The sequence below is a fragment of the Sciurus carolinensis genome, chromosome 1, assembly GCF_902686445.1.
Source record: "Sciurus carolinensis chromosome 1, mSciCar1.2, whole genome shotgun sequence".
Classification (NCBI taxonomy): Eukaryota; Metazoa; Chordata; class Mammalia; order Rodentia; family Sciuridae; genus Sciurus; species Sciurus carolinensis.
This window is the reverse complement of record NC_062213.1, coordinates 79,808,217-79,865,001: the sequence shown is the minus strand read 5'-3', so window position 1 is coordinate 79,865,001 and position 56,785 is coordinate 79,808,217. Positions and strand designations below refer to the sequence as shown.

The following is a 56,785-nucleotide window of genomic DNA, read 5'->3' as shown; positions in this document are numbered from 1 at the left end:
TTTCAAGAACACAACTGAGAGACAGCCATGATTCTTTGAAATCATCTGCTTTGCTTCCTCTGATATCTGGAAACCATACTAGGAATGTGCTCCACCATCTTCAAGAGCATCACTATGCCTAAGGAGGGGGCAATTAAGCAAAGCTAATTTAAAATGGTACAGAGTTTTCCTATTGGGTTTCAATCAACTTAATTAGCATTTACTTGGTTGCTATCACCTTTTGGCTATTTTCCAGAGTTGCATATGATGGACTTTGTCATCTTCTTGGTATTTCTGTGAGGTAACAGGCTCTTGGAATTCTTTACACATCCTCGTTCACTGATGTCACAATCATTTTTATTTGCATATTTTGGGACAAAATTGAGTACGTGCATATTTAGGATTAGCATAACCTTCTGGAGAATTATCCGTCTTATAATGTAGTGACTGTTTTTATCACTAATAACACACCTTTGTATTAGTCTATTTATTTAAAACAACGTTATAATTCACGTTTCACATGACTCACCAGTTAAAGTGTACAATTAAATGGTTTTCAATGTATTCAGAGTTTTACAACCATCAACACAATCTAATTTTAGAACATTTTTGTTCCCCACAAAAGGAATCCCAGACCTATTATCAGTCACACCCCATCACTGCCAGCACCACCCTCTCATCCCTACAAAATCATTAATCTACTTTCTGTCTCCACAAATTGGCCTATTCTGGTCTTTCATGTAAATGGAGTCATACAATAAAGTCTTTTGTAATTGGCTTCATTAACCCTTCATAACATTTTCAAGACTCATTCATGTTTTCCAGACTTTATATTGTAGCTTTCCTTCGTATTGCTGAAAATTATGTGTCTGTGCCACATTTTATTATTCATTCATCAATTATAAACATTAGGAATTTTTGCACATTTTGGCTCTCATGAATAATGCTGTTATGAACATTCACCCACACGTTTTTGTGTGAACATAATATGTCCATTGCCTTAAGGTTTATTTTACCTTATACTAAAACAGCTAATCCAACTTACTTTTGATAGTATTTGCTTGCTATAATTTTTTTTTTTTTTAGTAGTAGGGATTGAACCCAGAGGTGCATAATCACTGAGCCATGTCCCCAGTCCTTTTTTATATTTTATTTAGAGACTGGGTCTCACTAAGTTGCTTGGAGCCTCGCTAAATTGCTCAGGCTAGCTTTGAACTTACCATCTTCCTGCCTCAGCCTCCCAAGCAGCTTGGATTACAGGCATGTGCCTCCCTGCTTTCTATAATTTCTATCCCTTTACTTTCAATCTTTCTGTACCCTTGTGTGTTAGAGGTCTCTTGTAATTAAAATATAGCTTATCGTTCTTTTGTCTAATCTGATAACTTGTCATTTTACTGGCAAATTTAGTGTATTCACAATTGTAATTACTATAATTTTTGGATTTATCATATTATTAAATTCATTATTCTATGTAGAATATGCTTTTTCCCTCCTTTCCTATCTTCATTTGAATTGAGCCTTTTAAATTTAATCCCCACTCCCACTACTTTGGAAGTTACCAAGATTTGTTATTCTTTTGTCTTTTTCTTTAAGTTAGACATACATTGAACATCATGAACATTTAGTCTGAAGGGAACAAATATTTCTTCTGAAAAATGAAAGAACCATAGACTATTTCTTTTCTAGTGTACATTAAATTTTTTTTTCTTGAAATAGTCATAGATTCACAGGGAATTATAAAGACAGTACAGGAAGATCCTGTGCACCATTCATTCAGTTTTTCACAAGGGCTACAACTTATGTAACTATAGTATAATATTAAAACTAAGAGGGCTGGGGATGTGGCTCAGTGGTAAAGTGCTTGCCTGGCATGCATGAGGCCCTGGGTTCAAATCCCCAGCACAAAAAAAACAAACAAACAAAAAAAAAAAACAAAAAAAAAAAACCCAAGAAAGTTGACATTTTTATGTGTATATAGTCAGTCCTCTGTCATTTATCACAAGTGTAGATTCATGTAACCAACACCACAATCAAGCTATAAAACCATTCTATCACCACTAAGATCTCCTTCATGCTGTCCGTTTATTGTCACAACCACTACCCTGGCCCTACACTCTTAAAACCCTGGTAACCACTAATTTGCTTTCCACTTCTATAATGTCATTTTGAAAAAAAGTTATATAAAGTATGTATCCTCTGCATATTAGCTTTTTTTCAATCAGCATAATACCCTTGTGATCCTTCTAAATCATTGTCCACATCAGTAGTTCATTTCTTTTTTATTGCTGAGTGCTATTCCACAGTTTAAGTTAGTTATACATTGAACATCATGAACATTTAGTCTGAAGGGAACAAATAGTGTGGATGTACCAATTTGTTCAACCATTCTTCTACTGTAGGACATCTTGTTACTAGAGTTTAAATACTATGAATAAAATTGCTATGAATAATTCTGTGTACGTTTTTGCATGAATATAAATCTTCCTTTCTCTAGGAAAATGCCCCAGAGGGCAATTGCTAGGTTATATAAGACATGTTTAGATCTTTAGGAAATAGTCAAACATTTTTGAAGTGGCTGTATGATTTTACATTCCCATGAGCCACGAATGAGACATCAAATTTCTCTGCATCTTTACCTGCATTTGGAATTGTTATTTCTACATACCATAGGCATGCAGTATTTCTACTTATTTTATGACTTAGTGATGTCAATCATCTTTCCATGTCCCTACATCCTTATAGCGCCCGCCATGAACTATCTCTTCATTCTTCTGCCTGTTTTCTAATTGGACTGTTTATGCTTTTTTTTAAAAAAACTGTTTTGATAGTCCTTTACATAATCTAAACACTAATTTTGTCAAGATATGCAGTTTGTAAATATTTTCTCCCAGTCTTAGCTTGTTTTTTCATCTTCTCAACAGAGTCTTTGAAAGAGCAAAATTTTTAATTTCAATGAAGTCTGATTCATCAATTTATTTTTCATATGGGGTATGCTTTTGTTCATATAAAAAATGTTTCAAGTCCTAGGTCCCAAAGATTTTCTGAGTTTTCTTATTTACGTTTCATGACTTTTACATTTGACACTTAAATCTATGATCCATTTTGCATACATTTGTATACGATGTATAAAGTTTAGATGGAAAAAAACTGCTTTTTTGCCTGTGGATTCTAATTGATCCAGAACCATTGTTGAAAAACTATCCTTTTTCTATTAAAATATTTTGTACCCTTGTCAGTATCAGTAGTCTACATTTATGTAAGGCTATTTCACCATTATTTTGTTCATTTCATCTATGTTTATCTCTCTGCTAATACCACAGTTTTGAGTACTGTCATTGTTTAATAAATCTTGAAATCTGGTAGAGTTATTTCTCCTGTTGTTTTCCATATCCTTAAGTTATTCTAATTTCTTTTACCTTCCCATAAAATTTTTAGAATCATTTTATGTATAACAATCTCATTGGGATTTGGACAGCAATTGCATTAAACTTGTCTATCAATGTGAGAAATAACATGTTTTCTAGGTTGACTCTTCCAATCTCTATTAGTTCATTTTTCATTACTATAATTAAATACTTGTGGTGGGATATCATTTTAAAGAAAGTTTTATTTGGGCTTATGATTCTGGAGGTCCAAGATTTAGTAGCTATATCCAGTGAGGGTTTTCTTGCTGGCAGAGTCCAAGGAAGTGCAGGGTGTAACATGGCAAGAGACAGGGAAGATGCATGTGTGTGTCCTCTCATCTGTCCTTACAAAAAACCAACAGGATTCAATTATGGGAGGATCCACACCCATAACTGTATCTAATCCTAATCAACTCCCAAAGGCTCCACCTCCCAACACCACTGTAGTCAGATTAAGTTTCCACCCTCTTAACACCTCACAATAGGGGTTAAATTTCAAAACACAAATCTTGGGGAATGCACTTAAATTGTATCCAGACATAGCACAATCCATTAACATAGTGTATGTCTCCATTTATTTAGTTCTTTTTAAAAGTTTCACCAGCACTTTTTTATTTTTTGCCTTGATATCCTGTCGATGATTTTTAAATATTTGTTCTTTTTTTTTTTTGGTACTGGTTTGAACCCAGGCTTTCAGGCACTAGGCAAGTGCTCTATCAATGAATCACATCCTCAGCTGAAGTATTCATTTTGGAGTGGGTACCAGTGGGTACTCAACCACTGAGCCACATCCCCAACTCTATTTTGTATTTTATTTAGAGACAGGGTCTCACTGAGTTGCTTAACGCCTCGCTTTTTCTGAAGCTGGCTTTGAATTTGTGATCCTCCTGCCTCAGCCTCCTGAGCCACTGGGATTACAGGCGTGCACCACTGCAACCCGCTGAGTTATTCATTTTTAAAAGCAATTGTGAATAACTTAAAATTTAATTTCAAATTTTCATTTGCACATGCTAATTGCTAGTATATAAAATACAATTTTTACATGTACTTTATTTTTATCCAGCATTTTAGCCCCTACATTAGTATTTTCAGTTTCATGCAGTCATCGATGCTTTAGTTACTCAAATGTTTACTACTGTCTTTGTTCCCCATTCTCTGAATCTTTTTCCTCATGTTCACTTTTCTTCTTCTGAAGGAACATCTTCTAAAAGTTCTATCAGGGGTTGGGGTTGTAGCTCAGTGGTGGTGTGCTTGCCTAACATATGTGAGGCACTGGTTCCATACTTAGCACCACATAAAAACAAATAAAATAAAGATATTGTGTCCATCTACAACTAAAAAAAAAAGAGTTCTGTCAGAAGTCTTTTTTTCTTATAAACTTTATTTACATGGTTTATTTTGCCTTTTCTCTTGATTTAGTACCTATATAGAAAATTTCAAATTGCCATTTTCTCTCCAGCTTTAATATTACTCCATTATCTTCTGACCTCTAGTGGTGATTTTCTTACATCTATGTGACAGTTCAAGTAGGTTTACTCTATTTGCTATTCAGACCTTTTTATATGGTGCTCAGTTTTGCTTTTCTCCATGATGTCTCAAGAGAGATTTTGCATATCCTATTAGTAACTGAATCTGAGGTTTCCTACTCTTCCTTAAATCTGTAAAATTTTTCAGTCATTTTATCACCAAATACCACTTCTCTTCCATTCTGTTCTCCTCTTCTGCAATTTCCATTAAACTTTATATTGAACCTCTTTAATCTTTTGCCCTCCCATCTGCTTGTTAGGCTTCCTACTGAATAAATTCCTCAGAGTTATCTTTCAGTTTTCTTAGATCTAATATATAGTTGAACTCACCCATTTGAATTTTTTAATAGGCCATGAATTAGTATGACTTAAGTTTTGGAATACAATAAAGTTCTAGAGATGGGTGATGGTGATGTTGCACAACAAGATGAATGTATTTAATGTCACTGAACTGCACACTTAGAAATGGTTAGAATGGCCGGGCGTGGTGTGCACACCTATAATCCCAGCAGCTCCGGAGGCTGAGGTAGGATTGTGAGTTCAAGGTCACCCTCAGCAATTTAGTGAGGCTATAAGCAACTTAGCAAGACCCTGTCTCAAAATAAAATATAAAAAAGGCTGGGGATGTGGCTCAGTGGTTAAGTGACCCTGGGTTCAATCCCTGGTACCAAAAACAAACAAACACCTCCACAAAACTGAAATGGTTAGAATATCAACTTTATGTTCCAACTCAGTAAAAATAATAATAATAAAAAATAAAAAATCTGAGTCAGGCATGGTGGCATATACCTGTAATCCCAGCTACTTGGGCAGCTGAGACAGGAGGATCACAAATTCAAGGACTTTGTCTTAAAATTAATAATAAAAAATGTTTTAAAAATCTGAAGAATGAACAAAGTATACCAAGGGTAGGTTTGCTCATTTGTACTCCTATCCTTACTAACCTCATTTCTACCTAATTCATGTTCCACAGATAATCATTAATTAGGCATTTCAGGATCCTTTTAATATATTTTTTTCAAATATAAATTCTAGCCAAGTCAAATATATGGTCTTTTTCCTCCACCCTTTTCCATTTTTTACAATATTTTTCTTTTCTGACAATGTCTCTCAAATCCTTCCCAACTAATACAGTGCATCTTCATTCTTGTTTTTAATGGCTTTATTGAGATACAATTTACATACCATAAAATTCAACCTTTTTCAAATCATACATTTGAATAGTTTTTGTGTGTGTATTTACACAGTTGTTTCTATCATCACAGTCTAATTTTAGAACATTTTCATACCCCTCTCCCCCCACCAAAAAAAAAAAAAACAAAAAAAAAACCAAAAAACATCTCAAGTTCATTAGCTATCAGTGACCATTCCACACCCTGTTCCCTGGCAACCACTGATTCTGTCTCTAGATTATGCATGTTTTAGCACATATCAGGACTTCATCCTTTTTTGTGCCTCAATAAACAATCAATTGTATGGACTAATACGCCAATTCCACATTTTGATTCATTCATCAGTTGACATATTTTGATTCTTTCCACTTTTTTTTTTTTGTTCTAATTCGTTATACATGACAGCAGAATGCATTTTTTTTTTTTTTTTTTTTTTTTTTTTTGGTGCTGGGGATCGAACCCAGGGCCTTGTGCTTACAAGGCAAGCACTCTACCAACTGAATTATCTCCCCAGCCCCCAGAATGCATTTTTTAATATATATTTTTTAGTTGTAGGTGGACACCTTTATTTTTTTATGGGAACCCAGGGTCTTACATGTGCTAGGCGAGCCTGCTACCACTGAGCCACAACCCCAGCCCAATAGCAGAATGCATTTTGACACATTATACACAAATGGAGCACAGTTTCTCATTCCTCTGGCTGTATAGCATGGTGAGTTACACCGGTCATGCAATCATACATGTACATAGGGTAATAATGTCTCATTCCACCATCCTTCCCACTCTCTTTCCCCCTCCCTTCTCCTCTGCCCAATTCAAAGTTCCTCCATTCTTCCCTAGCCCCACTTTTTTTTTTCACTTTTTCTCATACTCTTATGGATCTGCACGTCAGAGAAAACATTCGGCCTTTGCTTTTTGGGATTGGTTTATTTTGCTTAGCATGATATTCTCCAGATCCATTTACCTGCGAATGCCATACTTTCATTCTTTGATCCGTTCATCTGTTGAAGGGCATCTAGGTTGGTTCCATAGTTTAGCTATTGCAAATTGAGCTGCTATAAACATTGATGTGGCTGAGTCACTGTACTGTGCTGATTTTAAGTCCTTTGGGTATGAACTGAGGAGTGGGATAGCTGGGTCAAATGGTGGTTCCATTCCAAGTTTTCTGAGGAATCTCCATACTGCTTTCCATAGTGATTGCACCAATTTGCAATTCTACCAGCATGTATGAATATACCTTTTTCCCCACATCCTTGCCAACTCATTCTTTTTTCTATAGCTGTACAGAATTCCATTGTGTAGATATTTATTTAGCTAGTCTATTTTTGACATTTGAGTGTTTCAGATGTTGCAGCTTTTCCAGATGTTTTAGAAGTGGCTATCTTTCATATTTAGAATTTTTCTTTTGAAATCTGCAATTTGATGCTATTATTTTTTCACTTATGTTTTTCATACTCTATCTAAAAATTCTATTTCTCCAATTTACTGGGATTTAAAACATCCTTTGATCTTTTGTCACTTGAAGATGATTTGTAATTTTGTGGGTTTAATTTTTTTTAGGATATGTTGCTCAGGTTGGTCTCAAAGTTATGATCCTCCTGTCTCCTGAGCAGCTGGGACTATAGGCATGTAGCACCATACCCAGTTGGAGTTTTTTTGTTTTTTTTGTTTTTTTTTATCTTAGGGATTGATTGAACCCAGAAGTGCTTAACCTAAGTTGCTGAGGCTGGCTTTGAACTCATGATCCTCCTGCCCCAACCTCTGGAGCTGCTGGGATTATAGGCGTTCACCATAGTGCCCATTTGGAGCTCACTTTTGACAGGGCTAAATGTATGCAGTCTCAAAATTTAGGTTTTGAGGCTTTCACTCTTTGAAGTATTTTCGTTTGCCTCTTCTAGGAGAAGAGCTAGTTTAGGCACATTTCTTTTCTTTTCTTTTTTTTTTTTTATTAGCATTGAGATTGAACCCAGGACTTCATGCATGCTAGGCAAGCATTCTACCAATCATGTTACACTCCCAATTCTGGCCTAAGGAGATTCTTGATGTTAATTTATAAATTTGTGTTGCCAGCCCACATAACTTACAGAAATTCACAGCTCAAATACATGTGAAGACAAGTTTCTGGTTATAAAATTTCAGGGGAAGATTCCTCTCCTCTCCCAATCCAGAATGCAGGTCAAAACACACAAACTTCCTTTTATTTTACTGTGCTGGGGACCAGACTTTTTCTAGTTCACCTTCTTTGCAATCACTGAAAGTTTCCTTGCTTTATAATGGTGAATTATTTCCACATCTTAACTCAGATTAAGAGAGTCCAAAGTTAAGTTTGCCCCAAGATTGTTCTTTTAGTTCTCTCTGGTCACTGGAGACTACAATTTCTGTATAGTGAGATGATTTGCATCATAGTTTTACTAAGCTTTATTTTTTGTTTGTTTGGTGTTGGGGATTGAACCCAGGGATGCTTAATCACTGAGCCACATCCCCAGCCTCTTTTTTTTTTTTTTTTTCAGAACTCTTAATGGCTGATTTTATTAAACAACCCTTAATGAAGTCCCATACTTTCAAATATGTCCTTTTTTTCAGTTTTTTTTTTTATTGTAAACAAATGGGATACATGTTGTTTCTCTATTTGTACATGGAGTCAAGGCATACCATTTGTGTAATCATAAATTTACATAGGGCAATGTTGTTTGATTGTTTTTTTTTCCCTTCCCCCACCCCTCTTTTCTCTCTATACAGTCCTTCCTTCCTCCATTCTTGCCCCCCTCCTTATTCCTAACCCTAAACCTAACCCTAACCCTAACGCTAACCCCTCCTACCCCCCATTATATGTCTTCATCCGCTTATCAGTGAGATCATTTGTCCTTTATTTTTTTGAGATTGGCTTATCTCACTTAGCATGATATTCTCCAATTTCATCCATTTGCCTGCAAATGCCATAATTTTATCATCCTTCATGGTGGAGTAATATTCCATTGTATATATATGCCACAGTTTCTTTATCCATTCATCAACTGAAGGGCATCTAGGTTGGTTCCACAATCTGGCTATGGTGAATTGAGCAGCAATGAACATTGATGTGGCTGTTATCTCTGTAGTATGCTGATTTTTCACAGAAGAAGATGTACAAGCAATCAACAGATATATGAAAAAATGTTCAACATCTCTAGTAATAAAAGAAATGCAAATCAAAACTACCCTAAGATTTCATCTCACCCCAATTAGAATGGCGATTATCAAGAACACAAGCAACAATAGGTGTTGGTGAGGATATGGGGAAAAAGGTACACTCATACATTGCTGGTGGGGTTGCAAATTAGTGCAGCCACTCTGGAAAGCAATGTGGAGATTCCTCAGAAAGCTTGGAATGGAATCACCATTTGACCCAGCTATCCCACTCCTTGGCCTATACCCAGCCTCTTTTTAAAAATATTTTATTAGAGACAGAGTCTCGCTGAGTTGCTCAATGCCTCACTAAATGCTGAGGTTGGCTTTAAACTCACAATCCTCCTGCCTCAGCCTCCCAAGCTGCTAGGATTATAGGCATGCACCACTGGCACTAGGCTTCTACTCAGCACTTCTAGGTGTTTTGTATCATACGAAAAACATTATTGAAGCAATGTGGAGATTCCTTAGAAAACTTGGAATGGAACCACCATTTGACCCAGCTATTCCACCCCTTGGCCTATACCTGAAGGACTTAAAATCAGCATACTACAGTGATGCAGCCACATCAATGTTCACAGCTGCTCACTTCACAATAGCCAGATTGTGGAATCAACCTAGATGCCCCTCAATTGATGAATGCATATATGTTATATATACACAATGGAATATTACTCAGCCATAAAGAATAATAAAATTATGGCATTTGCAGGCAAATAGATGAAATTGGAGAATATCAAGCTAAGTGAGATAAGCCAATCTCAAAAAACCAAAGGACAAATGATCTTACTGATAAGTGGATGATGATACATAATGGAGGATGGGAGGGAAGCAAGAATGGAGGAAGGAGGAACTGTATAGAGGGAAAAGACGGGTGGGGGGGGGGGAGGAAAAAATTAACAGGATGAATCAAACACCATTACCCTATGTACATGTATGATTACACAAATGGTATGCTTCTACTTCACGTACAATCAGAGAAACAAGTTATACCCCATTTGTTTACAATAAAATTTAAAAAAATAAAATAAAAAAGACACTATTTAAAAACATTTAAATTACCCTGGGACACAAAGCAAGGTGGTAAAGACCATGGAATAAGGCACATCAATTTGAATCCTAACTCTAATTATAAGCACAGTTTACCTCCATTCTGTTTCCTCTTTAGTAAAATGGAGATAAGGTTGATGTGAAGATCATATGAATAAAGGATATAAAATACTTGGTATAAACTTGGAGTGGTGGCCCACACCTGTAATACTAGCAACTGGGGAGGATAAGACAGGAAGATTACAAATTCAAGGCCAGCCTGAACAATTTAGCAAGATCTGTGTCAAAATAATAAGCTCAGTATGCTTTTTAGTAGTTTCTACAAAATAAAATGGTATTCATAGTACTTATTAGGAGGGTGGTTAATGTGTCATAAATCTACTTTTAAAAATTATCAAGACACTGTGGTAACAGGCAAATTTCCCAAATTTATATATACATAAAAAATTATTGTTAACTATTGGCAGATACAGTATGAAGCTCTGATCACAACTAACTGTGAACATGCTTTTTTTAAAATAAGGATGATGAAATAATCATTATCACATGAGGGATAGGGGTATAGCTCAGTGGTATAGTAGTTGCCCATTGTGTGTGAGGCTCTGGGTTCTATCCCTACCAACATGCACCCCCCCCAACAAGGTTATCACATCAACTAAGGTGCTGCAGAGGATTAATTCATAAGAACTGAAGTCAGACAATATTTCTGTTATAGAACTCTCTTATAATTAGGACTATGTAAAAGTATAACAGACTAAACAAAAGGTGAGCTGGTTCACTTTAAGTATTCAAAAGCAGAAACTGAAAGACTATTTAGAACAGAAAGGATTCCAGTACTGGGAAAGTTAGATGTCAAGGGTAAACTACAAAGAGAAAAACTGGGGGAACAGGGGCAGAGAAGTGCTGGTGATTAAACCTAGAGGTGCTACCACTGAGCTATATCCCTAGCTCTTTTTTTGAGACAGGGTCTTGCTAAGTTGCTGAGGCTGACTGACCACGAACTTCTGATCCTCCTGCCTTAGCTTCTCAAGTGGTGCCACTGCACCCAGCTGACACGATCTATTTGGATTATAGGAATAGCTGGATAGCTAATTTGAGATCCTAATTTAAAAGTTCAAGTGGACACTGCACTATAGAAAAAGACAAAAGGAAAATACCAAATAAAACTTCTTAAGTAGGTTAGGAACTCTGAAAGTTAAATGTGGGCATTTTTTAAAAATTAAATTAAATAACATCAGATTATTTCTCATGCCTGGTTCCATTCAAAGCCAGTAACACCAACATCAAAGTTTGTCTCCCAATGCATTTTCTCGTAATTACATTGTTATCTTTCTCCCTTGTATTACAGACACTTATTTCAAGATAAACCCAAATGTAAAAAAAAAGTCACAGAAAGGTCAGAATTAAATTTTATTTCACATTTATAGAAACTGTGAAAAACACCAACATTTTCCCACATTACAGCACAACATTTCAACGGAATATTTCTTGCCATAAATAAGATCTTACTGATTTATATAACTGAAATTAACAGTTTATGTTCTTCAAGTTAAAATAAGAATGACTTAGTAAATGATTGTTTAAAATTTTCAAATCCAGACATAAACATATGGCTTCATTAACATCCTATATTGACCATTACTAAATTATTTCCATTATCAATTAGCACCCATTTGTAAAGATGCATTCTTAACATTGTTTTGGTCAGTTGGAATACAGAAGAAAAATGAACAGTTCAGAAATATTAAGCATACATTTTTGTGATGTACTAAACTGTGTGGGTACTATACCATACATATAGGGGTCTGATTCATCCTTATTTCCTATAAATTTGTTTTCAAATAATTTTTACCAATAATCTGGAAATTCTGATGCTATATAACCAAAGGATTGCTCTTTTTTGGGGGGGGGTAGTAGGAATTGAACCCAGGAGTGCTTTAGCACTGAGATACCTCCCCAGCCCCTCTTATTTTTTATTTTGAGACAGGGTCTTGCTAAACTGCTTGGGGCCTTGAGAAGTTGCTGAGGCTGGCCTTGTCAATTGTGATCTTCCTGCTTCAGCCTCCTGAGTTGCTGGATTTACAGGTATGTGCCACTGCACTGGCTCTGCAATTTTTATGTTTGCACAGAAACACTAATTTTAAAAATCATCTGACTAAAGTAAAAATTTCAAATAAGTGCACTGGCTGATAAAAATAAAGCAACTTCTTATAATGGATAGCTCGTTTTCTGTAGTAGGTGGTTTCAAACACATGTATAGAAAAAGTAAATTTAAACTGTATGCTACAAGACCCAATCATTTTAGAAACCAGTTTTTAAGAGTAGTCTTAAATATTTCAGAACATACCAAAATATGACCTAATTATTCTCAGTTGTTTACAGAAAAAATAAAACTACAGAATTATTCTTATTACCTGGATTTGAATATCCTAATAACTAATAGGTCTAAATTTGGATTAAGGTATAGTTTTTTGAAATATGTAGTGCAGGAAGTTTAAGTAATGTTTGATTTCTTTTAAAGCATACATAGATTTTAAATATCATATGTCAGTGATTCAGAATGTCAAATTACAGTATGTATCAACAGTAGGTGTAGATATTGTAGTAGCAATATCTGGTCTACTACTGAAGTACAATCAAGAAAGAAAGAACTTTTTTTTCTTGAGAGAAGAAAAGAATATTAAATAGAAATGATATCAGGGAAAAGAACAGCCTGGTCCCCTAAATAAAAGGGCCATTAACTGAAAAGAGCAACACTATTCTCTGTTGACACTTAAAAAGCATTATCCCTATTATCAGGAATAATGTAACACCATCTAATCTTATGTAATACCATCATTATGTATATATGAATACGTATATTAAAAAATACAGATACTGCATGGTGACTAAGCAATTTTGGAATAAATCCATAGACCAAGTCACAGCATGCATAAATTGTTTATATCTTAACTGCTTGTTTATACTGAAACAAATTTTTGTCAAGCATACTAGTAATTTTAAAATGATATGATAAAAAATTTGGTTGTAGTATTTTATTTTGCTGAATTACATTTAAGAAAAAGCAGCTAGCTGCTTCACTTATTTTAATACTAGTATATTCTGGATCATCTTATACAAATACATGTGTAGAAACTTAAAAGGTCATAAATTTCCCATGTGGAGACATTATTTAGTCTGTATCATTGGTGTGTATCTGCAAAACATTTGAACACTGCAAACTTTAGAAGTTTTAAGATTGAGCATGGGAAAGGTTTGTACTCTACTACAACGATGCTGGTGTACTTCTACACAAGGCCTCTTAGTGATGTCAATCAACCGGAGGTAGGAGTTTATCAATGAATTGCTTAACATCCATCATTTCCTGTTTGAGACAAAGTTAAAATTAATAAGCAGCAACATAAGTCAGAAGTTAAATCCTCACTAAAATGTCATTAATAGGGGCTGGGGAGATAGCTTAGTCAGTAGAGTGCTTGCCTTGTAAGCACAAGGCCCTGGGTTCGATTCCCAGCACCCCCCCCAAAAAAATGTCATTAATAAAATCCAAGTAGAAACAGAGGTAAGCTGAAGTCATATTTTTATTACTATAATAAAGAGACATGAAAGAGAAATGAGGCTCGAACAGAAATTTCAGAACATACCCTAGATGATTATCATGTACTGAAATCACAGCTTCCAATTATTATCTAGTTCCATGAAAATGGTCTACATTTTCTGATATTTAAATAAAATAAAACACTGGGGAATGTAGACATTTAGAAGTGACAGTACCTATACCAAGAAGACTCAGTAAGTGCACAATAACTGACAACCAAGTATCAGTCTCACTTTTACCATTCACTCATTAGAATGAAATGTTAAATCCATAGCATAAGCTATTTTGTGCCTTTAAATAGGAATTACATGCAATTAAACATTTGAAAGAAACCATGTACCTAAGATAGGCCTGGAAAGATATGAACATGAATATAAGAATGATTTATTATAGAACAAACTTTCTCCTGGAAGTCTCCTGTGTCTGGCTCACAGTTTTCCCAACTCCCTCAAACCCACTTCCTGCCTTTTACACTTTAAGGCCTTGGCCTCACCATTCCACAAATCAGCCATGCAGACAATGTTCAACTTTATAATTTAGTCACTCAGAAAAGAAGCACACAAAGGGCTTAGCATGCAGGTGGTCCTGAGTTCAACCCCAGTACCACAAAAAAAAAAAAAAAAAAAGAAAGGAAGAAAAAAGTCAAAGCATGAAATTGATTTTACAACATAGTGAAGTGCTAACGGTTTTCTATGATACTATATCCCCCTGTCTCACCTTACTTTCCATTCCTGCCTCAAATGCAACAGCACAAGGAATCATCTAAATTTAGGGTACTTGTGATGCTCTGAACCCTCAGTCCCACGTGGGTACTTAGGCTGCCAACATCTCCCCCTCCCACTTTAGTGCACGCAATACTTCTTAGGATCTCAAGCCCCCTTTGTCTTCTAGGTAAGTCATATTACTACCTACCTTTTCTATCTTTAAAGCAAGTGAATTAACCAGTCTGAGTGGATATAAACAGTGTTTGCATGGACAACCTCACTACTTAGCCACCAATCTTTTTTCTAGGCCTTTTCAAGCCCCCAAACCTATCTAGACCCCACTTCATTCTTATCAAATGACCACATCTCCTACTTTACTGAAAAAGCATCTAATGTAAGCTTCCAAATACCCTTTCTTTTCTACCTTGACATCTGTTTATATTCACCTGTTCTCTTTTATTTTGATTCAAAGTATTTTCTCCTAAAATATAGTCTTAATTCTATTATATGATTCCTCTAGACTTCTTCCTCTCAATTATATTTTTTCCATTGCCTCCTCTTCCTCCTTGGACCAACTCACAGATCTTTCTCTCAACTAATTAAAAAGGGGCCTCTTACTCTTCACCAAAACTTTTTTTAAAAAGATCTGTACACCACCTCTACTTCCTTGTTTCCTCATCTATTATCACATGGTCCATGTAGTTTGGCTCTTCCTTCCCAAACAGCCAAGGTCAGAGATGGTTTAATAATGGATGCTTAATAATGGATAGTTCCTTCCTGGCCTATCTTACTTTAATCCTCTGACATACATGATACTGCTTCCTCCTATGGAAATTCCCTCCTCCCATACTCTCAACATATAACTCCTCTTTTCTTTAGCCTAAATTCAAATGTATTCCCCAAAATTCTCTCAGTTTTTTCAGGGCCTTGTGCTTGCAAGGCAAGCACTCTACCGACTGAGCTATCTCCCCAGCCCCAATGATGATGTTCTTTGAGCATACTAATTCTTTACTGATCAACAATACTGACCAATTATTCCAAGTCTCCATTTATAGGCTTAATCCCCAGTACCAAAAAAAAAAAAAAAAAAAAAAAAAAAAAAAAAAAAAAATAGGGTGTTGGAAATAGTTGTGTTGGAGCCAGACATGGTGGCACACTCCTGTAATCTGCCCCCCACACCCCACAAAACAATAGGGTTGTTGGAAATACTTGTCTTTTTTTTTTTGGTACTGGGGATTGAACCCAGGGGTGCTTAACCACTGAGTCATATCCTTAGCCCTTTCTATATTTTATTTTGAGACAGGGTCTCACTAAGTTGCTTAGCGCCTTGCTAAATTGGTTGAGGCTGGATTTGAACCTGTGATTTTCCTGCCTCAGTCTCCTGAGCTGCTGGGATTACAGGAGTGTGCCACCATGTCTGGCTCCAACACCCTATATTTTGATACATTAGAGGTACATCTTGAAATGTTTACCAAATTCAGTATCATCTCCTTCCTGTTACTCTGAAACTGCTCCTTGTACTTACTTTATGATGACATCCTAGTCATGTGAACTAAAATTTTGGGACCTCTTTGACACTCCCTTGTTTCCTACTCACAGAATTAACCTCTAAGTTCTACAGGAGTCTGCCTCACTTGCTCAGGGATTACATCACATCTCACTTTGATCAACACTGATGGCTTCCTGTTGTTTAGAGAATGAGCCCCTCCCTCTTTCTTCTATCCTACAGCATCTAGCTTTTCCAAAGACTTTGACCAAAATGGACAGTTTGCTTTTACTGTCCATTTTACATAGACCTTGCCTGCTATTTGCTATCTGGATTCTGTTCATTCCTCAAAATCCAGTTCTTTTTTTAATGAACCCAGCACTTTCTAAGATAAAATTAATCTCGCCTGTCTCATTTTTTCAGGGCACTATTTCTTTTAGTGATTCTAGGGATTAAACCCTAGAATACATCCCCAGTCCTTTTTATTTTGAGATAATCTCCTAAATTTCGCAGATCGTCCTTGAACTTGCATTGTTCTTCCCTTAGGCTCTAGTAGCTGGGATTACAGGTATGCACTTTTTAAATTTTTTAATTTATTTAAATATTTTGTGGTACTGAGGATTGAACCAAGGGGTGCTCTGCCACTGAGCCACACCGCCAGCCATTTTTGTTGTTTATTTCGAGACAGGGTCTTGATAAATTGTTGAGGCTGGCCTAAAACTTGCAGTCCTCCTGCTGTGGCCTCCAGAGTAGCTGGGCATGTGCCACCACCACACTTGGATGGCTGCAGGATACTTTTCAAAAACTGCTACTATAGTACATTATCATGTACTATACATCTTCTCCTATTAAATATCTCCAAGTGTCAAATGTTATTCGTCTTAAATATGTCAATAAGTTGCAACTATGACTCTGATCACTGTTTCCAGATACCTACCTGTTGACATGAACAGTGCATCATGCCTTCATAGATCTTGAAGGTTACATTTGCTGGATTTACCAAAGTCTTTAGTTTTTCAACAGTAAGAGAACCAAACATTAGGGGAACTAAAGGATCACAATCTCCATGGCACTGAAGAACAGAAATATCTCTATTAGGACCACTGATAGGATGCTGCAAAACAGAAGAAAAGTATTAGTTATTGACATGTATAAGGCATTATGCCAGACATTTAAAACTATAGACAGAGGTGCACAGACAACATGTTATTACTTACTATTTCAGGTGATATTTGGCCAAAGAAAGTTTCCTACCATACTCTCCATATCCCTTTATGTAAAATTCTATAGAATATGATTGCCTTGCTTTATATTTATAACATGTCTTCCCAACGAATCATTTCTTGAAATCTATTACATCTTAATTCATTTTTATATTTTCAGTGTCTTGATATGAGAAGTAATCAATAACTATTAGGACACATTAGGTCAATCAGGTTCTTCTCAGCTTTTATTTAACTGATTTAAATAAGACAGTTATTAAATAATACCTATTAAGTACAAGACACCACAGAGTTAGTAAATAGTAATAAGATAAAACATTAGATTTATAAATAAATTTGGGGCTGGAGACATAACTCAGTGGTCATGTGTTTGCCATGCATGAGGCCCTGTGTTTGACCTCTAGCACCACCCCCTCCAAAAAAATGAATTTGAAACTAATGTCTACATCTTCCATTATATTATGTATTATATTATTATGTATTATATATTGCTTCATTGTTGAATATTTAGAAATTACATTCTATAGTAAAATTGTTATTAAACACTGAATATATTAAACATTAAAAATAGTTCTCGGGCTGGGGAGATAGCTCAGCTGGTAGAGTGCTTGCCTTGTAAGCACAAGGCCCTGAGTTCAATCCCCAGTACTGAAAAAAAAAAAAAAAAAGTTCTCTGTGTTAAAAATAGCCCTAATTTCCATATACCCCTTAAAATATAAATCTTCAAATAAAAGATTTATGACATAAGGCTTATTTCTTATTCCATTCTATGCAATCCACAATAAAGACAATATAGTGTATGAAAAAAACCCTAGTAACACTTCACATATATCCAAAGAAATTCTTTTTAAAAAAGGATGACTGAGCCAGGCAGGTGGCACATCTATAATCCCAGTTACTTGGGAGGCTGAGGCAGGAGGATCATAAATTCAAGACCAGCCTCAGCAACTTAGTAAGGCCCTAGGCAACTTTGAGATCCTGTCTTAAAATAAAAAATTTAAAAAGGGCCACAGACATGGCTCAGTGGTTAAGCACCCCTAGGTTCAATCCCTGGTAACATAATAAAATAAAATTTAAAAAGGATGACTGAGATAAACTATGTAGTAATGATGTCTTAGATCTACTGATTTTAAGGACGGTCCCACTGTGATGTGGGATTTCAACAATGGAAAGTTTACTTTCTGCTCAATTTTGCTATAAACCCAAAACTGCTAAAATAAATAAACTTTATTAATTAAAATAAAAGGGATGACCTCAACATTATCTGCTACCTCTTAGCTCAGAAATCTAAACCAGGCTACCTGTGGGAATGAAGCCCGGAGTGGAAGCCAACAACTGAGTGCAGTGACACCGGCCAGTTTCTGCTGCATGGTGAGAGCAGTATACAAAGACAAGGCTCCTCCCTGGAAAACAAGCAGGAAAGTCAATGGAATCCACACTCTGCCAACAGGAATGTAGGAGATTTCTTGTTATTAATGATGACCATAAAGTCATCAACTGAGTGGCCAATGTCAAATCAAATCAGACAAACAGTGGAAATGCACATATTGGAAATACTCATAATACACATAGCTCTCTACCAAAGGGAACATACCAACTACCCAGTCAAGACACAGACAATAGTACAGTAAACTGTTTACAGCATGTTTTAGGAATATTCTGAATTTATAGTTACCATTTTCTCTCTTGAAAAGAGAAAAATCCAATCTAGTCTTAAATTAGTATTATTTTCTAAAAAAAGGAATTTAAGATAATAAGGACAGTGTAGCAGACATCTTCGGAGTGTCTGCTCACCCAGGTCAAAACATTCCATGTCTCAGGTACTACAATCCCGTTAGCCATCTAGATACTTGTGTCCATAAGTTACTACTACATGGGGATATCCCAGACAGTGATGGTTCTTTTCCCCAGGACTGTGGAACTGGGATTCAGTGACTGCTAGGCAGTCTCTTTGTGTGGCTAGAACTGTAACATGCGAACTCAAGAGCTGAAAAACTACAGGCTGCAAGAGCTAAGATGGCCAATAGCTGATGGAGAAGCAAATGAGGCAAATGAGCAGAAAAAGAGAGATGAAGATGAAGAGAAAAGTGCTGATGGCTTTCCAAGTTACAGTTACTTCCTGAGGCTATACTTTATTTTCATCTATGGCATCCCTGATATGATATTACAGACTTATCAATTAACCCTTCTTGCTTAAACCCATTATGTTCCATCATTCTACACATAGGTATTAGGAATTGTTTTCTAGAGACAAGACTCAAATAGACAAGACTCCTAGGTGCCCTTCATATTTTGAATCAAGCATTAATTTTTGTCTCTATGTTTCTGTCAAAATGTTATTACATACATTATTTCAACAAATACCTTATCAATAACACCTTTTCTGAATTACCATCTAAATTATTCCAGAATTCTGACATTAACCTAAGTAAGAGAACACTCAGTGGCTGATTTACAAGATTTATAGATTGGAAGCTAGAGCATTCTAGGAACAGATTATATGGAAACAGGTGAAAAGCCAAAGTAAAGATATTAGGCCAATGCAAGGGAACCATGGCTGTTAAAAAAGTATAAAGGTTGGAGAAAAAAATAGAGACAGGAAGAAATATGCCAAAATGACATCAAACATTTATATTTAAAGCCTATCTTTATATAACAAAAAAGGGAAAGAGGGTTGGGGGTGAGCTCAGAGGTAGAGCACTTGCCTAGCATGTGTGAGGCACTGGGTTCAATCCTCAGCACCACATAAAAATAAATAAATAAAGGTATTGTATCCATCTATGACTAAAACATATTTTTTAAAAAAAGGGAAAGAAATTCTTTTTCTCTTATCATCTACCTTATTGTTTCTATTAGAAGTCTCATTCTAGAACAGGGGACTTATGCCTGTGTTATTAGAGTTCTACTTAATTAAAAGGGTACATAGTGTTAACTTAGAAACCTAACCACAGTGTATTATGGTTATTTTAAGAAAATATATTTCAGGTTTCAATCAGTTTACTTAATAAATTGATTTTGAAGGCAATCTAAAGGTAAAGAGTACTGCTAAGGACATAGAAAACTAGAAATTAGAAATTAAAGAAAAGTAGAAAGTAGAAATTAGCTAATTTTAGTCCAAACTTAGTTCGGCCTTAATACCCATTAAGATTCTATAATTGTTTCCTAGAAAATGACTGAAATCACAGATTTCTAGATAAATATACTGATGTTACTGACATGCCACCCAAACCTCATCTTACCTGAGAAAATCCTCCCAAAATAATTCTGTTAGAAGGAATGCCATTCTTCACCTCTTGATCTATCAAAGCCTTTACTAAAAACAAGAAAGTTAATCACAAATACTTTTAAAGTTAAACCCACTGATGCAATATAAAATAGGAAAAAAAAAAGGCAGAAAAGCACTAAGTATATAGATAAGGTGAAAATGAGTGAAAAACTCAAAGCACTCAATTAAAACAGAAGTAGAATGTATTTTCATTATGAAACTTTTTAGATTTTGCAGGTGCTGCGTAACTTAAAATTTCAAAAATTTCTTGACACCGTGTAACACTCTTTCTTTCACTGAGAGATGGATATTCTTGCCCAGTATAGTGGTGCATTCCTATAATCCCAGTCACTCAGGAGGGTGAGACAGAAGGACTGCAGGTTGAAGGCCAACCTGGACAACTTAGTGAGACCAGGCCTCAAAATAAAATAAGGGCTGGGTATAGTTCAGTGGCAACTTGACTAGCATGCATGAGGCCCAGGATTCAAGAGGGGTGTGTGTGCGTGTGTGTGTGTGGGCATGTTTTTAAATTTATGGTTAATTCTCCTCATGTACATTTTATATTTTTCTTAAATAAACTATACGACCTTTATACCAAAAAGTCATCATTTTAAAATAGCATATAGTTGGTCCCTTGTCCTCCCCACCGAGTGCCAGAGATTGAACCCATGGCCTCACACATGCTAGGCAAGCATTCTACCACTCAGCTACATCCTCAGTCCTTTTTTCAAAAAATTATTATTATTGTATTTTGAGACAGAGTCTCACCAAATTGCCTAGGGTGGCCTGAAACTTGGGATCTTCCTGACTTGGCCTCCTGAATTGCTAGGATTGCAGGTGCGTGCCACCATACCTGAGTAAAACAGTATATAGAATTACATGGTTTGTGATTTACAGTATTTAAAACTGTTCATTCTAATTCTTAAAATTGCCAATAAAATTTTCCATCATGTCAGTAAATACATGATGAGGGAAGAATTTCAAATGAGTACTTTTGTTTCTACAAAATACTTAGACATACAAATATAATACCTAACTTGATAACTCCTAGAATTTTCTTTTTCCTTATTATCAGTCTTGAGTTTTAAGGATAACTTCACCTTTTGCAAATTTGTCTAATGTTTTACATATATGCATTCTTTAATTTTTTTAAAAATTAGGGTTTTTAATTTTATATTTCTTTTACCTAAAATAAAAAACTGTTATTAAAATACCAAAAAAATGTCCAGGTTAAAAGTTATTTTTGCTTTACATAATTTGTAAAGCAAATTATGTTAGAATTATTATGAAAAAGCAAGGGTACTCCAACTATTTTGAAAAGCATGGTACAATGTGTTAAAACACCAGGAAAGGAAGTTTAAGAAATAAAGGAACTGTTGAGAAGTATGAGGGATTTATTTTGGGGAAACTGCACAGTTGCAACTGGAGATAAGAAGATGCAGAAGGGGCAGAAACAGCCCAGCTATGAGGAGAGTAGGGGCAGAGGGCAGCTGAGTACTGCCAGTCAGTCAGGAAGTACTTGGGACTTTTCCCTCAGTTTCACAATGCTTGACTCCCTATAGTTACACCAAGTGGCTGAGCTAAAGGCATCTGAATAAAGCACAATGAGCAGCCAGCTGTGGAGCAGCAGGTTTCAATTTCAATGTCCTTCACCTAAGGGCAGGAGTAGTACAACTTCCAAGAACCTCACTAGAGCACTCTTTTTTTTTCAGTAGCACATTCTCTCTGCCCTTTTCCCCCTAACTCTGAGTCTGATTATTACTCTCTCTAATAATTCATCACTTGGGAAGGAAAGAAATGACAAGTATTTCATAGGCCAACTCTATTGTCAAGATAGGATTTTTCATTCTAGAACGCATGAGCCCCACCTATCTTTTCCACAGAGCCCACCAGGCCCCTCCCTATTTTCCACAGGGTCTAATACTTGCTCCCAAATCTAAGTACGTATTTTTATTATCTGTTATTTTTAGACAAAAATCTTAACTCTAGGATAGCTTTGATCTACTTCTGATGACCCAATAAGTCAGTATGCATTTGATATTCCCAAACATCCAATGTCTATATTTTCTCTTTCTCAAAGATTTTAACAGTTCTTCTAAAAAGATTAAAGGATATTACTAGGTTTGGGTTTTTAATCTATTTTGGAAAATTTCAACAACTACAGAAGTACAAAGAGTAGTGAAATAACTCCCTTGGGTTCTTTCCTTTGATCATTCTCTATCACCTTGATTCTGTATAGTCACAACTGTTTTGCTGATGCCAATACCCAGGAGCCAGTATCCAGATTACTCTGAAGTCAATCCTAATCATCATACTGTTCTATCTGTAAATATTTCAGTACATATATGTGAAAGGAAAGGATGCTTCTGTGCATTTTTACAAACTATCAAACTTGCAGTAAGTTAATGTTCTTTGCTTTCACCCACCAAATAAGCTGAGTTATGTTCATTAAGGAGAATGAGACACTATTCATAAAAATGACTTTGTAGATTCTGTAAAGTTTAGTTAATACTTGCACAAAGGTGTTAAGTGAAGACAATTTACAGGGGAAATACCTAGCTTGTAAATAGCTCAGTAATTAGTGATATCTACTATGACCGCACTAAAATTAGCCATTAATATCATTTTAATTTTTTATTACCCTTATATCATTATGTTCTTTACATCATTATTTTTATATTTCAAATCTCCTTAATGAAGAAAACTGGCAACAACTACTAAACACTGTTCTATTTTCTCTATTTGCCTACTATGTGAATCAAACCAAAATTCTTATGTATCTGATAGAGCTGAAGCTGACAAATGCTTCTCCCCCATCCACCTCAACTCTTCCAACCATAGCTGAGTTCATATAGACATGATGGCAAACAAGTCAGACTGATAAGGAAGGAAACAGCACAACCTCCTGAGATCATATAGCTGGGTAATATCTAATCAATATCAATGTAACTATTTAAATTTACTAAAAGCATTTAGGGATGCCTCAGCTGTTGCAAAAATTTTTGTACTTACCACTTTCTGCTGCTTGTTTAATTCCAGGTTCATCCTCCTGAGAATCTGGTGAAAGTCCAATAATATCAAACCTAGAAAATAAGGTCAAATCTTGAAAGAACCATTTGATTCTGAGAAAGTGTATTCTTGGCAAGGAAGTTTTATTAAACTCACAGTAGTGTGTAGAAAAAGCCTAGCCAGAGATACTCTCTACAACATGAAACTCATGTTAATGTGTCTACAGAGGTCATACAATTAACCTAAACACATGACTCTGATATTCTGTATGTTCCTTTCACTCTAACTACATACAAATTCTAATGTTAAAAAGTCACAGCATCACATAATTTTAGGGTGAGAAGAGTCCAAAATATTGGTCTTAATCTTACATTCAAGCAAAACAAAAAACAAAACAAAGATGTCCCTTGATATTTCGACCCACGATCCTGAAAAGTTTGCAATAAACTCCAGCTATTCATTTCCTATTCCATTGTATTCTAAATCAATCCAATGGAATGGTTACTTTTACGTATCCATTACTCTTGCATGTAGTACCTCATACCTATCAAACAAATATTTACAGTGCCTCTACCCATACTTTGAAAAACTTTCCCAATATGTATTATAGCCACCTCAAACCAGAAACCAAGGAAAATCTTCCATTAGCCCTTTCTACTTCTCTATCTGGTTTTATGCTCACATTATGGTCTCTACAACATTAGTTGGGACTGGGATTTTGCCAGACACAGAGATAAAATAACCAAAGGTAAAGGTGGGCAGAAACTTGCAAACATTGCCATGGAATCCAAAGTGGATAAAAAGGGAAGTGCAGGGTGAGTGGAAAAAGCAGAGGGGACAAAAACAGACTGGAGGTCCTGATGAGGTCTCAGAATATGGCAACAGTGGAAACAAGGAAATAAACTCAATGGACACATAATTATGATGTTGCTAGTCAGGGCTGAATTAAGTAATTTCAGAGATGGGACAGTTTCAGATGACAAGACCCAAGGAATGACAGTGGATGACCAAAGCTGAGAGAAGTAGGGGTGGGGGGGGGGATTCCCAGGGAAAGAGAAAAGGTGAAGGAACTAGGAAGCCAGTCAGGTTGTAAACAGGTCACTTACACTGGACCCTGTAGTTACCCAAACAGTAAAATAGTGGCAGAAGCTGGAGTAGAAACAAAAATACCTATCAAGAGTCAAAGTCATCATTTTTTTGAAACACCTGATTATAGAAGTATAAGAGAACAGCAGAGAGAAATCATAGAAAGTAATAAAGAGAAATGAGAACGAACCCAACTTCCTGACCATAAAGTATACAACAAATGTGAGAATATCTTGAGAGAGCTGAAAGGGAAGTGGCTTCCTTAAAAATTAGCCAGCTCTCCAAAAAGGGAAGAAGTTGGAAGGATGAAGAGGCTGTGACTTAATCAGAGTAAACCACATCAGATCATTCAGAGGTTTGGTGACTGAAATCATCAAAGGCCTATCAAACAGAAAGAGATATTTTCCCAAAACATTTCTATTTACCCTTCCCTCTCATGTTTCTGTTTATACAATTCCATTCGTTTATTCACAAATCTAAAGCACAAAAACTTAAATAAGGTTAAAGTTAATTATGTAACTTCACAATTTAAAAATAGCTAAATATTGTTGTACACAAAAGCACTTCTAATGAAAGGCTAAAGAGTTCTGATTGAATAAGTAAATTCTGACTCACCAAGAAGGCATAGCCATTTTCATATTCAATGTAACAGGCATAATTGGCCTATATGGGAGAGAAAAAAACAGCAAAATATAATAACAACAGAGCACAAAACCTGATAAATTCAACTAACCAAAAATAACTTGAGGGGCTGGGGTTGTGGCTCAGTGGTAGAGCGCTTGCCTAGCACGTGCGAGGCACTGGGTTTGATTCTCAGCACCACATGTAAATAAATAAAGGTCCATCAACAATTTAAAATATTAAAAAAAAAAAACTTGAGGCTCACACAAAACTGTGTGCTATAATTTTAACATATGTTTTATGCATCTGTACCTGAATAACTATGATCTCTATGCCTTCCAAGTGTGCTGCTCTGAAGACAGAGCAGCAGTTGTGAAGGACAAAGCTTGGCAAATAAAAAAACTTTCTCAACACCCTTCCTTAATATTTACAACTTCTTGGACATGAGAAAGGAAGCCAAGAACCAAAATGGCTGGAAGTATGAGACTCTGATAAGAGCAATTTTTTTTGCACAGATATGGCAGTGCCAAATCTTATTCACACTCAGATCGCATTTTTCTTATTATCTAGTTCTTAGCTATGCACCTGATTGGTTAAGAGACCTCTAAATAAATATAAGATTTGCGTAAGTATCCATTACATCTGATTCAAATCTGAGATGAAAAATATGCTGGACTATCTAAATTTAGCCAGGTACAAAAGGAAAAAAATACAGTATAAATATGTCTCACCACTATTTTCATGATTTGTGAAAATCATGAAATAGATAGACATGTCTATATCTAAATTTCTTTGAGAATATAAACATCCCGCAGGCTGCGAAATAGCCTTAAAGCAATTCAATCTGGGGGTAAATAAAAATACAGCAGAAATTCTGACAGAAGAATTTCGTCTCTTGTTTGAATAGATTAATAGAGGACACAGCCACACTAAACCACAGTGTAAAACAGATCCTCTATTTCAGAATAAAAAGAGGAAGGAAAGTTTTCTTTCCTAATCTCAGATATTACTCCTTGTCTCTATTCATGTATGTCTTAACTCTACTGCTATTTCCACTTCTGAGGGTGAGTTATTAACCTACTACCAAGCCCTTCTGTCTTCTCCATGGCTACACCCACTCAGAAACCTTTTAATAGAAAACTTGCCAAGCTTACTGATTTTTCTGTATTCACTCAAAATCTGCTATTTCCTTTTTGACAGAATCAGAAATTGAAACCAAATATATCAGAGTCCAAAGTCTGTTCTGTCCATTATCTCTAATTCATAAGATTCAAAAGTGTTTTCAATATAATAAAGATTTTTTGAAAATCTGGCAAGTAGGGGTGGGGAGGAAGGGAAAAAAATAACAGAATGAATCAAACATTACCCTATGTAAATTTATGATTACACAAATGGTATGCCTTTACTCCATGTACAAACAGAGAAACAACATGTATCCCATTTGTTTACAATAAAAAAAAAAAATCTGGCAAGTAAAATCCCTTCACAGACACCCCATGGATATTCTTAGAAGTTTACATATATTTAAATATCCAAAAGAATTTTTCTGTCTTTACATTCAGTTGACCTCCAGGAGAATGATATTTAAATTCTCAAAACAAGGCAAAAAGGAAAAAAAGTTTCAATTTAACCATGAATTCTAGTTTTAAGAAATTCTAAAATTAATGAGGAACTTAAGAAATTAGTTTTAAGGAATTCTAATCTTTAAACTGAAGATTTGAAGGATAAAAATTAATTACATTCAAATGCTTTTCCAGAAAAGTAAAGCTATTACAATTGTTCCTCCCCAGATTCTGAACAACAAGCCTAGAGACCAGAAATACTCACGCATGCGGGCAGATATATTTGATATGTGAACTTCTGATACCTGCAAAAGCTTCTGCCCATCCGTGCCTGGTGGAGAAATTATTTGAATAATGCTATTAACTACTGCTTTAAATTGTAAAAAATTAGTACAATAGTACTTAAAAATTTTGTGAGGATAAATGTTAGTTCCTAAAAATATCTTAAGTATGGACCATCAATGCTATTAAAACACCACCATAGGAGCTGAAGAAATGGCTCCTTTTGGAGAGCGCTCGCCTTTCATGCCTAAGGACCGCGGTTCGAATCCCCTGCTGGGAAAAGGAGAGGTTAAAAACAAAAAACAAAACAAAACAAAAAAAACTACCAAAAAAAAAAAAACAAAAAAAAAAACACCACCATGAATCTACAAATAACCTAAACAAAGCTGTTATTTAATACTTATCTATGTATAAGAATTATCTCTCATGATTTCTGAACAGTAATGTATGCTCCTTCATATATTTCCCCTGGGTTTGCAATTTTTAAAAAATATATGTGCATATTTTTTATAACCATGTCCCTATAAAGTAGGGAAAACATGTAATTCAGAAAAAAGTATCAGAGGAAAAAAGTAAATCACTTTCTAATATCTCTGCAAGCTTACATTATTATAAACAACATTAATATTTTTCCTTGTGTGTATATACAAAAATCTATACATGCTCAAAATACAATATAGAAAAACTGAAAAATATAAATCATCATAATCCTAGCCAGAAACAGTTAACCTTTTTTTTATTAATATATGTTCCAGTTGTAGGTGGACACAATACCTTTATTTTAGTTTTATGTGGTGCTAAGGATAGAACCTAGGGCCTCATGCATGCTAGGTGAGTCCCAGAAATAGTTAATGTTTTGATATAATTTCTTTCAAGCATAACAATTAAGAAATAGGTAATGGACTTTGCAAAAACGGGACACACCAGGCTGGGGTTGTAGCTCAGTGGTAGAGTGTTTGCCTAGCCTGTGTGAGGCACTGGGTTTGATTCTCAGCACTGCATATAAATTAAATTAAGGTCCACGGACGACTAAAAAAAATTTTTTTAAAAATGGGACATACTGTTCAGTTTCCTGCTTATTTACACTTGACATTACTTTTCATGCTTTTTACATGTTATCTCTACTGAAGGATAAAGCCCTTAAGTTTGTAAAATTTTTTGGAAATGAATGTTGAATACTTTGGTAAGCTATTATTCTGTTTTAATCCACCTCTTCCAAAGTGTTAAAGACATATAAAAAGATTTAAAATAACAATATTAACCGTAATAACACCAAGTATGAGCCAGGCTATTCCAAGAGTTCAGTGTGTGTATGTGCATGTGTACACATGCAAGTTCATATGTGTGTGTTGTAGGTATATGTCTGGGTATCTATTTTAAAGATTTTGTTCTGAAAGCTATAAGACATGCTGAAAGAAATTAAAAAGTTAGATAAATGGAAAGACATCCTATGTTCATGGACTAGAAAACAAAGTGTTTTTAATATGGCAACACTCCCTAAAATAACCTAGAGTCAACACAATCTTTATCAAAATCCCAGATGAGTTTGCAGAAATTGATGCTAATTCTAAAATGCATACGGAAACTCGAGAGACCCAGAATAACCAAAACAATCTTGCAAAAGTTGGAGTACTAACACTTCCCAATTTCAAAAGTTACTAAAAAATCAACAGTAAGAAAGGTTGTGGTACTGGGGCAAAGATAGATAAATAAGTCAATTAAGAATCCAAACACAAACCCTCACATTTACTGTAAATTTAAGCACCAGAACAATCCTAGTGCAGTGGTACATGCCTGTAATTCTAGTAACACAGGAGGCTGAGGTAGGAGGATTGCAAATTCAAAGTCACCCTTAGCACCTTAGTGAAAACTTGCCTCAAAATTAAAAAAAAAAAAAAAAAATTTAAAGGGTGGGAATGTAGCTCAGTGGTTTTGTAGTAGAGTGCTCCTAGGTTCAATCCCTAGTACTGTTGAAAAAACAGAAAGCAAACAAACAAAAAGACATATTAATGGAGAAGGAACAATCTTTCCAACAAATGTGGTTGGGAAAGTAGATATCCACATACAATGGAAGGAAGCTAGACTGCTACCTCAGGCCACACAGAAAAGTTAACTCAAAATAGGCCAAAGACTTAAATATAATGGATAAATCTATAAAACACCAGAAAAAAAATACATCAATCTTTGTGACCCAGGACTTGATAATGATTTCTTAGGACACTGAAAGCATAATCACAAGGAAAAGTAGATAAATTAGAAATCATCACAAGTAAAAGTTGTTGGGCTTCAAAAGACACTATGAAAAAGTTAAGACAACTTACACAATAGGAGAAATATTTGTAAATTTGTATCTCTAAAAAAAATCTAATATTTGTAATACATTCAGAACTCTTAAAACCCATAAACAAAAACAACTGACTAGTTTACAAAAGAGCAAAGAACCTGAAGAGACACATCTTCAAGGGTACACAAATGGCTAACAAGCAGAGGAAAAGATGCTTAACCTTCATTTGTCATGAAGGAATTACAAATCAAAAGCACAATGAGATGGTGGTTTTCATACCCACTAGGATGGCTTTAAATTTAAAAAAAAAAACAAAAAAAAAAAAAAAAACTTACAATTACAAGAGTAGGTATGGAGCAGAGAAACTGGAACCATATTACCTTGTTGGCAGAAATGTAAAATGGTCAGGTACTATGTACAATAGTTTGATAGTTCCTCAAAAACATAAGCTGGGTGTGGTGGCGCATGCCTGTAATCCCAGCAACCCTGGAGGCTGAGGCAGAAGAATCACAAGTTAGAGGCCAGCCTCAGCAACTTAGTAAGGTCCTAAGCAACTTAGTAAGACCCTGTCTCAAAATAAATAAAAATGGCTGGGGATGTAGCTCAGTGGTAAAGCACCTCTTAGTTCAATATCCAGTATAAAAAAAAAAAGAAAAAAATTAACATAGAATTACTGTATGATCTCAAAATGCCAATCCTAGGTATTTACTCAAGAACTCTGAAAACAGGAGTTAGACTCTTGAGATCCAAGATGGTGGACTAAAGGGAGGAGGCATTCTTTGTCTCTCCGTAACTCGGGATTCAAGCAAAGGAAATACTGCTTCTCTGCGATGCAGTCATCGCTGCCCACCAATCCCCTGCTGTTTAACCCATTCCTCTGCCATGATTACCTGCTGTCTGCCTGCATATCGCATGTCTTTTAAGGGCAGACTGCTCACTGATCACCGTCTATCACCTGCCATTTGCCTGTTTGCCCGCCTCTTGCCTGCCCATCGCCCACCACCCTATGTCCACCAGCTGATCATACACCATTAGTCTGCAGACCACCTGCAGACCACCAGCAGATCAGTTACTGCCCCCTGTTGCCTGGAAGTCCATTGTCAGAGTACCCTCAGGTTTAGTTACATGTGGCGGCCACCATCTTGGGACAACAGTCAGGACCTGCAGGTTTGCCGATGCCATCTCAGAGCATGGCCACCTCGGTCTGGGGACTCAGGTCAGGGTATGGACATATGTTGGGGTAACTGCAGTCCTGGTTGCACTTGAGGTCTTTCTACCTCTTGGCAGGGTCAATCCTTTGTATGAGCGCATCCATGGTGGTCTTCTGCAGGTTGAAAGGGCATTGAGAACTTGGGACTACAGCAACACAGGGTCTGGGGAAGCTGAGGCCCAGGTCCATCAGATTGCAGCTGGGTTTACATGGGCCAGTGTGGGTCTGGCAAGCCTGTGGAAAGCTGAGACTAGGGGCAGTTCCCTGTGGGGAGCAGAGGTTGGAGAAACTGGATAAACTGGAGGAAACGGCTCTCTCAAGTTCGGTGAGTCCTGAAGTGTACAGGGATTGAAGGGGCCAGCTACAACGGGTGGGAAAACTGTAAGAGGGTGTGAGGTAATCTTGCTATTGGCTTACCCACCCAACCTGTCTGGTCACCCAATGGATTGGAGCTAACATCAAATTTCAGACAACCCCACCTATGGGTGGAGAAGGGAAGCTGAGAAAATTTTTGAAGGCCAACAGAAGCAATCATTCAATGTGCCATTGAGACTTTCCTCCTTTTTTTTTTTTTTTTTTTTTTCTTTTTTTGCCCTCTCTCTCCCGCCTCTACCATCTTTGAATCCAAATATTTTTCATGCATCAATTTATTGAGTAATGGGATGTCTGAATAGTATATGACAGTTTTGTTGTGTATTCTTATATTTTTAGTTTTTAAAAAAATTTGTACACATTTTTTTCTCTCAACTGTCTCCCTGAATTCTCTTTCTCACTTCTCTCATACTTACAGCCAACCTTTACTAATTCTTCCCTTGCTCTTACTATAAATTTTTATCTTTATCTTCTCTCCCTCTCCCTCATAAACATCACATCTTACACTATTTATCTTCCCTCATTGCCCATCATTTGAAACAGTAAACCCTCTTAGCAAACTTACTGTTTATACTGTAGACAATAATTGAACACTTCATACTGTCTATTGTGACAAAACTGTAAACCTTAATAGGAGCCATTTGGTTTACGGTAGTATATTGTTTGCATTGGGTGCTGGTAATATTGGTCTTCCCCTTAAGGGTGAGGCACTGGAAGCCTTCAGGGACATTCTAAGACTACAGGGTTGAATTTGTATCGCCTTAGCTCCATACCACTAGATGAGAAGACACACAAACAACATGAAAAGATAAGGGCACAAAGTGCCTCAAACAAACCAAGATGTTCCAACAATAGAATTCATAGACATCACAGAAGAAATGTCAGAGTTTAGAAAATACACAGACTGATCTTCAAAGTAAAAGATGGAACTGGAGAGAAAATAAAGGAAGTGAAAGATCACTTCGATAAAGAGGCAGAGATTATAAAAAGGAATCAAGCAGAAATCCTCAAAATGAAGGAAACAATAAACCAAATTAAATTCAATGGAAAGAATCAACAACAAACTAGACCACTTGGAAGACAGAACCTCAAATGAGGAAGACAAAATATATACTATAGAAAATAAAGTTGACTACACAGAAAGGATGGTAGGAAACCATGAATAGGACCTTCCAAGAAATATGGGATAACATGAAAAGACCAAATTTAAGATTTGTTGGAATAGATGAGGTGTGGAGATACAAACCAAAGGAATGCACAATCTTTTCAATGACATAATATTAGAAAACTTTCTAGTGCTAAAGAACGAAATGGAAAATCAACTATAAGAGGCTTAAAGGACCCCAAATGTACAAAATTACAGCAGACCCAGCACCACAAAAAAAAAAAAAATAAAAATAAAAATAAAAATAAAAATAAATGCAATCAATAATTTAGACTTAAAGGACATTCATAGAGTATTTCATCCACCATTGAGTGAACACACTTTTTTCTCAGCAGCACAAGGATCCTTCTCTAAAACAAACCACATGTTATGCCACAAAGCAACTCTCAGCAAATACGAAAAATGGAGATAATATCCTACATTCTATCAGATCATAACAGAATGAAACTAGAAATCAACAATAAAATAAAAAATAGAAGCCACTCTAACACCTATAAACTAAATAGCGGGCTACTGAATGATGAATGGATAAAAGTAGAAATCAAAGAGGAAATAAAGAAATATTTAGAGGTAAATGAGAACACCAATACAACATATCAAAATCTCTGGGACACTATGAAGGCAGTGCTAAGAGGAAAGTTCACTGCATTGAGTTCACACATTAAGAGAATAAAAAAATCAACAAGTAAGTGACCTAATATTACACCTCAAAGTCCTAGAAAAAGAACAAATCAACACCAAAAGCAGTAGAAGATAGGAAATAATTAAAATCAGAGCTGAAATAAATTAAATTTAAACAAACAATTGAAAAAAAATTGACAAAACAAAAAGTTGGTTCTTTGAAAAAAATAAATAAAATTGATAAAACCTTAGCTATGCTAACAGAGAGAAAATCCAAATTACTAAAAAGGGAATTATCATGATGGATACTACTGAAATCAGAAGATAATTAGAAACCATTTTGGAAAGTTAAACTCAAATAAAGTAGAAAAACTTGAAGACATCAACAGATTTCTAGAGACATATGATCTACCCAAACCAATGTGGGAGGACATACAAAATTTAAACAGATTAATTTCAAGCAATGAAATAGAAGATGCCACCAATGAAACAGAATAAGGTCTACCAACCAAAAAAAGCCCAAGAACAGACTGATTCTCAGCTAAGTTCTACAAGACCTTCAAAGAAGAATTAACACCAATACTCCTCAAATTATTCCATGAAATAGAAAAGGAGGGAACCCTTCCAAACTCATTCTATGAGGTTAGTGTCACCCTTATATCAAAACCAGACAAAGAAAAGAAAATGTCAGACCAATATCCCTCATGAACATAGGTGCAAAAATTCTCAATAAAATTCTGGCAAACTGCACACAAAAACATATTAAAAAGATACTGCACCATGATCAAGTGGGGTTCATCCCTGGAATGCAAGGTTGGTTCAACATACGGAAACCAATAAACAATACATCAACATCACATCAACAGACTTAAAGACAAGAATCATATGATTATCTCAATAGATGCAGAGAAAGCATTTGCCAAAATATAGCACCTTGTCATGTTCAAAACACCAGAAAAACTAGGGATAATAGGACCAAACCTCAACATTGTAAAAGCTATCTATGCTAAGCCCTCGGCCAACATTATCATAAATAGAGAAAAATTGAAAGCATTCCCTCTAAAAACTGTAACAAGACAGGGATGCCCTCTTTTCTCTATTCAACATCATCTTTGAAACTCTAGGCAGAGCAATCAGACAGATGAAAGAAATTAAAGGAATATGAACAGGAAAAGAAGAACTCAATTACTATTTGCCTTCACCAAGATTCTATATTTAGAGAATCCAAAAAGTTCCACCAGAAAACTTACAGAACTCATAAATGAATTCGGCAAGGTAGCAGGATATAAAATCAACACTCATAAATCAAATGCATTTCTATACCTAAGTGATGAATGTTAGGAAAAATAAAAAAATGCAAAAATGCAGCACAGATGTTAGGGGCAGTTGTGGCTCGCTGACAGCTCCCAGAAAAATGCTCCGCAGATACAAGATCTCACGCAAAAGACTTTATTTATGGGGACGGATAAGGTCCGCTGGGGGTGGAAAAAAGAAAAAAAGAAAGAAATGGCGGACGGCTTCTCCCAGATACTGGAATTTCGCAGGCTGGGAGGAACCTATCGTGGTGGAGAATTCTTGCAGACTTACTGATGGACCAATAACATGTTAGGATGTAATGTGGGAGGCAGGAAGATGACGGCAGCATAAGCCGGAAATTCCTGGAACATTAAGAGGCGGGTGGAACGCAGATTGACAGGTGGTGGGGAGGCCGGAAATTCCTGTAACGGGAGAGAAGGGTGGTTTTATACCTTACAATGAATCCACTGCAAGAGAAATTAGGAAAACTACACCATTCATGAAAGTGGCAAAATAAACTAACGAAAAAACTTGGGAATCAATCTAACAAAAGAGATGCAAGACTTCTACAATGAAAACTACAATACACTAAGAAACTGAAGAAGACCTTAGAAAATGGAAAGATCTACCATGCTCTTGGATAGGCAGAAATAATATTGTCAAAATGGCCATACTACCAAAAATGTTATAAAGATTCAATGCAATTCCTATTAAAATCCCAATGACATTTTCCTAGAAATAGAAAAAGCAATCGTGAAATTCATTTGGAAAAATAAGAGACCCAGAATAGCCAAGGCAATCTTTAGTAAGAAGGGTGAAGCAGGAGACATAGCACTACCAGACCTTAAACTATAATACAGAGCAATAATAACAAAAAAGGCATGATACTGGCACCAAAATAGACATGTAGACCAAGGGTACAAAATAGAAGACACAGAGACATAACCATATAAATACGGTTATCTCATACTAGACAAAGGTGCCAAAAATATACATTGGAGAAAAGATAGTCTATTCAACAAATGGTACTGGGAAAACTGGAAATCCATATGTAACAAAATGAAATTAAACCTCTAACTTTCATCCTGCACAAAAATCAACTCATATGGATCAAAGACATAGGCACTAGAACAGAAACCCTGTGCCTAAGAAAAGAAAAAGTAGGCCCAAATTTTCATCATGTTGGCTTAGGACCTGACTTCCTTAACAAGACTCCAAAAGCACAAGAAGTAAAATTAAGAATCAATAAATAGGATGAATTCAAATTAAAAAGATTCTTCTCAGCAAAGGAAACAATAATATGAAGAGAGCACCTACAGAATGGGAAAAAATCTTTACCATGTGCACCCCAGATAGAGCACTAATCTCCAGGATATATAAAGAACTCAAAAATATTAATACAAAAAAATCCCCAATCAATAAATGGGATATGGAACTGAACAGAAAATTTTCAGAAGAAAACTGATCAACAGACATATGAAAAATGTTCATCATGTCTTGCAATTAGAGAAATGTAAATCAAAACTACTCTTAAGATTTTATCTCCATTCAGAATGGCAATTATCAAGAATGCAAGCAATATTAAGTGTTGGCGAAGATGTGGGAAGAAAGGTACACTCATACATTGTTGGTGGAACTGCAGATTGGTGCAACCACTTTGGAAAGCAGTATGCAGATTCCTTGGACTTAAAATCAACATACTACAGTGATACAGCAACATCAATGTTTATAGCAGCTCAATTCACAATGGCTAAACTATGGAACCATCCTAGAAGTCCTTCAATAGATGAATGAATAAAGAAAATGTGGTACATATACACAATGGAATATTACTCAGCCTTAAAGAAGAATGAAATTATGGCATTTGCAGGTAAATGGATAGAAACGGAGAATATCATGCCAAGTGAAATAAGCCAATCCCAAAAAACCAATGGCTGAATGTTTCCTCTGATAAGTAGGAGCTGATCCATAGTTGGGGATGGGTAGGGAAGAATGAAGGAACTTTGGATTATGAAGAAGAGAGTGAGGGGAGAGGTGGGGCAGTGGGGATAGAAGGACAGTAGAATGAGACAGACATTATTACCCTATATATGTATGAAAAAAATTTTTAATAAAAAAAGAAACAAAAGAAATCTGAAAACAGGTATTCAAACAAATATTTGTACATGAATATTCATAATGGCACTATTTGCAATAGGTAAAAGGCTAAAGGAAGGAAAGAACTCACATCCATTAATATTGAGTGCCTAATATGCTTCTCATGAGATATTTCAGCACCAAAAAAATGAGCATATTGATACATGTTCCAATATGTATAAATCTCAAAAATGTCATGCTAAATAAAATCAGACATGAAATATCTGTATTATATGACTACATTTATGTAAAATATCCAGAATAGGCAAATCCATGGCTGTGGAAAGCAGATGAGAGGTTACCAAGGAACAGACAAAGAACACTAATGCGGAGTGATTATTTAATGAGTTTGAGATGCTTACATGAACTGATGTTTTGGAACTAAATAGTAGTGATGGTCGCACAACATGGTGAATTTTCTAAATGTCATTGATGGTTCATGTTAAAATGGTTCCTTCTGCTGGGTGTGGCAGTGTACAACTGTAATCCCAGGGACTCAGGAGTTCAAGACCAGCTGGCAATTCATGAGACAGTATCTCAAAAAAAAATTAAATAAATAGGGTTGGTGGGGAGGGATACCCCAATTAAAAGTAGGCTATGCTATGGACTTGAGTAGACATTTCTCCAAAGATATACAAATGGCTAACAAGCACATGAAAAGATGCTCAATGTTATTAGTCATTAGGAAATGAAAATCAAAACCACTGTCGGATATCACACTGTACCCACCATGATGGTTATAATTAAAAAGACATAAAAGATGAAGAGGGTGGAGAAAAATCAGAACTCTCATACACTGCTGGTAGAAATATAAACGAAGCAACTGCTTTTGAAAACAATCTGGCAAATCCTCCAAAGGGAAACATGAGGTTACTATATAACTCAGCAATCTTACTCCTAGGTCTACACCAGAGTACTAAAAGCATATGTCCATACAAAAACTTGTACACATGCATTCTTAGCATCATTAACCATCCAACAGGGATGAACCTTGACAATATTAAGTGAAAGATGCCAGTTACAAAAGACCATATATGATTCCACTTATATAAAATGTACAAGTCATACAACTCTACACAGATAGAAAACAGATTAGTGGCTGCTGAGAACAGGGAGCATGGGACTTTTAGGGGTGACAACTTCAAAGTACAGGGCATCTTTTTGGGACAATGAAACTGTACTAAAATTGCTGCAGTCGCACAAACCATGATAAACATATTAAAAGTCACTGAACTAGCCAGAGATGTAGCTCAGTGGTAAAATGCTTGCCTGGCATGTATGAGGCCCTGGTTCAATCAGCAGCACACCTTCCACTGCATACAGCAGCACTGGGCAGTCCAAGTTGCCATCCTGATTTTGTCAACTCAACTAAACAGGTTCCAGCCTGCATAGATACACAGGTGAGGGTAGCAGAGAGCTACCTAATTGGATGTTACTGTCTCTTTCACTCAGTTTTGCCTTAAAAAAAAAAAAAAAAAAAAATATATATATATATATATATATTGCATCTGAACACAGAAAGAGGAGACATGTCCCTCTTACAGTAAATATAGTGAAATCAATTCATTTTGATTCTAAGGATTCAATTCCTATTTGTAGGAAATGGGCTAGGTACTACAGGAAATAAAGAGAAAGATATGCTACCTCCTCTCTTTAGACTTACAATATATGAGAACGACAACCATATTGATGTATTATTGGCATGATTCAAGTCAATAATAACTATATTCTTTCAATCAATATTACAGTAAAAACTCGGATATAACTGATATGGGGCGAAATGACTGCAAAAAGTCTGACTGAACAGTAGAATTAGATCAGTGCTGATTTCCTAATTTAGAGTGCTGTATGCCAGTTATGTATGTGTCCTTTTGCATGGGAAATATATACTGGAGTACTCAGAGGTCATGGATGATCTAGTTTGCAGATGATCTCAAGAATAAAATACATGTTGGGGCTGGAGTTGTGGCTCAGTGGTACAGCGCTTGCCTGGCAAGTGTGAGGCCCTGAATTCGATATTCAGCACCACATATAAATAAATAAATAAAATTGAACAAAAGATCCATTGATTTAAAAAAATATTAAAAAAAAGAAAAAAAGACTTGTAATCATCAGATAATGTGTGTATATGTATGTTTATGCACATATACATACACATATAGACAGCACATGCACACCAGGGCCATACATATATATAGAAAGAGCACATGCACACAAGCAAACATAGGACAAGCACAATGGACCACGTGCAGTAAAAGACTGAGGAATGTGGGCTGGGGATATAGCTCAGTTGGTAGAGTGCTTGCCTTGCAAGCACAAAGACCTGGGTTCAATCCCCAGCACCGCAAAAAAAAAAAAAAAAAAAAAAAAAAAAAAAGACTGGGGAACAACTGGGGAAGCTCTGTGACAGCAATATGGGGATTTCTTTGTATAAAAAACACATACAAATATAGTAAAGAATTATACTGCAATGGCTAAACCTTACAAATGAGCAAAAGGAGCTGGATTCAGAAAGGGATATACAAAAGTCAGAATAACGGTTCCTCTAGGGATGAAAGGGGAAGGAAACTTCTGAGGAATAGGAATGTTCTGTATCTACATCATACTGATGATTACATGGGCATATGTATATAAACATTTATCCAGAATAAAATGTAAGACTTGACTATTTGTCAATTTCATATCCCAAAACAATTTTCAAAAAAAATTTTTTTAAAAGCACATCCAACTCAAATAGCCTCCTAGATTGAGCCAAAATGAGTTAAGAATTGTAGTAACAGTTGCAAACCACTTGGTAAACTCTTTACCTGCCAAACTCAACCACTAATGAAGGTCACAGGAGTTGGGCTGAACGTGGCCTTTGTGGGATTCCAGCTGCTCATTGCTGATATAGACTTTACTGACTTTGGAGTCAGCAGTACAAGATAAAATTGAGGAAAATGGGCTGGCTGATCTGAGATTAGTCTGGAAAGATTTGGGAAATCATATTAAGACAAGATTACAGATTCTGCAGATAAAGTCCCCTTTTGCCATATGCAAAGAAAAATGTAAAGGTATGTGTTGTGTTAAATGACACAAGTACTTACTAAAGATCTGTGTTAACCACCTTTATGAGCTTTTCATTGCTTTTTGTTTCACACTTCAATTTACTATAAGCTATAATATGACTGTAATATGTTATTTCCAAGGTCACTGCCAATGCTGATTTTATGCATGTTGTTTGTTTTCCTCTTTTCAATTTCTAAGTGTATCATTATTAGTTTATTTTCTACTTCAGGATCTGTGTTAATGACCTCAGGGATGACTAAATAAGCCTTAACCATCATGGTGTTATTTCAGCTAATTATAGCTTTGGGAATGCAGTCACTAAAAATCACATTTACAAAACAATTTTCCACCTATTTATTAGTCTAAATGGAACACTGGTTCAATTATGTTCCTCAAAACATTACTATGCATAATAAATGCTGAACTTAACACGGCTCACTAGGGAAAATGAAAGCCTTACTCCCTTATATTTACAAAGTAAAGCCATATTATAAAGTTCATTGAAAAGTAATGACATATATCTATGGTGACTAGAGAAATACTAAGATAATATTTTAAATTTAGTGTTAATTTTAAAATTGTTCCTAATACAGGAAACATTGGCCATTTTCTTTATATCAAAGGGTTCTCCACAGCTGACCTTTTGTAGCTCCCATATATGCACGTATACATTTAACTATAAATAAAAAAGCTGGGAGCGGGGGTTATGACTCAGCAATAGAGCGCTCACCTAAAGTGTGTGAGGCACTGGGTTCAATCCTCAGCATCACATAAAACTAAATAAATATGAGGGGAGAGGGAAAGATAGTGGACTAAGATAGATATCATTACCCTATGCACATGTATGATTACATGAATGGTGTGAATCCAAATCATGTACAATGATAGAAATGAAAAGTTGTACCCCATTTGTGTACAATGAATCAAAATGCAATCTATAAAAATAAAAAATCAAAAATATTAAAAAAATAAAGGTGTCCACTTACAACTAAAAAATATTAAACAAAAAAAGCTGGAGTTCACTGTGGTGAAGGACAGAGAGGATACAGATTCTGCAGTTCAAAGGCCTGTTCTCTGCCACTGTTTGGGGCAAGAGAGGGTACTGACAAGTTGTCTCAATTATTTGACCCAAACGTTTGGACAATGAAGCAATGTTCCACTCACCTTAAATCTTGACTATGATTGTATTCCTATTTGTGCCCCAAATTGTAACCCCACAATTAATAATATTAATTAATATACTATTTCTCTCGACTACGTTAAAACACTAAAACCATTGGCTCCACCCCTTACCTTGATATACAGTCTAACCAAAAGCTCTAGTCAATGGCCTAACTCAAGAAAATGCCTTTTTTATGACCAAAGATATGATTTTAAAAACAGGAAAGAAATTAAACAAAAATTGTGCATGAGCCAAGAACAACAGTGAATATCCTAGCGACTCCAGAGGCTAAGGCCAGCCTAGGCAACTTAGTGAAACCCTGTCTCAAAACAAAAAATAAAAAGGGCTCGGGATTAATTACTTCAGTGATAGGTGCTTGCCTATCATGTGCGAAACTGGTTTCAAGTCCCAACAAAAGTACTGCTCTCAGCAAGTCTACATCTACTATGGTTTGAAACAAGATATAAATGCACCAGCATTCAAATAAAAATTTAAGCACTACAAAAAAGTTATGAAGAAAGTAAAAATGAGGAGGAGAGAAAAAGATTAATTTTGGCTATGGAATGAAGAAAGGATCAAGAGAGGAGAAGCTGTAAGACTCAGGCAATGTTTTACCCATTACACACACACACACACACACACACACACACACACACACGCAAACACATACACACAAACACACTGCAGTGGGATTTATTACATTTATGGTCAAATGATTTTTGACAAAAGTGTAATTCAGTTGGAAAAGAATAGTCTTTTCAACAAATTTAACTGAGACGAATGCATACTCACATGAAAAAGAATGAAGGTGAACCCTTACCTCATACCATATATAAAAATAAACTTAAAATGGATCAAAGAACTAAATAATAGTTAAACTTATAAAATAGAAGAAAATCGGTACAACACTTAATGACCCTGGATTGGAGAATTATTTCTTGATATATCACTAAAAGCATAAGCGACCAAAGGAAAAAAGATAAAATGGAATTCATCAGGATTAAAAACTACTGAGTTGTAAAGAATACTAGCAAGAGAATAAAAAGACAACCCATAAGATGACTTTATAAATTATATATCTGATGAGTTTAATGTCCACAATATATAAAGAATTCTTTAAAGTCAACAATAAAAAGAGAGCTCTGTGTAAAAAAATGGGCAAAGGAGCAGGGTATGGTGATGCCCATCTGCAATTTCTAGTTACTCGGGAGGCTGAGTTAGGAGAATTAGAGGTTTAAGGACAGCCTGGACAACCTAGCCAGACCCTGTCTCAAAATAAAATAAAATAAATACAGGTTGTGGGGTACGCCCAGTAATAGATGCTTGTCTAGCATGCATGAAGCCCCGGTTTGATGTGAACATTGGGGATGGAGCTGGGTAAAGTATGTGAATAGACATTGTGATAGCTGGTTCTCCAAATAAAGCATACAGATGTCTAAGAAGCACATGAAAAGTTGTTCAACATTATTAGCAATTAGGAAATATGATTTTAAAAAGGCAGATAATAGCAAGTATTAATGAGGATGGAGAGAAATCAGAACCTTCTGTAGTACCACTGTGAAAAATCACCTGGGAGTGCCTCAAGGGGTTAAATTGACTCAGCAATTCTACTTCCTGATACATACTCTAAAGAACTGAATACATACATGCATGCAAAATCCTGTATACCAATGTTCTGAGCAGCATTATTCATAATGGTCCCAAAGCAGAAACAACCCAAATAGTTCATCAACTGATTAAACTTTAAAATGTGTATCACCCATACAATGAAATTATTATTCAGTCATAAAAGAAATGTAGTCATTCTACATGTTATAACATATATGAACTTGAAAAACATGCTAGGTAAAAAGTCAGAAGCAAAAGACCTAATACTATCTAACTGTATTTCTATGCAATATCCAGAATAAACAAATGCATAGAAACAGAAGAGATTAGTCATTGCCAAGAAGGGGAATGGAAGTCTGCTAATGGATATGGGGTTTCTTCTTGGGATGCTGAAAATATTCTGCAATTAAGGTGGTTTTAATGTTTGCACAACTTAGTGTACTAAAAACTACTAAGTTGCATATTTTAAAAAGGTAAACTTTACAGTATGTGAATTACACCATAATAAAGATAACAAATGACAGGGCAGAACTGAACTGTAGGTCATTGTCAATCTCTGTTACACAGAAGATACATTAAGAACCCATATATGGAATTCTATATAAGAAAAAGGAATTCTGAGTTCTAGTCTCAATTCTGCCACTATCAAGAAGCGGGGCATTAGTAGATCTCAAAAATGTAGTTCCCTGGGCTGGGGATATGGCTCAGTTGGTAGAGTGCTTGCCTTGTAAGCCCAAGGTTCTGGGTTCAATCCCCAGCACTACCAAAAAAAAAAAAAGGTAGTTCCCTGGACCTGAGGTCAATAGCAAATTCTTAGACCCCATCCCAGAACTAATGAATCAAAAACTGACAGTGGAGCCTCAACAGTAAGTCTTTCAGGAGATTTTGATGCATGCTAACCTATGAGAATCAATGCCTTTGAAGTTTTGAGTTTTCCTATCTATAACCTGAGCTAACTGTTCTAGATGATTTTGAAGGCCCTCACGGTTACTTCAACTTAGTAATACAAAAGTATGGTCAGCTTGAATCCAGTACTTTTAATAATATTTGAAGTCAAGGAAAATCTCAAGATTTAAGAATTCTAGCTGGGCATGGTAGTGCACGCCTATAACCCCAGTGACTCAGGAGGCTGAGGCAGGAGGACCACAAATTCAAAGCCAGCCTCAGCAATTTAGTGAGGCACTAAGCGAGACCCTGTCTATAAAATACAAAATAGGGCTGGGGATATGGCTCAGTGGTCAAGTGCCCCTGAGTTCAATTCACACCAAAAAAAAAAAAAAAAAAAAAGAATTCTATACAAAGCTTTAATTAAGTCTAATATTTCAAAACCTTAATTAGAATATATTTCATTTTGTTATTTGAAAAGAGAAGGAAAACAAAACACAGACAAGCACAAACAAGATTTATGATCCAGGAGTCTAGAACAAAACCCAAGAAATATTATAAACTCATTCCAATCTACTCACTTCTCAATTGTGCTCTTTCAGAAAACAATGCAAAGTAACTAAAGCATTATTTGTTATCTGGTTGTAATGAGTGACTCTATCCAAAAGGGTACACACACAAATATCTGACTCATCTGCATTCCCTATAGCATATTATTCTTACTTACCTTCATATAAATTCTCATCAGTCTTTTCCACAAACTAACCAATAGTAAAGTGATCTAAGATAAGTTGAAAGTGATCCAAGATAGGTCAAATTCTTGACTGACCACCCAAACTAGGATTGATATAGTCAAGAGCTGGGATGGTTCTCTGTGGAGTGACAGGAAGTGTGACAGCAGAGAAAATTATGCAAATATACTGAAAGAAGTCAAAGTGAGAAACTATGATGTCAGGGAAAGGTGGTAAGGATAACCTAAGTGCCCCACTTTTATGTCTATCTGGAACCTCAGAATATGATCTTATTTGGAAAGAGCTCTTTGTTAACTAGTGAAGGATGGAGATGAGGTCATACTGGACTAGGGCGAGTCCTAAATGCAGTAACCCGTGTCTTTACACCAGAGGAGAGAACACAAACACATAGCAGAGAAGGGTATGTGAAGACAGGCAAAGGCTGAAAGCATGCTGTCTCAGGCCACAGAAAGCCAGGAGTATCAGCAACTGGAAGAGGCAGGGAAGAACTGAATCTCTCTTTGAGCCTTCAGAGGGAGAACATGTAGCCCTGATTTAATTTGGACTTTTGACCTATTTAACCGTGAGAACAAATTTCTATAAAGCCCTATAGTTTGTGGTTGTTACAGCAGCCCTAGAAAACTAAAATATGTGGTATTGATGCTCCCCGTATGTCTTGCTCTTTAATTATCCATTTTTTATTTACTTCTACTGCTCTTGTACTGTTCTAGCACTGGGATACTATATTAAGTCAAACAACAACAACAAATTTCCTGTAATCAGGTGAATTTTATAGTATATAAATTGTATCTCAAAAAATTTTTTAAAGTCTTTGCCTTCATAAACTTTATGTGATAATGAACTATCCTCATCCACAAATCCCACTTTTTCCTGAAGCTAGTTGACAGGATTTCATTCTGTGTAAAGAATCTCTAAATCATATTCTATTTAGATCTTGATACAGAAAGACTAGCAAAAAACTTAGCAAGGTCACGAAACATCCATGTTGCTAAACCTATATTATTTTCAATCCTCACCTTGTTTGACCTCTCAATAAAATGGGATCCAGTAGCAGCAGATCAGTTCTTTATCTTTAAAACAATATTTTCTGTGCTTTCACAATCTCCTCAGCCTAGAAAATTTTACAAGGACAGGCAGTACAGAGCCTAATTCCTGGAATACATGGGGGTCTGGGGAGTGGTGGTGGTGAGAATGGTGGTTCAGGAAAAGGATCAAGCTTTCTCCCTGTCCTTTCTTCTTCCTTTTCCTTAATTGGGGCTGAACTTTCAGATATCACATTCAAAAGGTGGGGGGGAATCCCAGAGACTTGAGGCTGAGGCAGGAGGACTGTAAGTTCAAAATCAGTCTCAGTAACTTAAGACCCTACCTCAAAATAACATATAAAAAGGGCTGGAGACTTAGCTCAGTGGTAAAGTTTCCTTTGGTTCAATCTCTAGTCCAAAGCAAAAACCAAAATAGAAAGGTAGGGGGAGGCCGGGCATGGTGGCACATGCCAGTAATTCCAGCAACTCAAGAGGATAAGGAAGGAGGAACACAAGTGCAAGACCAGCTCTGGCAACTCAGTGAAACTCTGTCTCAAAAGAAAAAGTAAAAAGGTTTAGGGATGTAGCTCAATGGTAGAGCACCCTGGGTTCAATCCCCAGTACTAGGAAAAAAAAAAAAAAAGTCCGGGGAAGGGTCTCATGTACAAAGTACAGTTGTGGGCTACTACAGATGGAAAGAAGCACACTGGAGCTATACTACTGCTATAACTGCAAGAATAGAAGCCATGTTCCTCTTGGAACTACAGATATAGAAAGGGGGAAAGCTATAATAAATTCTGTAGAATTGGAGGAATCAATGAAAACTTAAGATTTTTAATATTTATAAATATCAAAACTGATACAGATGAACGTTTATAAACATTGCTCTGTACACTACAAGGGCCTAGAAGATCCTGGGTTTTGTTTTTTTTTTTTTTTGTACCTCGAATTGAACCCAAGGGTACTTAGCTACTGAGATACACCCCAAACTCTTTTTAGTTTCTATTTTAAGACAGGGTCTTGAAAGGTTGCTTGGAGTCTTGGCTAAGTTGCTGAGGCTGGCTTCAAACCTCCAATCCTCCGTTTCCTGAGGCACTGGGATTACAGACATGTACCACCATGCCCGGCAGATCTTGATTCTTTCTACTGAAAGTAATTGGATGCTTGGAAAAATGGCTGAGTCCAGAAACAGAGCACGAAAAATACAAGATGATCCTAGAAAAGATTTTGTTTTGACTAAAGCAAATAATGATGAAGATATATCCAATATATATATGAGCACTACCCAAAAGCATTCCCACTAGCCAGGGGTAAGACAACTTGAACAAAATAAATGACAGATTTAACAAAAGTGTAACCCTCAGAGAAAAATAGAAATCCAAGAGTCTGTATTGACTTAAAATTTTTAAATGAACATACATACACATAGATTGCAAAAGAATAAATCTAGAATGAATTTTATTTTAAAGATCATGTTTAAATATATTTAAAATAAAACATATTTATTTAAAATTTATTAAATATTATGAAGGTCATGTTTTAAATATTGTAAGATATTAGGTAACCACCACAATAATAGATTCAGGTAAGAATGGCTGCTAAATCCATGAGTGAAAAAATGGTGAAGAAAAAGTATCTTTTTACTATCAAGATATCTCCCCACAAATATTTCTTAATATTCTAAATTGTACATGTATAGAAATTTTAAATATTAAATATATAAAATTTACATTTTTTTAACCATTATTAATTCTACTATAGGGAAACCCAGCAGGCACAATCTTAACCAAGTGACTAAGTATAACATCTCACCAATAAAGGGACAAAAATCAACATAGTGTGTACCTGAGATGATTCAGTGAGACAAGTACAGCAACATTTCTGTAGTATTGACAAAAAGGTACATATCACAGGGAGACATCAGAAAACCCAAACTTAGAGACATCCTACAAAAAGGTCATGACAGACAAGGAAGGTGTTCCAGACTAAAAGAGACTAAGGAAACATGATAACTAAATGTCACATGTGACTCTGGATTAGATCCTGGAACGAAGAGGGAAAATAATGGAAATCAAGTCAAACGAAGGAAATGTGAAAGGAGCTGGTAGAGTAGATGGAAGTATTAAATCAGTGTCAACTTTCTTGATAGATGGTTGTCTGGGAACGTCCCTGCACTTATACACTTATGGATGGGGATGTGGCTCAGTGGTAGAGTTTTTGACTAGCATGAAGTCCTGGGTTCAATTCCCAGCACTATAAAATACACACACACACACACACACACACACACACACAAATATTAAGTCATGAGGCAACATGACTGCAACTTATTCTTATGGTTCCAAATATTAAAAATTGAGCAATCTAGGTGAAAGCTAATAGAGCTCTAAAGGCTATTTCTATAACTTATGTAAATTTTAAGTTATTTCAAAGCTAAAAAATTTAAAACAGCAACAGTAATGGAATATAACCTATTAAATAAATTTGAGTCCAAATTAAATAAACTCAAGCAAATAAACAGAAAAGGATGGAATTAAAAATAATATAATAATTGATTCAAGTAAGAATTATCCATGAATGCTAGGTAAAATACTAGGTGACAGTCTGATGAGGAACTATTTACATGATCTCAAAGTCTCTTCCTTCAGCTTGCTTTTTTAAGTACGAAGGGAAATAACTGCAGTAGAGAAACTTGGAAGATACCACCTTAATCAAGTGATTCAAGTTAATGCTAATAGTGGGACAAATGGCACCATTCATCTCTTGATAGGACATTATAAACAGGACACATGGATTTTATAGTATTCTTATAAAAAATGTACAAATGGATCTAATCCTAAGGAATACTACGTGAATCTGACTAGCCTGTTCTTTGCAAAAATGTCTATGTCACAAAAACAAAAAAGCTTGAGAAATTCTGCCAGATTAAAGACTAAAGAGCTGTGACAATTAAATGCAACATACGAATAGGAACTGGATTGCAGGGGAAAAGGACAGCTACAAAGGACATTACGGGGACAAACTGACAAAGTTTGAACATGTCGTATGTTAGATAATATTAAATGTCCTGAATTTGTTAACTGTTCTGTGGTCATATAAGAGACTCTATATAATCATATAGCATTTAATTTGTATTTCATTTACATAATTATATAGTATATAAGAGATTATATACTCTGCTAAAGTATACAGAAGTAAAGAATCTTAACAGCAATTTATCCTCAAAGGGTACAGCAAACATAGTGTGTATTTCAAAAGTAGAGAGAGATTAGTAAATCTAGGTAAAGGATATTGAGTATTATTCTTAAAACTCTTCTATAAACTTGAAAAAAATTCAAAATAAAGCATTGCTTAAAATGTGATAAAAAGAGCTTATCTCTGGATCTTGGAATCTCAACTCATTTTCATTCTCTTTATAAACATATTTGCATTTTCAATTTTTTCACAATACAAATGTAACATTTTAAAAACCATAACCAAAGCTATTTTTACTTTAGAAAGAAAACTGATCTCCTGCAATACAATATGATCTAAAAGTATTTCTTTGAATAGTAGTATCATAGTTCATTACACCACTTTGATGGTCAGATGTATTCTCTGAAAGTTAAACATTAAATTGCCACTTGAAGATTGGCTGGGTCTGAGTTTCATCATGCATTCATGGAACCAAAAGAGAGTCCACTTTTTTTCAGTGTTAGGTTATGACATATTTTCAGAATTGGAGATCTTTAGTTTTTTACGTAAACTTAAGTCAAATCAAGAGATCACAGATGCTGCTGGAATTTTTTTTAACTGATCTTGATTTTCTTCACAATCTTCAATCTTAACTTCAACCTGGAATCTGCCTATACTGGACTCCACAGAGACTCTGCCTATATTGAAGTAATTTTTGCTTGGATTGGTTCTTCAGATACAGAAGTTGTCCCTATGGATGGGCAAGATTATATGACACAAGCATCTCCCTGGCTTCCATTCAGTAAAATAAATCTGCCATTTTCATTGGATTACCGATTGCCAGAAAGTCTTACGACCTTTTCTGTAATTCCATATTTGACTGAGTAGGCATAAAAGAATATAACAATCAATTTAAAGAACTGATCTACCTCATGTCTACAGTCATAACACATCCTATCTCAGCTGCTTTTGGAAGCTAAGCAGGGTCAGGCCTGGTTAATACTTAGAAGAGAGAACTAATCTAGCCCAATGCCTGCCTGCCTGCTTGCCTATCTATTTAGAGACTAGGTCTTCTTATGTTGCCCAGAGTGGTCTCAAAGTCCTGGGCTCCAGAGTTCCTCTTGCCTGAGCCACCACACCCTAACAAATGTTTCATTTCTAGAACATTAACTAGTGTTTTGGTTACTTTATCAAAATGAATTTATCTTCTTTCTTCCAAATGCAATTTAGCATTCATATTTTACCTAAGTTTCAAACAGATAATTGCTGGTTTAAATTTAATTACAGAACCAAAAACTTCTCAAATGGGAAAAAACCTAAGTAAAAGATAAATCATAATCTAAAGTTAGTACAACAAAATTTGTTTTATAAGCCTCCAAAAAAATTTTTAAGTTCCCTCCCCTGCCCTCCAACTGATTTTCTTCTTTAAGGGATCATCTAATCCATTCAGAACTCTTGTCTGCTTTATATTGCCACTATTTCTTTTAACAAAATCAATTAGCCCCTGCTAACCTGCTCTGAAATTTTAACTCCTCTAGGAAAGATCTCAATTGCACCCTGCCTCTACAAACATTCCACTCTTCTCTGGCATCCAAAATCCAAAGTAACCAAGGAGTAGTTTACAATTTTAATATGTTCCAGAAATGGGAGTTGAAAAATGATAAATTCAAAATAAGAAAAAATTCTTGGAGTTTTGAAAACAGAGAAGATTACATCTTACCACTTGACTTTAAAATATTACTAGCAATACTTTTTAATACAATTTCCGCCTCTTAAAACACTACACCTCTGATCCCGTCTAACTACTGTTATTAATAATGGTACTTACCCAGTATCTCCCAATCCATGAAGGAAAATAACCTAAAGAAGAAGAGGGGGAAAAAAAAAAGCAATGCTTAAATAAGTAAGCCCACACGCAACTGTAGCTTTGGTTAAGGTGGAAAACAGAATGAAGGTTCTTAAAACGTAAGAATTCCAGAACACTGTATAGAATTATCTCTATAGACTTCTTTTAAATGGCAAAATAGGAATCACCTTTTCTCCTTTTAGTTCCTAAGATAATTAACGTGGAGTTTTAGGACTTAGAGGTCTCAGTTAGACATTCTGGAGTCCAAATCATAACATTCTAAAAAACATAGTTTGTCTCTTTGAAGTAAAACCATGGAAGTCTCATATACACTGAAGAATTTTTCCATCACAAAAAAGGAGTTTCCGGGGGCAAATATAAGTTTGCAATTCTTAGAAAACAGGTTCCCTTAAAAACCAAGACCTCTTATCTTTTAAGATACTAAAGCTTAAACTTCTTTCATTTAAGAGAGAAGTGCAAGGTAGGACAATAAAGGGACGAGCTAGCGGACTTAGATTTCCTCCTCCACACACCGAGTGGAAACGTGCTGTAAAGCACTGGCGCGCGTCGCTTCACGCCGGAGCCGGGCAACCAGGGTCCCCGGGCCGCGCTCCTTCTGCAATGCAGAGGCCAGAGGGCGAGGGCCCGTTCTTCCCTCCAGCTGCGACCCCAGCGCTGTCCCCTCACAGCACAGGCCCGGCCGCACCACCACCCACACCCCAGCCGGGCGTCCCTGCCAACCGGTCGCCCAGGGCCTGCAACGAAAACGCCGCGAGAGGGACAGACGCCGGCGGAGGGCCCTGTGGGCCCCTCCGCGCCCCGGACGCCGTCACTCACCGCGGCGGTGGCCTTCCGGGCGGCAGGAACGACGGAGGGCAACGGAGCAGACATGTTATTGCCGCACATCCACCGGCTCGGCGGACAGTGCTTCGGAAGCGGAAAGTAGAGTGGGCTCCCGGCCCCGGCCCAAGGGCGTGCGAGCGGCGAGTCCCGGCCCGCGAGTCCCGGCCCGCCCCACCGGGCGCGCGCTCAGGCGCGTGCGCGCCACCGCGGCGCCGCGCCGGCCACCGCGGCTCCTGGGGCTTTCTGGCCTGCCCCCGCCCCTCCCCCAGACCCTGCCGTCCTTCCTCCGCGCGTCACAAAGTCCAGGCTTTTCTACGCCGGAGCCAGAGCGCGGCCCGAGCTGACCTCTGCTGGTCTCCATCGGCGTCGGGGCGGACCCGGAGGAGGCCGTGCTCTGGCCCAGGACGGCTGCTGGTCCCTGGAGCCTGGCTTCGTCCTCCTCTTTTCAAGCGTAGTAGTGGAAAACGCGAGCCCCAGACCTATTTACCCAACCCTAGATGCTCCTCCTTTGTTTCCGAAAATCAGGGTTTAAAAGTCAAAAGGGCGGGACTGAGAACACCCAGTTGAGCTGTCGCTGTATGCCCAGTTAGGTTTCCACCGGTGTGTAGTTTGGGGGTTGACTCAAACTTGGGTTGGAAAGGAAGCCATTCAGTTGTCACTCAGAAGCCATAACTTCCCTAAACCTATCCACACTACTTACTGATGGTCGGATACCCATGTACTACAGATTTAAGAGGAGACTAGATCGTTCCTTTCCTACGCGGTAGCATAGGGGTCTAAAATGTAGTTTATTCAACAAGTTTATTGCGTTTTTAGTTTATTGCTTATGTGATATGATCTGGTAGGATCCAAGAGATAGTCAAAAAGCTGTGGCCAGCAGGGCGTGGTGGCTCATGCCTATAAATCTCAGTGAGGGGGAGCTGAGGCAGGAGGATCACAAGTTCATAAACCAACCTGGGACCCTAGTGCCCCTAGGTTTAATCTCCAGAACCAGCAACAACATCAAAAAAAGCTGTGACCTTAAAAAGAAATTTAAAGAATGTATACAATCCTTAGGGAGCCTAAGATTGAGAAGGTGTTGTGTTGGTGAACGAAAGAAAAACCATCCACTTTAAATCATAACGTAACCACAAAGACTTGGGGTCTATGCCTACTTTTAAAATTTTTATCATTCTTTTCCTGAATTTGAATTTAAGAAATTTTTTGGACTCTCAAAAACTGTTAAATTGATGTTGATTTACTCAAAATGCCAATAATGAATTCATATGACATATGCTAGTATAGCTTTATCTCATTTTTAAGTCATTTCACTGTAATGTTAAAAGAGAAAACTAGCTCTTACTACCAGCATAACATGTTTCAAATCACTGTTAAATGATTTTTTCTTTGATGTCTTATGTAGAATTCCAGGAGCTACCAATCATTCTTTCAATTTACTCCATGCAGGGGAGCAGGGCAGTCAACTTAAGGCTACCTTTTTCTTCCCAATCAAATGCCTCTGTTCTGCAAAATGCTCCCAAGTTCTACATTCTCCAAGGTCCTATTTTTATTGTTTTAAGTAAATGATCTCTTTTTTCCCCACATGTAAAGGAATGAAATAAAAATAATTGAAAAAAGACAAAATTATTTTAGATGCTGTGAGTGTACAAGGTAAAACTCAATAAAAACTGTTTTAAAATTACTAAAAAGAAAATTCAGCAGAATAGCCATTACTAAATCAATATATAAAAAAGAACTTTTTTCTCCAAACAGTCGCTGGTTAGTATATATAATGGCAGAAAAAAAAATCAGATTAGAAATTTTAAAATATATTCATACACAAAACCTTTTTAAAAATTACCTTATGGGGTATGATTAACATATAAATAGCTATGCATATTTTTGTATACATTTCAATGAGTTTGGAGGTAAGTATATACCTATAAAGTCATCACCACCATGGGGGACATAAACATATCCATCACCTCCTGATATCCCACCCTCTTTATTATTTTTTTGTGGTGCTGGGGATTGAACCCAGGGCCTTGTGCTTGCAAGGCAAGCACTCTACTGAATGAGCTATCTCCCCAGCCCCATCCTTTGTGTTTTTGATAAGAGCTGTGAAGGTAAAATCAAACCTCTATGCAATTTTAAGTAGACATAGTTAGTTATAAGCACTATGTGTAGTGGATTTTCAGAATTTACTCATCTTGCATAATAGAACTTTCTACTGTTTAAACATCACCTCCTGGTTTTCCCCTCCTCTCAGCCTCTGGCAACCACCATTCTACTGTTTCTGTGAGCTCTGTTCTTCAAGTGGAAGAATTTCCTTCTTTTTAAAGACTGAATAATATTCCATACTATGCATATGCCACAATTTCTTTATCCATTCATCTGTTCATCAACATTCAATTTGATTCCACATCTTGGCTGTTGTGAAAAATGGTGCAATGAACATGGGCATGCAGATATTTCTTTGAGATCTTGATTTCCATTCACTTGAGAATCCTCTATACTCTTCCATAATGGCAGTATTGATTTGCACTTTTATCAACAAGGGAAAAGGGAAATTTTTCTCCATATTCTTGCCAACGCCTGTTATTTCTTATTTTGTTTTGTTTATACTGACCATACTAAAAGGTGTGTAATGAAATCTCCTTGAGGTATTGATTTGCATTCCCTTGATGATTAGTGATGTTGAGTATCTTTTCATATTTCCATTGATCATTTGCTTTTTGTTTGTTTTTTGTTTTTGTTTTGGATCAACCTCAGGGTCTTACACATGTTGGGCTAGTACTCTATCACTGAATTACACTCTCAGCACATATGTGATAATCTTTGTGTGTGTGCAGTCAGGGGTAGGATTACTGGAGATCAATTTCAGTGCCTAATGCATACTATATCCCTGTCCTTTTTAATATTTTAAAACTGGGTTTCTACAAGCAACAATAAATGTTGTCAAGGATATGGGGGGAAAGGTACACTCATACATTGCTGGTGGGACTGCAAATTGGTGCAACTACTATGGAAAGCAGTATGGAGATTTCTCAGAAAACTTGGAATGGAACCACCATTTGACCCAGTTATCCCACTCCTCAGTTTATACCCAGTGGATTTAAAATCAGCATACTACAGTGATACAGCCATATCAATGTTTATAGCAGTTCAATTCACAATAGCCAAACTATGGAACCATCTTAGATGCCCTTCAACAGACGAATGGATAAAGAAACTGTGGTAGATATACACAATGGAATATTAGCCTTAAAGAATGAAATTATGGCATTTGCTGATAAATGGATGGAACTGCAAAATATTATGCTAAGCAAAATAAGCCAATCCCAAAGAACCGAAGACCAAATATTTTCTCTGGTATGCAGATGCTAATTCACAATACAGTTTGGTGGGGGGAAGAAGTGTTTTGGACTTAGAAAGAGGGATGTGAAAGGAGGGAAGGGAACATGGGAGCAGGAATAATAGAATGAATCTAATATTATTATCCTATGTGCATATATGATTACATGAGCTGTGTAAATGTACATCATGTACAATCAGAAGAATGAGAAATTAAACTCCATTTATGTATGATGTTTCAAAATGCATTCTACTGTCATGTATAACTAATTAGAACAACAACAACAACAAACAAACAAACAAAAATCAAAACTGGTTCTAAGTTGCCCAGGCTGACCTCGAACTTCCAATTCCCTTGACTTGGGTTCCCTAGTAAGCTGATATTTCAGGTGTGAGCCTCAGCAATTGGCTTCCACTATTTTTTTAAATTTTATTTTTCTTTAGGTAGTTTGGTTTTTCTTATATTTGTAAGGTGGCCACATAAGTTACTAGTTCAAGACTTTTCTTCCCTTTTTCACATAAGCAATTATGAAAAAAATAAGTAATTATGACTAGAAATTTCCTTCTAAGCACTGATTTATCTGTATCCTATAACCTATTTCTGTTATGTTATGGGGTTTTTCCCCCAATCATTTTAAAATGTTTTCTGACTTCCCTTGTGATTTTTTTCTTCAACCCAGTTATTATTAGGATTGTGTTTAAATTCCATATATTTGTGTATTTCCTACATTTCTTTCACAAAATCCAGTGTGGTTGGAAAACTTCTTTATATTATTTCAGTCATTGTAAATACTATTGAGACAGTTAATGACATAGCATATGATGTATCTGAGAGAAGACTCTATGTGCATTAAGAAGAATATGCTTTCTGCTGTTTTGGGATGTAGCATTTAATAATTTAATAGCTGTTTATTAGGATTAATTGGTTTATACTGCTGTTTCAATCTTCTGTACTTAGCAATTTTCTGCCTACTTTTTCCTATTCATTATTGAATGTTGGGAATTGAAGTCCCCAACTATTACTGTCAAATTGTCTCTTTCTTTTTTCACTTCTGTCAGTGTTTGCTTCAAATTTTTTTTTTTTTTTTTTTTTTTTTTTGGTGCTGGAAATTGAACCCAGGGCCTGTGCATGCGAAGCAAGCACTCTGCTAACTGAGCTATATCCCCAGTCCCTTGGTTATTTTTTGATAGATGCATATATGTTCATATATATCTGATGGAGAGACCCTTTTATCATTATATAGTGTCCCCTCTATTTTGTCTGATATCAGCGTAGACACTCCAGCTCTTATATTGTTATTTGCTTGCATGTATTGTTTTCCATTCTTTGGTCTTCAGTATGTCTTTTCCCTTTTCTTTCTTTCAACAGTTTTGTTGAGATATAACTCAGTTATCATACAATTCACCACTAAATGTATACAATTCAATAGTTTGGGTATATTACATGTTATGGAATGTCCCCCAAAGGCGCACGTGTTGAAGACTTGGTCTCCAGTGCAGCAATATTCAGAGGTAGGGCTTTGAGGAAGTGATTTGATCATGAGGAACTAACCTCATCATTAATCCATCTATGAATTCATAATCTAAGTGGACTTTTGGGAGGTGGTGAAAACTATAGCAGATGTAACTTAGTTGAAGGAATTAGTCCTTGGGGGGCATGCCGTTAGGACTATATCTTTTCCCTAACCTCTCTGCTTCATAGCTGCCAAGAAATGAGCAGCTTTCCTTTGCTACAACCTTCCACCATGATGTTTCTGTCTTGGAGTCAGTCAATCCTGGACTCAAAACTTGGAAACCATGAGCCAAAATAAATCTTTCCTTCCCTAAGTTGTTTTTCTCAGGTATTTATCACAACAATGAAAAGCTAACACAGTATAATACAATCTTTAAAAAATTGTGGTTATGTATACTATGTGATCTTTGCCTTTTAACCATTTCTAAGTATAAAATTCAATAGCATTAATTGCAAGAAAAATGTTGTCCAGTTTTCAGCAGTATCTATTTCCAAACTATTTTATTATCCCAAACAAAAACTCTGTAAACATTAAGCAATCTCTCTTTATTCCCCTGCCCCATCCCTTAAGCCTTGGTAACATTTAATCTACTTTCTGTCTCTAAGAAGTTTTCTATTCTAGATATTTTGTGTAAATGGAATCATATAATTTTTTTCTGTATCTGGCTTATTTCATTTACCATAATGTTTTTAATGCTTATCCATGTTGTAGCATGTATCTGAATTTCATTCCATTTATGACTTGATAATATTCCACAATATGCATATATCTTGTTTTGTTTATTACTCATCTATTGATAGAATTGAAGTATCTGTTTGAATTCCTATCATCAGTACCTTTGGATATTATTATGGTTTGGATCTTAAAAGTTCTACAAATGCTTGTGTGTTGAAGGCTTGGTCCCCAGTTGGTGGTACTATTCCAAGGGAGAACTTAAGAGAACATAGGCTGCAGGATACCTGTCTGTCTCTGTCTCTGTCTCTCTCTCTTTTTTCTGACTGCCATGATATTAGCAGCTTTGCTCCACTATATGCTCTCTGTTGTTGTGTTTGGCTTTACTGCAGGCTTCAAAGCAATGGAGTCAGCTGACCATGGACTAAAAGCTCTGAAATCATGAGCCAAAATAAATCTTTCATCCTTTTAAGTTGTTTATGTCAGGTATTTTGCCACAGCAAAAGAAAGCCGACCAACATAGATACATACCTCTCGTTTTCAACATTTAATTATGATGGGTTTGTGTATTTCTTTTTCATTTATCCTTCTTAGAATCCATTCATCTTTGTGGTTGTGTAGATTAGTATTTTCCATAAAATTTGGGGCATTTTAAATAATCAATATTTTTTTGCTCCTTTCCCTTTCTTCTCTCCTGGTACTCCTATTTCACT

General features: G+C 36.1%; 1 protein-coding gene across 4 annotated transcripts; it reads right to left on the bottom strand.

Moving 5' to 3' along the window:
- Window positions 1-12,375: 12,375 nt before the first annotated feature.
- Window positions 12,376-50,787, bottom strand: Lypla1 (lysophospholipase 1). Of its 4 annotated transcripts, none has more exons than XM_047563060.1 (9): window positions 50,548-50,787; window positions 49,693-49,724; window positions 27,113-27,178; window positions 25,280-25,327; window positions 23,582-23,652; window positions 20,544-20,617; window positions 18,606-18,707; window positions 17,019-17,153; window positions 12,376-13,660 (listed from the first exon to the last, which is right to left on the bottom strand). In XM_047563060.1, exons 1-9 carry the CDS (start codon window positions 50,614-50,616, stop codon window positions 13,607-13,609), a joined length of 651 nt encoding a protein of 216 aa, XP_047419016.1. In that variant the 5' UTR covers window positions 50,617-50,787; the 3' UTR covers window positions 12,376-13,606. The 4 variants fall into 4 exon arrangements, with proteins under 4 accessions (XP_047419016.1, XP_047419033.1, XP_047419012.1 ...); XM_047563077.1 differs by having other exon boundaries at window positions 17,019-17,195; window positions 27,153-27,178; window positions 50,548-50,782; XM_047563056.1 differs by having other exon boundaries at window positions 17,019-17,195; window positions 50,548-50,781.
- Between the last annotated feature and the right edge of the window lie 5,998 nt (window positions 50,788-56,785).

Coding starts and splice junctions, on each gene's coding strand:
- Lypla1 (XM_047563056.1), bottom strand. CDS start 50,616: ATGTGCGGCAATAACATGTCTGCTCCGTTGCCCTCCGTCGTTCCTGCC. Junction 25,328..27,112: donor AAATATATCTGCCCGCATGC/GTGAGTATTTCT, acceptor TCTCCCATATAG/GCCAATTATGCCTGTTACAT. Junction 17,196..18,605: donor TCCGGGCTTCATTCCCACAG/GTAGCCTGGTTT, acceptor TCTGTTTTGCAG/CATCCTATCAGTGGTCCTAA.